The sequence below is a fragment of the Caretta caretta genome, chromosome 6, assembly GCF_965140235.1.
Source record: "Caretta caretta isolate rCarCar2 chromosome 6, rCarCar1.hap1, whole genome shotgun sequence".
In the NCBI taxonomy this organism is placed as follows: domain Eukaryota; kingdom Metazoa; phylum Chordata; order Testudines; family Cheloniidae; genus Caretta; species Caretta caretta.
In genome coordinates, this window is record NC_134211.1 from 28570165 (window position 1) to 28642098 (window position 71934).

Here is a 71934-nt window from a genome sequence, read left to right on the forward strand (position 1 = left end):
CCAGATCAGCCCAGAGCCAAGACTTTCTAGAGAGGAGCATGGGAATTGTAGGCTGCAGCAGGGCATTCTGGGAAGGAGTGCCAGGAAAGGAGCCTTCCCTCAGAGCAGTAAGAGACAGCAGGCTTGTCTCATGGGTTTCTCCAGGTTGAACTCTAAAAGCTTGGGCCGCGACTAAAGGTGCGTTAGAGCTAGTGTGTGCCAAAAGAGAGGAGAATAGGGCTGGTGGGTCTTATTTTTGTTTGTGGACTGGAGGGGCTTTGTTTGGCAAGTGCTTTTGAGATGAAGAAGGTGCCTTGTGGACTGAAGCAGGGCTTGTGGAAAGCCGAGGGTTAGCATCTGCTTCCTTTCAGGGTTTCCAGCACAGGGCGGTGGCTTGATTTGCTGGATTCTTGTGACCAGGCTGGCTGTTTGTTATTGGAACTTTGCTACCTCAGAAGGGTGAAGCTCAGTTTGATTTAAGGGCTAAACCACTGCTACAGAAAATGGAAACTGAGGCAGGAGCTGCATCACCAGAGGCGGAGGTAAGAGCTCTGTAACAATACTGTTACATATTTACATATTTTAGACATATAAAGACCCTCACTGTTACTATCCAGACTGCAATCTAAGTGAATGTCGAAGAGAATGTAAATGTATTTCCAAGTTTCCAAAGAATTATCACATTGACTTCAATATTTGTGCAGCACTAAATGTTTTACAGTGAGAAGACAAAGTCCTTGCTCGGAAACACTTTCAGTAAAAATAACAAATATGCACCCTGAGGAAAAAATTAACCTAGAAATATTATAGTGTGGTAACAAAAGAAAATGCTCCTTTTTAAAAAATACAAACTGCTTTAAAAATTGCTGATTAAATTCCTTTTGTGAAATTCAGCTTCTATTTAATGTTATTTTCCAACCCTCTGTTTTACTGCAGCTGGGCAGCTATCATAAATGTGCATGTTTCTTCTTGGTATAGGCAGAAACCATATATACCCTTGTAAACATTCACTCGCTACTACCTGTCATTGTTTTAGTTTATGTTTTACAGTAATTTAATACAGTCAAATTGCAAATGACCTGAAAAGTCACTGTCTTCCATTTGTTGGTGTATAAATTACATTTGTATATGTTTTTAGTGAGAATGTTGGATGATGTGTTGTATGGAGAAGAGAGAGGTGTTTTGGGCCCCGGAGAGACAGAGTTGTTTCAAAACCCTTCTTCACTTATGCAGCATTAAACAATTAATTGTGGTTCTGGGTTTGCATCTGTTACTGCAGACAAACTCCCATTGCAACATCCAGCTAATAAATACATTTTAATAGCTTATTAATTGCACATGTTAAAGCGCTTGAAACTTAAAAAGTAACACTTGAATTTTAACAACCTCCCTTATTTCTTTTATGTTTGCTGTACGGTGTCTTTTATATTATTATTTGTGTTGCTAGGACCCTCAGTCATGGACCAGGAGCCCATTGTGCTAAGCACTGTACAAACACAACAAAAAGAGAAATCTCTTGTTAGTCTATTGAGATCATACTAAATTTCTAAAAAAAAGGGGGAAGAATCCATTATAAATACCCCAGAACTGTTGAGGTCTGTTCCTTTTCAGACATAAACAAGAGACATTTAAGGAAAGCAAAAGACAGAAATTGCAGCTTTTGTTTGTGTTTTTCCCACTTGCAAATTAGCTGATAGGAAGTTACAGGCACAACACAATCTTATTGTGACCTGCAAACTCTTCTGTGTATGTTAAGGTGTTGATTTTACCTTGCCTTTTCTTATTGCAGCAGTGTTGCAAAATCAAATGCCTTGTATACTTAAGCCAAACTTTTAAGACAGAAAGCAAAAAAAGAGAAAGGAAAGAGATGAAATAAGGAAAAATGACACAACAGGGTGGCTGGGAAGGATAATAGTAACTCCAACCATCAATCTGGGTGCAGCTGAACCTAATGCAGATAGTGGTATTAGCTGGTGTGCTCTTCTTGTTCAGTCAGGACTCAGGCTAGTCAAAGAGTTTGTGTTTAAACTGTTTTTTAATGGAAAACTGGGTGTTTGACAAAACATTTTTCAGAGAAAGTCTTTGCTTTCTGTGGGAAAACTTAGGTTTTATTTATTTATAAATATATTGTCAAAAGAACATCTGAAAATCCAAATATTTTAGCAAAAAACCAAAATATTTAGATTCTGAAATGCCATCTTGTAGTTCAGGTGCTTTGTGTTCCCATTTTTCTCTCTGAGTCAAGTGCTCCAGCCATACTTAAATTTCCATTATACACTGCTGCCATGAGAGTACCATGGTGCACTGTTTCCCCTCACCAGTGTAGTCCAACCAGTGGGCCTTGCCTATAGAGCACCATGAGGCACCCGAACTGCAGCTCCCATAAAGCACTCTAGCAGCATTTCAGGATTGAAATATTTGGCCAAATCCCAAATATTTCAATTCTGGATTTTGGCCAAATATTTCATTTTTTTGACAAAAACAAGATAGGATTTTTTGGTCAACATTTTCCAGCAAAGGGCAGTGGGGAGGGAGGGAGAGGAATTCCAACCAGCTTTATTTGGGACCTCTGTCAGGATGAGGACCCTGGAGGTCCAACAAATGGTTGATTCCTGGATCCCAGCTGAGATATGAACCTGAGATTTCTGCTGCCACCCTTCACGGGTGTATCAAATTTCTTTCCCTACTTTATCTCTGTCTGGGTCTGGATTTTGGGCAGAGGTTCAGGTCATTTTTTACTATATCTGAACCAGTTTTCCCATCACTAATTGTCCAGCATGTGTATGCTGTCTCATAATAACTATCATTCTGGTTAGAAGTTTAAAAGGAACAGAATAACTGTTTGTTAAACCCTAGAAAGTCAGGGATAGAATTGCTGTTTGATGTCCACCTTCCTTGCTTTATGGATCATCCAAGCTTTAAAATGTATTTTTCTTCTAGTGGTCCATCTTCAGTATCAGCCTCACATTGGACCTTACACTCTTTATTCTGTTCTTTGGCTTTAAAAGTCACAGAGGAAATAAAACCACCCTCATACTCAGCATTTTCTATTCCTTCATCAATGGGATATTTTCCCTTAAACCAGGAAACGTAGGTGTCACATGTATTCCTTCCACATATAAAACAGTGAAGTGTCCCATCCTCACCAGCCTTTAAGTTGCTGCTGTCTTCAGGGTGTTAGCTGTCTCTTGACTAGAGGGGCTATGGCAGTGATTCTCAACCTATTTACCATTGTGGGCTGCATCCAATACTACCCATATGGCCCTGAGGATGTCACATGGGCTGCAGGTTGAGAACCACTGGGCTAGGGCCTAAAAAAAAGATACAGTTGTCATGAAACAGGATTATAAATAAACCTACACAATGATAAGGCCTCAGAAGCAGGGACCTTCATCTTTGCTGAATGTTAGGATATGTTTTGCTGCTCAAGTTGTAATTTTTACAGTCATATTTTTTTCTGTTCACATGTGACTGTTGCCTTTTAAGCTTACATAAATAAACAGGGGTTTAGGTCCCCAAAGCCCATATCTCATGGATGTGCTGGAGTCTGGGTCCATCCATGAGGAAGCCTTGTCCGGTCATGTTCCTTCTCTGGTCCCTGTGGGCCTCTCCAGCTGCCCTGCCTGCCATGGACCCCAAAACCCCCACTGCTACCTTCAAGGGGTTTCCAAAGCGTCAAGAGGCCTGATACAAAGTATTACTGATCAGTGTTAGTTTTTGTGTTAGTTCTCAATACATTGATTTGATAGTGTAACAAGGCACAGCCTCTCCAACCATGCCCCTTCCAAGCAAATGAATCCCTGATCCCACAGAGAGACCTTCAAGGGCATGGAAGAGGGAATGATTGCCTTCTCTCACTTCTCCGAGTAGGCTTTCCATCCCTGTGTCTGAAGAGGAAATGGGAGTGAGTAGGGCCATTGTTTTGAGATGGGGGCTCTGCAGATTATCTCAGTTTTAGGTATAATACTTGTTGATGGCTTTGTGTGGTTCTGATTTAAAGTCAGCAGGGCTGTCCTGACCCATATGCAAACTATGCAGGGTACCACGAAATTTGGGGCACCAAATTGCCCCAAATTTCCTGGTGCCCTATGCAGCGACATGCTGCTCCAGTGGCCAGCCCAATCCCAGCTAGCTGAGCCGTACAGAAAAGCTGCTCCTGCCCATGCTCCGCCCCTGCCCTGCCTCTTCCCCAAAGCCCCTGCCCCCACTCCACCCCTCCCCCTGAGCTATGTCCCGGGGGAATGCATTGGGGTCGGGCGTGCCCTGCAGTCACCAGGCAGCGGGAAATGGAGCAATCTGGCCCCAGCCCGCTCCACTCTGCCAGCTCCCAGCCGCACCCCCGGTGAGTGCTGGGGGGCTGTTCCCCCCAGCCCCTCCAAATCCCAAGGCTGGGAGCCAGGGGAGCAGAGCAGAGCGGGCTGGGGCCAGGTCACTCCACTTCCCGCCACCCTGTGAGTGCGGGGACGGGCCTGCCCTGCAATCACCAGGCAGCAGGAAGTGGAGCGACCCAGCCTCAACCCGTTCTGCTCCACCGGCTTCTGCTGGGGGGCGGTTCCCCTCTGCCCCCCAAGCCTGTTCCTGCCCCCTGCTGCAGAGGCCTGGGGCCAGCTCCCTCCCACCCACCAGCGGAGGCCTGGGGCTGCATAGGTCAACAAAAGGTCTAGGGACAGCCCTGACAGAGTAGGTATTTGTTCATAGCTAGTTGTGAAATCTTTAAATGGGAAAGTAAATACCATTTTACTTATAATATTAAGCATACATTTGTAATGGGGTAATTAACATATCAATGAGAAAGCACACAATGTAAAATTTGTACTACTCCATGGCATCCTTATCAGTATGTTCTCCTCCCCTGTTAGTCAATACAGCTCTGTGATTTCACTCTCAGAGCACATCTGACTGCAGCATACAAATAACTTGCTGTTTCATTTATCTTCTGAAACCTTTTAAACAACCCAGTTTTTAGCAGGAATATTTTGAGGTGTCACCTCTCAATTTTAGTGATTAACAATATAACCTGACAAGCCCTTGTCTCTGCAAAGCTTTGGGATCTGTACTATAAGAAAGTGAAGATAGCTAATTCAGGGCATAGCACTGAGAGCAGAAGGTGGACTAGGGTTTGTGTTGGATCATATTAAAGAAGTTTTGTATTAAAATCACAAATGAGTTTGATTCCCCAGAGTTTAAATTCCAGGTTATTACTAATTAAGAAGTCTCTTGGTTTTTGGTACTGTTTCTCTCCCTCTGTGTGAAACTTGCAAGCTGCTAATTGTGTTAGTACATTCTAAGACAGAGTCTGTTCTCAAAGCAATTCACACAGAGAGAGACTCAAAGCAATACTCTGTAACAACAGAAACAGCACCCAGAGACTCCCCGCCCTTTTGTTGTATTAACAATTGTGATTAAAACAGAGAGAGAGGATGTATGTGTGGATGGATGCTTGGTGTGGATAATAACTGAATGATCAGGGAGGTGCCAGCCTAAGACTCCAGTGTCCATTGGCTGAAGAAGGCATCATGTGGAAATAACCAGAGGACCCCCAGAGGGCAGACTGGAATCCACCCAACAGCCTCAAAAATGGGAGAACCAAAGAACAAGATAACATCTGGCAGCACGGAGCCATCAGGAATGTGCCATCTGCTGATTGATTCAGCAACAGCATGATGAAGCAATTCCCACAGACTGGCATAGGAAGAAATTCCTATAAAAATAGACTCTAGAAAGTGAGAACTTTGGGGTCTGATTCTGCAAACCAACTTCCAGGAGCATCAGATGAGCATCTGACAAGGCCCTGCTCCCTCCTCATGTCCAGGCCACCTAGCCAGTGGCTTGGCATGAGCAACTCTTAAGGCTGGTAACTATGATAACAACCTTGCAGAACCTGTGTGTGTGCGTGTGTTTGTATGAATGAATGTGTGAATAAATGTGAGATTGAATGGAATGTAAAAGCTATAACTAACTGCTTACTAGGATTCTTTCTGTATTCACAATAAACGTGGTATTTTGCCTTTTCCCCTTTAATAAGATCCTGCTGGTTTTTAATTTATTGGTCTAACATTTGGAATTGAACTTCCCAAGGTAGTAAAACCTACCTTCATACTTGTATATAGATTCAAATATATTTAGTGCCAGATTCTGAGACCTTCTCTCATGTTAAGTAGTGTCTTACTCCACAAGCAGCATTGTTGAAATAAATGGGAATATTCAGAGAGCAAGGTACTACTCAACACGAGAAAGGGAAGTAGAATCTGATTTTAGGAATTAGCCAGTTCAGCTCACCTCTGAGTTTCAGTTCAAAGGCTTTCTCTGTACAGGACTGACCTATCCCCAAAGGAAACATACATAGCACTTTCAAAAGACAACCCTGGAAGCTTACATTCATTACTCTGCTAGATACTAAAAACCATGGACTGAACAGAGACATTGGATTTATGGCTTACTACAACAATCTGTAACCCAGTAACCCCTTCTTTTTGTCCTATGACTGCAGAGTTGTGAAGGGGACACTCTACCTTGAATGTCCCTTATAATATGTGCTAACTACTTATGCTAAACAATCTGTTCCACCTTTCATCTTGGCTGGGGGCACCTTTCCCAGCCCTGAAGAAGAGCTCTGAGTGGCTGGAAAGCTTGTCTCTCTCACCAACAGAAGTTGAAGTTATTTTTTCACCCGCATTGTCTCTCAAATGTAATGCAAGCTGTCTTACCCAGCAGGACCTCTCCAACATGTGGCATTATTTCCTTAGGTTGCATCTCAATTTTCCCCCCATAATCTTGGCACTAAGTATAGTTTAGTTTCTGTCTTACTGTTTTAAGTGAAGACTGGATATACAGGGACTCTATGTGTAAGACTAATTTGACTAATAAATTACAAAACTGCGCCAAAGACATTGCTACTGCCAGGTTCAAAAGCCATCCTATATCCTTCCATGCCTGGTCACTCCAACTCCCAGTGGAAAGCCCAGACCAGGTGGCAATGGGGCCACATAAAGAACCTGCAGAAAGTTTTGCTCTTGGTAAAAGCTAAAACGTTTTCCCCAGCCTCTTACTATACTTGCAAATGTAATACCCAGAAAAAAACAGTTACCCAGTATCTCAGGCTCCTGCACACGGGGAAGAGACTAAGCTTTTAGGCCCCGCCTGGGGCCCTCTTGATTAGCCCACAAAGAAGACCCATGTGGGAGCATGACAGGTGACCCCAAAGCACCTAGCACTGCCAAAAAGTCACTGCTACAAGCCAGGAGGAGAGAGAGCCCCAGTGATCACCCCTTTGTCATCCACTCCAGTTTCATAGGCACAATTTGGTAAAAAGAAAACACCAGATGTCTTGCTTTGAGTTGTTTCAATTTAATCCAGTTAAAATCTAATCTATACAAAGGATGTGGGGGACATTTTTTTCTACAAATATTGCACCGGAGGATATGAATTTTTACAACATTGACCAACCTACCCCTTTCCCTGCCCCCCATGCCCAACAATAAAATAAAATAAATGTGAAATTCAATGTTTACATCTTTTAGAGCAGTGGTTCCCAGACTTGTTCCGCCCCTTGTGCGGGGAAAGCCCTTGGTGGGCCGTACTGGTTTGTTTACCTGCTGTGTCCACACGTTCGGCCGATCGCGGCTCCCAGTGGCCACGGTTCGCTTCTCCAGGCCAATGGGAGCCGCTGGAAGCAGCGGCCAGTACGTCCCTTGGCCCAAGAACCTGCAGACGTGGCAGGTAAACAATCCAGCGCAGCCCGCCCGGGGCTTTCCCTGCACAAGCGGCAGAACAAGTTTAGGAACCACTGTGATAAAGTAATGGAATGTGTGTCAAAACCAAGTTGCATTAAATTTTCTTTTAATGGCCTTTAAGACAAAATAAAACCAAGTAAGCCTGAAAGTAGTGGTATCCATGACACTTCAGTCCCTGGTACAGCTTTGAAAATCTAGTAAGATGCCCATTATCACTTTCTGTTCCTTCATTTAGCTATAAACATCATTTTTATTCATACTTATGACTTTGAGAGGCTTCTGAGAAATCAGTACCGTAGTAACGAAATCTTCAGCTGAGATGCATGCCTGAAGTGGGCAATACTGGTTAGTCTTTCCATGCATGAGAAAGGAAACAGCAGAAATGAAAGTAACATGCTATAAGTAATTAAAGCTACAAACGCTGCATTTATAAGCATTATTTCAAGCACCCTGCACGACATCATCTTAAGGCAGAGGGTTCCTAACAGAGAGAGAACCCATAGCGATGCATCATTTTTTTTAATCCTGCTTTTACAAAAAAGACTTCAGTGAATTTAGTACTGGAGAAAGGCGCCAGATTGAGAGCTCTGGTGACTCCTAGAACAGGTGCTACATGGGCAGCAGCAGGACAAGCTTTCCCACATGCCCTGCTAATATGTCAAACCCGGACCTGAAGACTAAACTTTTGAGAGTAAGTTCAGTCTCCATGTCCATTCACTCCTTGACCTCTTTGCAGACAGCAAAGAAGGGAACCATTTAAGGTGGGCTTTTGTGCAACGTAGACAATTGTCCACTAGCAAGTTGGTTAATGTCACGAACATTTTAGGCCAGACAGGTTTGAGAGTGGTGGTAGCCGTGTTAGTCTGTATCAGCAAAAACAACGAGGAGTCCTTATGGCACCTTAGAGACTAAAAAATTAGGCCAGACAGTTATCAGTAGGTGACCTTTGACTAGAGCTGGATTTGATCCAACAATCCAAAGTCTGCCCGTTCCTTGTAAAAACGTGCTATATCTCATTTTAAAAAAAAAAATCTATTTAAAGAGGTTAAATTGATAATATTGTATGAAAAGAAAACAGACAATGAGAGCAGACCCACAGAAGTTGATCTGACAGTGTGCACTTCTTTCCTGGGAGCTCACCCTACTGGCTGGCATAGAGTGATGCAGCTGCAGTATAAAACTGTTGAGAGATTTTTGCATACAGAAAAGTGGTGACCCACAATGAAGTGACAAAGGAAAACTTTGGCTTCCCCTGCATCAGGGCGGTCACAATAGCTGTGGCAGTCACAAAGGTAAGGAAGAGCCTATGTTCAGCACCTAGATACCACAATACTTTATTAATACCTCAGTGCTTGAGGGTTTGGAATAAATAATAAATGACTATAAACCTACATAATGCCCATCTTCCCATAAAGCACAAAAATAAGACAGATTATTATAATCAATCAGAACAAAACTAAATAGATGTTGTGCTTAGAATAAGCTGTGATCAGTGGTGTAGAGTTGGGCCATTCTACCCTTAAACGGGGTGGGGCGGGGGGGAGGAATCAAATGTTTGACTAAAGCAGTTACAAAGTTTGGAGCACGTGTGTCATGGGGTGCAGGTGTGATTTGTGGCAAATCCAGTTTTATTTTGCATTTAAAAGATCTGTACTGCATTATATATAATACTGAATTATTGGGGATTGAAAACAACTTTGATGGCAAAAAGAAAAGGAGGACTTGTGGCACCTTAGAGACTAACATTTATTTGAGCATAAGCTTTCGTGAGCTACAGCTCACTTCATCGGATACGGGTGGAAGGATAAATTACTGAGAAAACTTTGTCAGAGACTTAACACAGAGAGAAGCTATTATTTGTATTGCAGTAGTGCCTAGGGACCTCGGACAAGGATTACAATTCCTTCATTCTGGGTGCTATGCAAATGTATGGCTAGACCAGCCTTCTCGCAGTAAAACCCATGTGGAGGAGGGAGCAGATCTCCCCAAGTTTCTCCTCATGGACTCCTCTTGAGCAGTGTGGCTGAACTCCCATCTCCCAAGAATCAGCTTACAAACCTAACACCAGGGCCATTCATTGGAGAAGGCCCTGTGCTACATCTGGGGTCCCAGTACTGCCTCCTTGTGTCCTGCCATGCTAGTATGACTCTACTGGACCTGGCTACAACTGCCCAGAACCTCCTTTATGGGGGGATTCCTAGCAAGGGATTGGAACTGAAGAAAAGTAATTTGATCTGTGGACAAATAAATAAATCAAACTGATGTAAAAGTAACAAGGAAAGACCAAGGACCTGTTAATTTGAAGAAAGGTTTAAAATGTTACACATCTTGAGCAAACCATGAAAGAGGTTCGGGGGGGGAAGAAACCTACCACTGCTTGAACAGTGTCAATGCCAAGGAGGAAAGGAACTGTGGCCGACATACAATTAACAAGATAAAATGGAGTAAAAAATCAAAACTGATCATCAGGAAAATTATCCTGACAAGCAAGCTCTATTAGACCTTGTGGAATTGTTTCCCAAGGCAGAACACAAGTCCTTTAAAACTAGATTGGAGAAAGGGAATATGCTCCATCCTGCATGAAGAAGTCTGCATTAGCTATTCTCTAATGTCCAAGACATTTGTTTTGTAGCATCTTAAAGTTCTTCTGTGGAAAAAAATACTGCTTGAACTGCTTTGCAAATACCCATCTTTCTCTAGTTACCATGACACATGCTAGCATACATCTCTCCAGAACAGAGGCTTACTTTTATTTATTTAAAAGCTGACCCATTCCACATACTGACCTTGTTGGCAGGCAGCTATAGAATGGGAAGGGATCTGAATGATCCTGATTGGAGGAAGGAATATGTTTATATAAGAAGTCAGAACCAGTTTTCTGCAAAGGGAAAACATTAATGTTAAAGGAATTGGGTTTGGACTTCAAGATACTTCCTTTAGGTCTGAAATACAAAATGGATCTTTTTCTACATCTTGGCAACATTCACAGGTAAATCAAATAATTTCTTGTAAAAGCTTGGGTTAACTTGAAGAAACCAGCTTGGTACCAATACCAAAACTATACAGTCATGACATGTGCCTGTTTCAGGGAATTTCATAAAATTATATTGATTGTTGTAAAACGAATGAGCACTAACAATGGGAAACCAGAGAGACTCTAGCCAGTCAGAATGTCTTGTCTGAAAAAAGCTGTTTGAAACATACTGTGGATTTTGAGAGGATGGTTTTACCACAGGAGGTAGGATAATATGCACAGTAAAAGACAGTCCTTTTTCTATTTCTCACAATATTTTTTCATCAACCGAAGAAAACCCTCATTTTAATAGCATGCAAAATGTTGAGAGCAGCTAGAAGATAATGAAAGAAAGAGGGACAAGAATATAGTCTTAACAGCCACTCTGCAAGATCAGCACTCAGCTGCTACACTGGATTCATCTTAACAATGAGGATGGTTCAAATCAACACACCATAAGTACAGTATTCCATTTTGAAGGCTTACAGCGAAGGTCATAGCTATCTGTAAACTTGAAAAGTATTCACTGTTCTAAAATTCTTTCCTGCAGTTACATTTTTAAAAGTGCTGATTTCTTGAAATTAATCAGAGCAGGTTTGATTTTATTTGGTCTCAAAGGAGAAAAGCGTTGGCAGTACTGGAAACTGAAGACCTCCATTCCTGGGCCTAGTTTCCCCAAATTCTGCAGTTTAGTGCTTCTGGAAAGTGTTTCTATATGAAACAGGATTAGCTGGATCTCTAGTCCTGTTATCCGCTTCTCTAGAAAGTGAATTCCTGATTAATGACTGACTATTGGTCATAAGGACTTCTGTGCTCCAGGGACTAAGCTTTTGGAGATTTGTTTACAGAAAGTGGAGAGATGCTACTTTTTTGTTATTTCTTCCAACCTCCCGCTCCCTTTTAACCTGCAATCGATCTGCCTGTTATCTTTCTCACGGATGCATAGAAGATTAAATTAATCTAATTTAAACATCAGTTGGGTTTGAATTGTAAAGCCGTAACATTCCCAATGATTTCACTTTCTTCACTTGCTTGTGGGCAGTTCATATTTCACTCTGTTTCTGTTTAAGTCCCCAACCCCAACCCCAAAATAATAAAGATGGTATAAAGTTGAGGCACAAGTGGTTAAGGGTGAATTTGAACATGATCACTTCCAGCGGCTGTTTCTTGAACTGGTATGTGGCCTGGCGGTAAAGGCTGATCACCTGCAAGATGGTTTTGTGCATTTCCGATTTGGTGTTCCCCAGCTGTAAAACAAAATAAGAAACAGTGTCAATCTCTTAAGCAAACTGATCCCAAACTAGAGAAGTCCCTGAAAGAAAATGACAAGGTTCCAATGTAGGTGTAGCTACAATGTGCTTATTGTAAATAAAATGGTCCAGATTTTGCTAACGTGACCATCAGGTTCCATAACAGTATTAAGTGTTAGATTATAGGCCAGTTTAGCAGTTGCTTCATTCTCAGTAGTGGGGTGTTTTTTTTGGTCTTTCCACTTTTCCCCTGCTGGCCCAACAGTGGGATTGATGGGTTCAGGAATTGGGTATGTACACGTGTGCACGCACACATACACGCACGTACGTAAATTAGAAGCAGAAACTTTTAAAGAGTGAAGGGTAAGGGGAGCTCCTAGAGCAAACTCAGCCCAATAAAGAGAGAGGCTTTTTTTTATTTAAAACAATATAGAAGTTTACTATAGAGCGGAGGATTATATTCGGAAAATCTGAATTTACTAAACACAGGGTCCAGAATCTCCAAAATGGTGTTTTACCTTAATTTAATCTAGGTTAAATCTTCTGTACCAGCGCTTAGCAGCTCAAGGGAATGCCTAGTTCTAGTTACCAACAAAGGGCACCAATTCTGATCATAGCTACAAAGTGCATATTGTTAGGTATCTTGCAAAACCATGCATAGTGAATAACTGGACAAGGTGGAGGTCACAAATGCACCCAACTCCTTCACTTGATGGAAATCAGATTTTTGTTTAAAATGTCATTTCTGATGTAGGCATCCAACATTAAAATGTTAATGTCTCCATAGAAATGTTTTCTGTCACATGCCTTGACATTTCATAGCAGTTGCATGAAATAGAACACAATCCACAATAGGAAGAGAACAGGTTAAAGACTCTTTGTATAAGTATTTAAGTTAGCAGGACCTGATGAAGGACCTAGATGAAGCAACCTTAGAACGGATAGTGATTATCTTGGAGAACTCATGGAGGACTGATGAAATTCAGACTAATATCTATCTTTATGAAAGGGAACAAAAGAGGACCTAGGGAATTACAGACCAGGCAGCCTAACTTCAATTCATGGAATGATACTGGAACAAATTATTTAACAGTAAATTTGTAAGCACCCAGAGGATAACAGGGTTATACAGAATATCCAACATGGATTTGTCAAGAACAAATCATGCTGAACCAACCTAATTTTTTCCTTGACAGGGTGACTGGCCCAGTGGATGGTGGGGAAGCTGTCAATGTGATAGGTCTTGATTTTAGTAAGGCTTTTGGCACAGCCCCACATGCTGTTCTCATAAGCAAACTAGGAAAATGTGGTCTAGAAAAAAATAGGTGCAAAACTGATTGAAAGCCGATACTCAAAGAGTAGTTATCAATGGTTCACTGTCAAACTGGGAGGATGTATCTAGTGGGGTCCCACAGGGGTTTGTCCTGGGTCTGGTACGATTCAATATTTTTATTTAATGATTTGGATAATGGAGTGGGGAGTTTGCTTATAAAACATGCAGATGACACCAAGCTGGGAGCTGCAAGTACTTTAGAGGAAAGGATTAGACTTCAAAAGGACCTTGACGAATTGGAGGACTGTCTGACAACAAGATGAAATTCAATAAAGGCAAGTGTAAAATACTTCACTTAGTAAGGCAAAATCAAATGCACCCCTCCAAAATGGGGAATAACTGGCTATGTGGTACTACTGCTGAAAAGGATCTGGGGGTTGTAGTGGATCATAAATTACATATCAGCCAACAATGTGATGTAGTTGTGGAAAAAAAGGGATATAATTCTGAGATGTATTAACAGGAGTGTCATATCAACATGGGAGGTAATCGTCTCGTTCTACTCAGCACTCATAAGGCTCTGCTAGAGTACTGTGTCTAGTTCTGGGTGCCACACTTTAAGAAAGGTGTGGGCAACTGGGAGTCCAGAGAAGAGCAAAACAATAAAATGATAAAAGATTTAGAAAACCTGACATGTGAGGAAAGATTTTAAAAAAAGTTGGGCATGTTTAGTCTGGAGAATACAAGACTGAGAGGGCAACACTCTTGAAATATGCTAGGACTGTTATCAAGAGGATGATGATCAATTGTTCTCCATGTCCACTGAAGGTAGGACAAGAAGTAGTCGGCTTAATCTGTAGCAAGGGATATTTAGGTTCCACATTCGAAATATATTCTTAACTATAAGGATTGTTAAGCACTGGAATAGGTTTCCAAGGGAGGTTGTGGAATCCCTGTCTTTGGAGGTTAAGAACAGGTTAGACAAACACCTCTGACCGATGGTTTAGGTATACATGGTCCTGCATCCATGCAGGGGGATGGACTAGATGGTCCCTTCTGAGGTCCCTTCTAGCCTTACATTTTTATGGTTTTTAAATTAAAACAGTAAACATCTGTTACATCTTTATTTCCAATTCAATACATTCTTGTATTTATAATATCATCTGAGATACTTGTATGAAAGTCTTTATAGGCAGAGATGAGAAAAAGGCCATGCAAAACTGGGTAGAGCAATGCTTACATGTCATGACAATGGAGTGTAACAGGGATGGACTATATTAAAAGAAAGAGGCTGTAATTAAAAGCAATGACAATCTAAATAAATGTTCCTTCAGACTATTAACTGTGAGGAGAGAAAGCAAGCATGCAAGATTGCAGAAAGGGAAAGAATCATAATCTGCAGTTACAGATGAAAAAAAGATTTGTTAGGTCATTCAGTTCATCTCCCTACCAATGCAGGATTAAAGGGACCACATTTCAGTTTCTGTCTCAGAGTAGGGCAAAAACGAGGGTTTTAAACAGAGATATGAAGATGGGGTATAGTCAGTGATTTTAGCAGTATCAGAATTCCCCTACAAGACATGTTTTTCCTTTGTGGCCATAAAGCTGACTATTCCCCTAAGATTTTTTTTTTTTAAATTAAACAAATTGCTACAGAGTGTGAGTTTAAAAGACAAATAATAGCCAAAATGTCATGTTCATTCGGCTTGTAAACAAATCTGTGCATTTGCATAGAGAGAGACAAAATACACCAACAATAGGGACTTGTGTGTGTGTTGAAAGTGACTCCCTGCTGTAGTACTCCATTTTCACAAGGAAGAATACTAAGGGTGCGTCTACACAGGGATAAAAGACCTGCAGCGCTGGCATGGCTGCAGCTATTGCGGGTCAACTGACTGGGGCTTACAGGGCTCGTGCTGTGCAGCTAAAAATTGCTGTGTAGATGTTCAGGCTTGGGCTTGCAGGGTCCCAGCGCTTGGGCCCCAGCCCAAGTCCGAACATCTACACCAGGGGTCGGCAACCTTTCGGAAGTGGTGTGCCAAGTCTTCATTTATTCACTTTAATTTAAGGTTTCGCGTGCCAGTAATACATTTTAACGTTTTTTAGAAGGTCTCTCTCTGTAAGTCTACATATTATATAACTAAACTATTGTCGTATGTAAACAAGGTTTTCAAAATGTTTAAGAAGCTTCATTTAAAATTAAATTAAAATGCTGATCTTACACCGCCAGCCCGCTCAGCCCACTGCTGACCTTGGGTTCTGTTCACCTAGGCTGGCAGCAGGCTGAGCGGGGCCTGCGGCTGGGACCATGGCTGGCAAGGGGCCGACAACCAGAACCCCAGATTGGCAGCGGGCTGAGCGGGGCCGGTGGCCAGGACCCCAGACCAGCAGTGGCCTGAGCGGCTCGGCCTAAGAGAATGATTCCTTATCCTCACACCAAAAAAGGAAAACTGTGTCCAAGGTGATTTTTTGGCCTCTTTGTAAAGGTCTAATGGGTCTTAAACCAAGGCCTAGCAAGCTGCCAGGCAGCAGATGGCGCTATGCTGCCACCCAGCGGCAGATATAATCAGCTTGTGCTCCACTACCCATGACCTATTGTGGACACAGACCATGGGAAGTGCTATCTTATGGCTCCCAACCCTATATAAACAAGGGGCATTCCAAGAAGTATCCAGGCAACAGTGTGGATCTCCTATAGTTGCCACAACCATTCCTGCACCCTGTTCTGTGACCTTGGCTTGATTTAGACTTCGCCTCCTAACCCAGACCCTGAAACCTGATTCTGACTCTGATCCTTGGTATCGACCATGGCCTGGAACTTGACTGTGAACTCTTCTGCAACTCTGACTCTTGACTGACCACCATTGTCAGGATCCTGACACCCTTACTATCTCTTTCAAATGTCTGATTTGACAGCAAAAGTCTCCATGGCCTAGTTTATACAAATTGAATCAATTATTCATGTGTCGGAGCAACAGCATACACACAATCGCAAGGATGAGAGTATCCAAATTACATTATAAACACATTATGACATGTAGAATTTCCTCTTGGATTACTAGCTATTTCCACACACATTTGTTTCCCTCTGAAACATTCTATTATGATGTTTGTTATCTTGATTTTTTGGAGATTACATTATTTGCCCTTTCTGAAATGTGTCACATTAACAAGGGTAAAGTGAACCTTCGATTCATAAACAGACATGTGTAGTCATTTTTTTTTTGAAAATGTAAACTTCTGATTGAACTTTACTCCCTAGCGTGTTCACAATCTGAACTCATTATCTCCTCACCTTCCCTTGAATAATGGTCACTTATCATAGTTGGTTGGAAACTTTAGGGCTGTAATCAGTTCTTCTCTTTTCTCTCTCGTTTCCTCTTGTTGGGAGCCAAGGATATGGCAGATAAAATGCACTGGCTACTTTGGTTTTCACCACATTAACTTGATGAACAAACTCTGGGGACACACACACTCCAGGAAGCATTTAAAATAATTGTAATTGATTTTTGAAGGAAATCTGTTATGCCAAAAATGTGAGAAACTTGGTATAAACAGTTTGTACTTATCCTAGTAATGGTGACAGCATCAGTAAGACCTAGGGGTATCACTTGTCTAATTGCCAGAGGCATCTTTAACTGGACCCTTCACTTTCACAAAAGTGCGGAGGTGGGGTTATACACTTTCTACAAGTTTGTGAGATTATGTAACCTGTTTAGCCCATATTTTGATCAGTTAAATTAACTCCAATTAAGTCAGTGGAGTTATTCTGGATTTTCCCAGATGTTCAGAAACACCACCTTTTCTCTACCTCAACGATACTTTTCATTTTTGTCCCTGCTCTTCTAGCTCCTCTCCTACTACGTACAGAGTTTCACAAGGGTGAATGAGAATTCCCTGTTTATGGAGCAAATGTTCCTAACTGTATGGATAATCGGGATAAGTGACTGAACAGAACTATACAGAGAATATTGTGTGTGGAAACACAGTGATTGAAGACAAGAGGTCACCTATGTCAGTTTAACTTCTGTAGCCGGAAAAACAATGGAGCAAATAATTAAGCAAACAATTTACAAACATCTAGTAGATAATAAGCTGATAAGTAACAGTCAGCATGGATTTGTCAAGAACAAATTGTGTCAAACCAACCTGACAGCCTCTTGGATGGGGTAATAAGCCTTGTGGATAGGGGGGAAGTGGTAGACATGGTATATCTTGACTTTAGTAAAGTTTTTGATACTATCTTGCAGGACCTTCTCATACACAAACTAGGGAAATGCAACCTAGATGGAGCTACTATAAGGTAGGTACAAAACTGGTCAGAAAACCATTCCCAGAGAATAGTGGGAATATCAGTGGTTAACAGTCATGCTGGAAGGACATAACAAGTGGGGTTCCGCAGGGATCAGTTCTGGGTTGGGTTCTGTTTGATATCTTCATCGATAATTTAGATAATGGCATAGAGAGTACACTTATAAAGTTTGCAAACGATACCAAGCTGGGAGGGCTTGCAAGTGCTTTGAAGAATCAGATGAAAATTCGAAATGGTCTGCAGTAAATAGGATGAAATTCAATAAGGACAAATGCAAAGTACTCCATTTAGGAAGGAACAATCAGTTGCACACATAGAAAATGGGAAATGACTGCCTAGGAAGGAGTACTGTGGAAAGGGATCTGGGGATCATAAGCTAAATATAAATTAACAGTGTAACCCTGTTGCAAAAAAAGTGATGATCATCTTGGATGTATTAGCAGGGGTGTTGTAAGCAAAATACGAGATGTAATACTTCCGCTCTACTCCGCGCTGATTAGGCCTCAATTGGAGTATTGTGTCCAGTTCTGGGTGCCACATTTCAGGAAATATGTGGACAAACTGGAGAAAGTCCAGAGAAGAACAACAAAAATGCTTTAAAGGTCTAGAAAACATGACCTATGAGGAAAGATTGAAGAAAAAAAAATGGGTTCTTTTGTCTGGAAAAGAAGAGTGAGAGGGGACAGTTTTCAAGTACATAAAAGGTTGTTAGAAGGAGGAGGGGGGAAAATTGTTCTTCTTAACGTCTTATCCTCAGAGAAGAAACAATGGGCTTAAATTGCAGCAAGGGAGGTTTAGGTTGGACATTAGGAAAATATTCCTAACTGTCAGAGTGGTTAAGCACTAGAATAAATTGTCTAGGAAGATTGTGGAATCTCCATCATTGTCTAACCTGCTCTTAAAAAACCTCCAAACACCTGTCAGGAATGGTCTAGATGATACTTAGTCCTGCCATGAGTGCAGGGGACTGGACTAGATGACCTCTCAAGGTCCCTTCTAGTTCTCACTCTGAATGTTTTCACTCTGAAATGAGGAAAATCCTGTCTCTGACTATGTCATGCCTCAGAAACTCTGCAAAAGTGAACTCTGGCTTTTCCAGGGAGGCTATTAATAAGGAATGATAAGGATGAGGAAAAATGAAAATCTCATATTTATTGGGTTTAGTGATATTTTAATGATGTACTTCGACCTCAAGATTACTTTAGAAAACTTCAATACTTTCCTCTTGGGGTAAAGAAAGCTCAGCAATTTTCCCTAAAATGAATCACTGCAGACAAGTTATACTTTACAATTTCACCAGAGAGAAAGGAGCTTTTAAACCACTTCTGAAATGGGATCTTAGATTTAAAAGTTTATGTCCATAATGTAATGTAATATAATTTACATACGTGGCTGGAATTTCAGTTCCCCAGCTGGTCCTGATAGAGAACTTCCTTGCTGTAGCTTCCTCTGTTCCATAACCTGAGGGGTAGGATGGGGAAAATAAAACAAGAGGGGTCTGAGAACTTAGCAGCGTCAGCTTCCTTTCACCTTGCATAATTCAATACTCTTGACAGTGTGTGCACTCATTACATATGATCTTCACCAGTGGAAACATACAGAGTTCAGCTTCACTGTTTGGTGTAATCTGGAGTTATAGGTTGTATCCTGCTGCAGGAAAAATGAGTTTAACATTCACCTACACCCCTCATGGCTCATACACTACCTAAAGGGACAATGACTCCAGAAGTAGCACCACTTTGCCTTTCTAAAATTCAGCGAAAGGCTCAGCAAACGGGAGGAATCCTCCTATTACAATGACAGCACCTGCTGAAGTTCCTGTTTCTGAGCCTGAAGCTGGTCATGCTGTCTCTGTAGCTCTTCCTTCTGTCGTTGAAGATTTTCTGCCTTCTTCTGGAGTTCATCTTCCTGCTGCAAAATATGCGTTTCAAATTCCTTCAGCTCCTCTTCGGTGAAGACCTGCTGTTGATCCAATGTCTGCAAGAAAATGTAGAGAACTAAGAACCTTCCCACAGGAATAATAAAAATACAACTTGCAAAAGGAAATTAGTAATCTTCACAATGCTATGGCTACGAGCTGGATTCTAAAATTCACCAATACAGAAAATTTTGGTTTGATACTTCCAAAAATATATGGTACTGTGAAGGAATTCATCACTATTACTTATGAGGAGATGGTTTGAATCCTGCTCAAAATTTGGGATGAGGTGGAAAAAATTACTTCTCCTGCTTTTAATTGAACTCTGCACTCCATCCAATAAAATCCATAGACAAAATGTTTTTTCTGTTTCAAAGGCCTGCGCAAGCAACAGGCTTTCAGATAATCCATATGATGCCACAAGATGTATTCAATTTATGTTCTTAAACACCTAGATTACATTTTATTTAGCCAACGCCTCTAACCATGGTACGTAGGCACATACCAAGGATGAGGAAAAATGAAAAGTCAGAGACAAACATGCCACTTAGTTTCCTGATTAGACTGATGGTAACAGTACAATCTGTTCCTCCTGGAACATGCTATTATTACCTCCCAACTATCTGGCTCCAAAAATTCTTTTTTCTCTGTAGATTTCAGGAATTCGTGTAAAGTTACTAACCGGTCCTTGTTGATGTCAATCTAGTTAAAGCAAAAACAAAATGTAACACATCTTTTACCAATACAAGAGACTTTGAGGGGGTTGTACCTACATTTATAAAGCAACTTAATCATGTGATTGTTTTTTCATGTTAAACCAGATGTACTTTCATTTTCAAGTGCAAAACAAACTTTTTTCATGGATTCTTCTGGGGGTGGGCGGGAAAAGATCTTACACTTCAAGATTTCTAAACTTCCTTGGGAATATTCTCCACAATCCTAGTACTGAATTATAAATTAATTACCAAGAGAACTGACACAAGCATGTACAATTTTCCTGAGAAAAGATTTCACAATTTATTTTAGTGGTGCTAATTTAGCAGGAACAAGTAGTGTCTACCAGGGAGGCCAATCCTCAGGCTGGCTAAAAACATGCCAACTGTCAATTGGTTTTGATTCTGCTTTCCTTTCCAAATGCTTGCTTTACTACGGTCTCTCTCACTGGAATGTCTCACTAAGACATTAATGCAGGATTCTATTGAACACAGTCTTATGTTTCTGAGCTGTCCCAACTGCAAGCCAGGATTTCTAATACATCTATAACTTCAATATCCAGGATTTAGTTCTCTTGGCCTTTCAACTCCAAAAGACGCTCACACTAAAAGCTGACTGAAAACTTGCTGCCAATAATTGTGATCCATCCTAACCTTCCATTTTAGAAGGAGGGAATTAAAGTAGCAGGAAACCAGCTAAACTGTCCCAGAATCCCTCCTTCAGGGCCTCCCTCTGACTAATAGAAGCACAACCTCAATGCACTCCTCAAGCTTTAGGGCGTATAGTTGGGTGTAGAAGTGCTGTTGCTGGAGGACACCAGCTCTATAGAATATCATTCCTTCCCAACACCCCTGGGAAATATCTGCAAGGCACTGACAAAATTGCTCAACTTGGAGCTGTTCTGACAGATGTACAAGGCAGGCTAAGGGAACAACACAGAGGCCAGCCCTGGGCTACTCTATGCCCCAGGATTCACAGGTAATATCTGTGGATCCTGGGACATCTGTAGAGATCTCCATGCCTACTCCACAGCATGATTATTCAGGAACTCAGTAAGTGGGAACATAGACTTTACCAAGCAATTTTATCCAGCCAGCATCTTTTCTGAATGAGGACAAGATATTGCAGCATTGTATGCTTTGAATTAACTGTATATAGTAAAAGGGGTAAAATTTCCCTCTGCTGTACCTGGGCAACCTCGCTGACTTCAGTAGGATTGCACAGGTACAACAGAGCAGGATTTAGCCAACTCTGTTAACCTTCAGACCACACCTCATTCATAACATGCTCTCTCATTCTTAGCCTTTCTTCTTCCATTTCCACCATATCATCCTCTTCATTTTTGGGGTCATATACTTTCTCCAGCTGAAAATAAATGTAGTAAACGTTAGCTGGAAGAAAGGACTGCTTATTCAGAATAGAGCACATTTGAGACAATGATGTAAAATGTTGCTTAAAAACAAAACTTCACCAATTTGAACCAGCCCTGATACTGATATGCTTTTGCATTACATTTAGCTGAGGCACTTCTGACTGAACAGTAAATCTGAAGGGAAATGATTGTTCTAGGTAAAGAAATAATTTATTTTAGCATAATTTTAAGCAGAAAGTGAGCTTTTCAATGGTATGAAGCCTGTTTGTTAATTCAAGTGGACTACCGTAATGTCCTCCACACAGGATTATATTTTAAATTCACATGGAAATCTGATTTCATGAAATGATCCTGTGATTGCCTTAGTGCAGGCGAGGAGCCCAACTGACTTCGATGGAATCCCGTGTGGGCACAGAGGTGTGACCATATGAGGTCAATTGCAGGACCTGGGTGTAAATCTGGTGCTGAACCAGTGTCCATTTGTTAAGTGGTGTCTCTTTTTGTAAATATTGTTCTGTACTCCTTGATCTGCACTGGCTACCTATAGTTTCGGAGTCGATTTTTCAGGTTTTGGTTTTAACTTACAAAACCATAAGTATTTGGCAAACACCCATCTAAAAGACTGCCTCTTGCCCCACTGGTATAGAAGAGGTGGCTACTGGCAAGGTGTTCTCTGTAAGGGCTGTGCACTTTACGATTCACTCTCTGCTTTGGTCCATAATAGCCTGCATTTGTTCACCCCGAGGGTATGTTGTCAGGTCCATCTCTTCTCACTGGCTCATGAGGAGTGGGAAGATTTGTGAGACTGGGTAGTAGCAGGGACGTGTGTGTGTGAGTGTGTGTGTGTGAGAAAGATGTGAGACAAAACATGCTGGAAAACCAAGAGTATATTTATTCTACCTGTGCTCAGCAAGATGGCTCTCATCACAGTCGTGTCTATCACCAATTTATGTATCCTCACAACACCCTGTGAGGTAGACAAATACCAATACCCCCATTTTCATAGACGAGGGACTAACTGATTTCAATGGACATTTGGTACCTAAATACCTTTGAGGACCTGGGCCTAAGTGACTTTATCCCAGGTCACACAAGTGAGTCCGTGGCAGACCAAGACATTGAACCCATGATGCCTGAATCCCAGCTCTCTGCCTTAATCACTAAACTACTGTTTCTCTCCCTCACTGGTGTGTTGAATAATTTTAGAGTGTCAAGGTCACTCAGACCTGGGGATGAATGTTCTTGTTCATAGTCTAAATCAAAATAAAATAAGTAACTGTCCCTTTAGAAAGAGAGGGGAAGCAGCAACATATTGAATGCTCTGAAATGGTTGGGGTTTTTTTTACCTCTTTAGTAAACAGGGCCTCTAATTCTTGCTCATCCAAGAAGCCATCATTATTGACATCTAGAAAAGTATAAGTTGAAAATATAAATTCAGTAAATACAGAAAATAATGAATACAGTACTTCACAATGGGTCAGATAAGCAGATGTCAGCGGAGAGTCTAGAGTGGATTAACCTCTGTACCTAATAAGATGCTGAGTACAGAGTATGACATGAAGATTACTCCACTTAACAGTAAACCAGGCTGTGGTTGGTCTGCACTGGATTTCTGGCGACTTGGATATTTACTTATAATTAGATAAGGCTGCAAGGATTCCTCTAACTCTCAAATAAGAAAAGCTAAAAAGACATCTAAAGCTAAAAGAAACTGCTAACCAAACAGGTCATAATGGGGCTACCTTAGGCCCTCTGTCTTTTGGGGGGGATTTATTATTTTCATTTTGGGGGGCTTATTTTTAGCAATTTTTGAGTTTTATGTAGAAGTCCAAAAATGGGTTTTTTTCCCCAGGGCTTTCTTCTATATACTGTAATCTCTTTGTAATGTTCCCTAGTGTGCTTTAATGTAGTACTGTTTCAAACAGCACTATGCTAAAGTGCACTCGGGAACCTTTGGTGTGCACTGTCGGGATCTATACAGATTCCTATAGTCTGCATTACTGCTCTATGTAGACAAACCCTTAGCTACAAGTAACCATTTCTGGTGTTTTTCCCGTGTCTATTGAATAAACACTAATTTCATTTTTGGGGCAGGAGGTGTGTGTGTTTTTTACTGGTTAAAACCTAAAATAAGAATACCCAGGCCACTCACACAGTAAGATATTGCTCAACATGAGAAAAGGTAACTATATTTGGCCAAGATTTGTAAATATATCCCGGACCAACAGGAACCTGTGGAAGAGTTTGGCTAAACGTATGGAAGTTTCTCCAAGCAAATTTCAGAATTGTGCTGACTGCTATATAAATACTCCACTTGTACTCCAGTTTAGCATGAGTTTGGCAAGACATGCTGGTAACTGTGGATCAGTAACTCATGCTACGTGACCATCCATTCTTAATCTGAATATTATGTGATACTTTAATGGTTGAGAGACTGTCCCGTCTAATTCAAATAAGTGTTTATATACTATTATAAGTTAGCTGCATCAGAGAAGTTATATGTTAATTTTCAATGGCAAGAGCTGGCTATTTCTGTTCTGGTGAAACAGACACAAAAGAAGAAGCTATACGGCTCTACTTAGATTCCTAGGAGAAAAGTAATAAAATCTAATATTTTTTTGAATGTGAAGTAGAGTGGCTAAATTGCATAGGACTTTAATATACTCATAAACCAAGATTAAACAAGGTCAAATAGACAGTTCAAAAATTATTTGCTTCAGTTGGAGCTGGCATTCGTTTCAGCTTATGCATTTTTTCCCTTTGGGTGAGTCAAAACCAAAACCATACCTAGTTTCCTCCACTTGTTGTTCAGCCCTTCATCAAACCACCAGCACAATACCAGGCACATCCAGCTGCACCAAGTAAGGGCCTGCCTACACAGTGGGGTAACGTGCTTTACAAAAAAGTGTTATTTCCAAAGCACACTAAAATGTTGTACACTCATTGAAAGATTTGAAACACTACAACATTAAAGCATAACAGAGAACCTTTAGCATACACCAGCAGGGTCTACACAGACCAATTAATGCGCTTTAGAAATCACCCGTCATAGAGCACATTATCCCACTGTGCAGATGAGGCCTAAGTGCCTTTGCATACAGCTCAGCAGTGAAATTGTTAAGTAATGAGATTTAAGGACGTGAACATGCTATTAAGATAAATGGGCAAAGTTTACACCTCTCTGCTATTGTTTCAAGTTCTGGCTGCAGAAATAGTAAAGGCAGCTTTATTTATTTTTTAGAGGTCTCTGAAGGAGCCCAATTCTTTCCGTTTTTCCAGATGCAGTAGAACAGGGGTGGGCAAACTATGGCCTGGGGGCTGCATCCAGCCCTTCAGATGTTTTAATCCAACTCTCAAGCTCCTGCTGGGGCGTGGGGTCTGGGGCTTGCGCCGCTCTGGTGCTCCAGCCAGGGAGTGGGGTTGGGGGCTTGCCCCGCTCCACACATGCCATGGCTCTGCATGGCTCCCAGAAACAGCCGCATGTCCCCCCTCTGGCTCCTACACGCAGAGGCAGCCAAGGGACTCCACACACTGCCCCTGCCACAAACGCCACCCTCACAGCTCCTATTGGCTGGGAACCAGGGTCAATGGGAGCTGCAGGGGCAGCGCCTGCAGATGGGGCAGGGAGCAGAGCCACCTGGCTGCGTCTCCCCCTAGGAGCCAGAGGCAGGACATGCCTCTGCTTCCGGGAGCTCCTTGAGGTAAGAGCCACCCGGAGCCTGCACCCCTGACCCCTTTCTGCACCCCAACCCCAGCCCTGATCCCCCTCCCACCCTCCGAACCCCTCGGTCCCAGCCGGGAGCACCCTCCTGCACCTCCAACCCCTCATCCCCAGGCCCACCCCAGAGCCCGCACCCCCAGCCAGAGTCTTTACCCCCCGCACCCCAATTTCATGAGCATTCATGGCCCGCAATACAATATCCGTACCCAGATGTGGCCCTCGTGCCAAAAAGTTTGCCCACCCCTGCAGTAGAATGGCTGACACTCCATTTACTGAGCTACAGTGAGATGGTGAAACTGCAAGTTCATTCATACAGTCCTTCTGTGGCTCATCCTGATGGCATAGTTTGTGAGCAAAATGACAACTAAGGACATTCCCCCTAAAAAAATTACCTGGCAACTAAAGAACCAGCTATGTCTTTTAAACCTACTGCCACATACAATTATTGCACTCCTCTTGGAGATACATGAGCTCTTTCTGAAAATATAACTTTCAGTTTTTACATTGCTCCACTTGAGTGTAGCAATACAATAATGCATATACCCAATGTGGTGTTAAGTGCTCTTGCATGAACAGTTTGAACCTGACAAAACTGCTGATTTACTCCTTTCTGTCCTCATCCAAATAGCTTCTGTTGGTCACACAAGATAACACCTTCCAAAACAAATAGATAATGCAAGAGTAATTTGACTTGTACCTTTTAAACTAAATCTAATCTCTTACCATGTAACTTGAAAAATGTTTTAGGATTGAAGTCATTAGGATCCAGCCCATCCGACTCCTCCCACACCTCTTTCAGTTGGTCTTTGCTTCCCTGTAGATTAGTTACAAATAGAAATCACTCAAAGTAATGACATGTAATTTTATTGCACTAAACTGGAGTTAAAGTTTCTCAAAAAGGCTTTTCAAAGACCTTTATAATGGCCCTGTTTTACAGGCCTGATCCAAAGCCCACAGAAATCAATGGCAGTCTTCTTCCATTGACCTCAATGGGTTCTGAGTCAGGCTCTACGTTGTCACAAGGCAGAGGGGTTGAGGGTGCCATGAAGCAGCATACTCAGACTCTGGGGAAACAGAACCTCTGGAATCGCTTTGCACAGCTCCTCATTTAGGAACTGTGTCTAAAGTGAATTTGTCTACTCTTCCTGCCCAGAGGGAAGGTAGCTGTAATGTTGGATTTGCAGTGTAAGCATGGGTGGGGCAGAATAATCCTGAATAATCTCTGGCATCTTTATAAGCAAGCATTTTGCCAGTATATCACATAACTGTATACCAAACACAGCAAAGATAACAGGCATCTAGGGTAGGGTTTTCTAAAGCGCTCAGCACGGGTTTCTCTTTCTTTCCATTGAACTCAGTGGTAAGACTCTCACTGATTTCAATGAGAGCAGAGTTTGAGACTTTTGAAAATCCCATCCACAGAGTATTAGTCTTTTATTCCCCATTTAAATGCTGATCATATGTGAATGAACAAGGTGTTATCTGGGCCTGTTTTGTTATAAGCCATTGCTCTTCGGTATGCAAAGCTTTCTCTAGCAGGATAAGAAATGTGTAAACACCGTATCCTTACAGGATGATTCACTTTGGGGTGATCTCCATGCTTTTTCTTCATCTCCTCATATTTGGATTCCTCTTCCCGTCTCTTCTCTTCATTCAGTGTTTTTAAATATTCTCTCCTTTCATGTTCCTTCAACATCTCGTATTTCTTAAATTCATCGTGGCGTGTCTTGTCATAGTTTTCCAGGTCACTTGTAGCCTACAAGTAAGAAATGTTTATGCTGAAAAGACTGTATTGCTTCAAAGTGTGAATGACGAGCCATATTGCCACTGATTTGCCAAACACAAGGTAAACTAATTGGGAATCATCTTTCAACAGAGTGTAGTGTAATATCCGTCTCTTCCCCACTCTACCTGTTCAGCAAAACCAATCAGTTTCACAGGATTTAATGTTCTTGGAATCAACTGATTTGCATTCCTTGCCCATACACTGGTCTAAGAGGAGGCAATAAGGCACCCTTTTCTCCTGTGTAGGCTACCCACATTGTACAAAGGGCCATTACTCTCCATCCTACACAGATGGGCAGGGACTGTAGAATGGACACAGTTTTGACTCCATTCTCCCCACACATGTTCCAGCCAGTGCAGCTGAACTGGGACAATGAGGGAAATAAGAGGCACCAGGTACAAGGGTAGCATAGTGCACCTCCTCCCAGGACCTAAGAGGTAGCAGGTACCAAACATCAGAGGATTTAACACCTGGGAGGGAGAGAAGTTATTTTAAGCTAAAGGCTAATGTTGGCACAAGAACAAATCGATATAAACTGGCCCTCAGCAAGTATAGGCTTGAAATTAGCCAAAAGTCTCTAACATCAGAGGATTGTAGTGCTGGAACAGCCTTCCAAGAGGAGTAGAGAGGGGCCAAAAATCTACCGTATACACTCGATCATAAATCAGTTTGTTTATAAGCCGACCCCCCAAGATGGATAAGTAAAAATGGAAAATTTTTATGACCCATTCATAAGCCAACCTTATAATTCAGGGGTTGGCAAACTTTGGCTCCTGGGCCATTAGGATAAGCCGCTGGCAGGCCGAGATGGTTTGTTTACCTCGAGCGTCCGCAGGCACGGAGGTAAACCTAAGTAAACAAAGTGTCCCGGTAAGCCAGCTGCTTACCCTGATGGGCAGGGACAGCAACTGGTGGGGAAATTTTTTGGAGGGGGGAGAAGCTGGGGGCCAGGGAGTAACCTCTGTGACCACCCCCCCTAGCGCAGGACCCCCACACCCTCCCCATCCCATCCCTTCCCACCTTACGTGGGGAGGATTTCTCTGGCCTGGCCTGCTCCAGCAGACTGGGCAGCGTGGTCGCAGCCTGCTCCAGCAGGCTAGACCGGGCGGCACGGCCGCAGCATGTTCCAGCGAGCTGGGCCAGGTGGCATGGGCGCAGCGTGCTCCGGCAGGCTGGGCGGCGCGGCCACAATCTGCTCTGGTGGGCAGGGCGGAGCAGCGCAGCTGCAGCCTGCCAGCCCCGGAACTGCAGCTGCTTCGGAGGGTGGGAGGGAGAGCAGCATAGCTAGAAGCGGATAGACTCTGGCCCCGCCTCTTCCCATCTGGCTCTGCTGCCTCTCCTTGCTCCCTCTGTTGGGGGGAGGGGCTGTGTCCCACCTCTCCCCTTCTCCATACCTGTTCATAAGCCAACCCCCTCCTCTGATGCTTCCCTTTACTAAAAAAATTCAGCTTATGAATGAGTATATACGGTAACTTGTTTCTAGACTGAGCTTGATACATTTATGGAGATGATATGGTGAGACTACCTACAATGGCATATGGCCTATCCACAACTGCCATTAGCAAATAACTCCAATGGCCAGAGATGGGGCACTAGATGGGGAGGGCTCTGAGCTACTACAGAGAATTCTTTCCAGGTGTCTAGCTGGTGGGTCTTGCCCACGTGCTCAGGGTCTAACTGACTGCTGTATTTGGGGTTGGGAAAGAATCTCCCCACCGGTCAGACTGGCAGAGACATTGGAGGCCTTGGACCCTCTTCTATAGCATGGGGGACAGTTCACTTGCTGGTATGAATTATAGTAAATGGTGGATTCTCTGTAGCCTGAAGTCTTTAAGTCAAGATTTTAGGATTTCAGTAACTCAGCCAGAGGTTATGGGCCTATTGCAGGAGTGGGTGGGTTGGGTTCTATGGCATGTGATGTGCAGGAAGTGAGATGAGATGATGATGGTCCCTTCTGGCCTTAAAGTCTATAAGACACTCCGGTGTCCCTTACTCAAGGTTCATGGCAACTCTACAAATCAAGCCCTTAATCTGTAATGACAGATTACTTTAAATACTGTGAGTGAAAATGGATAATATTGGAAGGTCTGTGTTAAGGCTCATCTATATGGAGAATTATTCCCAAACAGCTATTTCCTGATTAACTTCATGTGTGGACATTTATTCTGGAATAAGATTGCTTTATTATGAATCAGCTTAATCCATTTAAAATAGTAAATGCTAGTGTTATCTCTCCCGGTGTTTGTTCCAGGATACAAATGTCTATGGTTTACTAGAGAGTTTAGTGAACAAACATGGAGTCACATGTCGGGGATGGTCTAGGTAATGCTTAGTCCTACCATGAGTGCAGGGAACTGCACTAGATGACCTCAAGGTCCCTTCCAGTCCTAAAATTCTATGTTTGTGGACTGTCCAGATTAGCATTTACAATCATGTTAATTAATCTGAATTAACTGATTGTCAATTAACTTGAGTTGAAACAGGACCACATGCTAGTCCTTATGGGGGTTAGTTAATGCAGACTTGCTTAAGCTTGGAAGCAGTTTGCAGCTGGTTAGTTTTCAGTTTTTAATGTTAATGTATTTAATAGTATTAAAGGAAGTTCAGCAGTCTCATGTTGTCCCCTAACGGACGTTCAGATTCACCTGATACTGCCTTTCCAATTATTTAGAATTCATCTCCAAAATGCCACACATTTTAAAAAACAAATTATAGAGGAGATGGCCCCTAAGGTATCCCTTAAATTGTGTCATTCCAGCTGGTAAATGAAAGCAGACAAAGGTGGAATGGCTTAAGAACAGAAAGAACTGCTAGTTAAGGACTTCCCTCTCCCTACCAGTCAGAATTTTTCTGAAATGATGCTCCTAACTGGTAAGATTTTTGGAAAGTTTCTTAAGAGTAAATTAGGAGGGAGCATTTTAACTCACCAAATTCTCTGTGCAAGAAACACTCAACCAGCTTCTAATGTCAGATGTACAGTGCTACGTGCTGCATACCTGAGGTTAAAATCTTTCTTTCCATGAGAGGCATAATTTTCCCACTATTGAAAAAAGCCATGCTGCACTCTCAGCCAAACTGCATCTCACTGATATGTCAGCTGAGTGAGAACCATGCCTGTGACTGATATTCACTTACATTGGGCCTGGTAGAGATTAAGTGCCCATAAGCAACGTTTAGTATGGATATCTGAAGTTCAGTTGTGTTGTGGTATTGCAGCTTGCCATACACCAGAAATGTACGGTCCAGAAATCTATATGGCCATTTTGAGAGGGGCAATTGTTACCTTATATTACAGTCATTATGTGACAAGCTTAAAGTAATTTAGGTATAAAAATATACTTTAAAAATATTCTACGGCATAATACACATCTATCAAAACTGAACTGAATTTACATGCCCTTGACAAGTCATGTTTTGTTCCCAAAGCTCCTCACGCTGGCACAAGAATGAGAATGCTGTAAGGTGCTACCTGAAAAATTAACAGGTTCTGTGGCAAACACATATCAATTGCATAGAAGCTTTCCAATACACAATGGAGCCAACTGAGTTCCTCTAAGATTAAGATCTATGTGGTATTTACAGAAGATTGGTATAGATAAAGTAAAAGGATTTGCTTTCACTGCAGAGAAATAAATAATCATAGCAAGTGAACATCTACAATATTTTATATCTAAAACTCACTGCTTTGATCAACATATCTAAATCTTTAGATTCAAATGTCTCAGGATTCTGGTGGTTGAGGTGTTCAAACTGTTTAAGGAGAGCTTGATGGTCTACGCCAGTGTCTGAAAGAACAAGGTAAAAATGTTTTTAAAACAAACATAAAACATATCAAATAAGTTTGAAGGAGAGAGTTCTGGAAGCTAAAAGCTTTCAAACACAAGCCTGTGATATACAAATATTTGAGGCTCCTTAGGGACTGGATAGATATTTGCAATTTGATGAAAGAATAGCAACATTTCTAGACTAGTATTGCTTAAGGAAGACTGGTGAGCTTCACTGAGCTTCTAGCAATTTGAATAGGCACCCCTCCTACCAAGGTGGAATATTACATTTTTACACTTTCAGAGGAACAGCCGTGTTAGTCTGTATTCGCAAAAAGAAAAGGAGTACTTGTGGCACCTTAGAGACTAACCAATTTAATTGGTTAGTCTCTAAGGTGCCACAAGTACTCCTTTTCATTTTTACACTGTAATTTTAACATGCAGAAATGAAAGCAGATCTCACAAGTATTTCAAGCTTCACAATCCAGAATAAACACTGCACTACTTTTCATTCATGCAAATGACCATATAAATAAAGCAGCTGCTTCTGTAGCTGTGATGGGGTCAACTGAAGTGCCAAATTGCTGACCAGCATCATCCAGCTGAACTAGGTTCTTAGGGCTGACTCCTTGCCTTACACCTTGCAAAATCACCTTTATCTGGCCAAAGCGGATGTGAAACAATTCCAAATCAGAATGGCAGCAGTTTAGATTCCTTTTGTACTGACTACAAGGTGCAAGGCAGTCAGAAGTCAGGCCCTGTATCCAAATGAGGCGCTGCAAACATTTCCCCCTCCCTTCTGTAGGGGCTGCTTCCAACAATATAAAACATGCAAGTATAGTAACAGCATCAAACACTTCTAAGCTACCAGAGTTTTCCATATGCTACAGTGACTTTGGTCGATACAGTCATATAACACTCTAGACCAATATTACACTGAACAGCATCTATTCTATTAAGTTAGGCATGACAGTAATATCCAGTGATTCTTGAAGTCTATCAATTTTTTATTGGGCAGCTTGTCAAGATGGCTGAACAAAAAAAACAAAAAAAAAAAAAGGAAATGTTTGATCTGTATAGGAGACTGTAGGACAGTCTCCTTCAACTTGTTACCCTTTAGTAAGCTAAAGATATTCTTGTCACATCTGTGCTCTATTTTTATCATCACATACCAGCAAACAGTGGCCAGTGCATATTTCAACCACCATTCCTCCACTGTGAGATCACTTGTGCCTAAATACTTTCTCTGATGAATCACTGTTTTATAAAGCATTTTTTTAAAAGTGCAGTATTAGATTTTAACTTGCCACATTACTGCTAAACAAGACAAAAGGTTCTTATTTGATTGTTTGAAAATGGAACACTGTAAAATACATCCAGCGGGGTACATGCAGGGGTGAAAGTAAGTCGAGCGACTTACTGGTATGCTGGGGCCAGCTCTGGCCCCCCAGAAGGGGCGGGGCTGAGGGGGTCAGAGCCAGAGCCAGCCCCAGCCCACCCTGTAAGTGCCCCCCCTCCTCCTGCCCCGCCCCACCGGGGTAGCAGCAGCAGCAGCCCAGGGCTCTGGGGAGCCCTGGACCCTTTAAATAGCCCCCTGCTTCTACTGCCCCGGTCCTTTAATTAGCTGTCGGAGCCCAGCAGCCGCTACCCCAGGGCTCCAGCAGCAGGGCTCTGGAGGCAATTTAAAGGGCCTGGGGCTCCAGCCACTGCTGGGAGCCCCAGGCCCTTTAAGCTGCCCCCTGGGGAAGCCAGGCTGCCCCAGTACAGTGTACCAGCTCTTGCCAGTACGCCATACCAGGGCGTACTGGCTTACTTTCACCTCTGGGGACATGTAAATACCTTATTACTGTAGTATAAGCACCTCAAAATCTTTATTGTATTTATCCTGTGAGGTAGAGAAGTACTATCATTCACATTTTACGGATGGGCAACTGAGGTATACAGGATACTTGCTCGAGGTATACAGATACCATATATGTAATGGTGATAGCATTGTGATAAACTGCAGGCCATATGATACATAAAGTTTAGCACATGGATTCTGTAGGGTATAGGAATTTAAATAGTGTGAGTCTTTAAGAGGCCCGGACTTTCTTTCACGTTACAGAAACCACTAGAACTTTGCCAAAGATGTATATATGTAATTAGGTCTTGCATTTTGTATGTAATAAGTAAACATGATTATGTGGACTCCAGTGTGCCTGTGTGGCACATATTCATATTACATATGTAATGTATATAGCAAAAAAGCCATAATGGCCTTTGACTGCTTCAGCTGCTTGCTAATTCATCTCTTCCAGGACCACTGCTAACAATCAAATGTCCGAGCAGTTTCAAACAAACACTTTCTTTTTCAGGCATGCAGTTAGAGAAATATGCCCTAATTTACACACACACACCTGTTGAACTCTCCCCATGCTAATCTGAAAATATTCTATCCTGCATGAGTGTTTTAAGGTTCAATATTTCAAGACCTTGTAGGGCTACGCATGGGAGTAACATGCCCATCCCAAACTCATGCTGATAAGACTTATTAATCATGGATTTTCTTTGACTTTCTCTCTGACAGTGCAAAGCAGCCAGAAAGCTGCCCTGATAGGACATCTCAGGGAATCACCAGGTGGCGTAAAGTCAGCATAATCAATAGCAGAGGAGGAGTAGGGAATAGCTAAAGGGCAATATGCTCTACCACTCCCTAGCAGGCACAAAGGCCCAGATCCACAAAGGGATTTTGACATTGTGAGGCTCAGCGTTGCCATGCTTAACTTTTAGGTGCTCATAAAGTCACAGACAATACTGTAATCCAGAAAGCCTGAGTCAAGCACGTAGGCTCCCTATACGGTGAATGGTGAGAGATAGGCATCTAAGAATATGATCTAAAAAAAGCCAGCAAACTAGGAAGCTCCCCACCTAAACAAGCCAGTTGGAAATACCTTAGAGAAGGGGGGTGTACTAAGCCACTCCACCCTTGAAGAGAGGCACCTAAGTCGAGGCTACAGGGAGAAACCTAGTTCTCCCTGCAATCCACAGCTGCAACCCCCTCTTCTGGAGTCAGGCAGCTGAAGCACCTGCCCCACTCCACATAAAACTGACAGAAGAGGAGGAAGAGGTAATGACAGTATAACTTTTAGCCCAGTGGTTAGAGCCCTCACCTTGGATGTGAGAGACCCAGCTTCAATTTCCCCCTTCAAGGAGCAGTGAACCGAGGATTTGAAAAGGGGTCTTCCACACCTCTGAGGGCTCTAACCACTGAGCTTTAGGATATTCTGATGTGGGCTTATTCAGTCTCCTGTTGAAGCTGTTCCACTGTGCATAAATACTTAGTTGCTGGGCTAGAGAGAGAGAAAATGACTTTATAGCTTGGTGATTAGGATGCCCATTTGGAAGGTGGGAGATCCAGAGTGCAGTACCCCTGCTCCAATCACTATGCCTGAGGTGGGAACCAAACCTGTCTCCCACATGAGACACTGGGCTAGAAGTTTTAACCTGGACAGTGTTAGCACCATCACAACTACAACTGCAACCCAATCTGGCAGGTGACCTCTGGGCACACCTTCCCAATCTAGCCCTGCAGAAAGATAAGTGGATGAATGCTTATCTTCCCCTAGTTCATGTATTGCAATGAGGCTTGGGTGGGAGATAGGTACCTGGGTGCCTTGAGTGAGGCAGCAGTGTGCATGTCCGGAGGCAGAAATTAGGTGCCTCAGAAAACTTAAGCGTTGAGTGAGTTTAGGCACCTACAGCGTTTGGTGGCAGCTAACGGGGAGTTTTGTGGATCGTAATGGTGCCTAAAACTGGGATTTACGCACTTAAGTCTGGGGGTTAAGGACTAGATTCACAAAGGAATTTATGCTCCTAGAAAAATCACTGGGATTCATAAAGCCTGAGTTCAAGAACTAGGCTCCCTATACAATGAACAAAGAGAGAGAAGCTCCCCAGAATAGAATTCACAAAAGCCAGTCACGAGGTGGCACCTCACCTAAACTAGCCCATGGGAGATGCCAAGCCAAAGGATGTTTGCTAAGCCCCACCCCTCGCTTGGAGACAGGCATCTCAGCCTGGGCTCCAGGGCAGTGCCTCCTTTTGCTCGAGATTCTCTGCTGCAACTCCTCTCGTAGAGCTAGTCTCCATTCCCACTTACATTACTCTAACTTGCGTTGCTCAGGGTTGTGAAAGACACCTGCCTGAGTGACATCAGTTACATCGACTTAAGAGCTGTCCACACCGGTGCTGTGTTGGCAGGAGACGCTCTCCCACCAACATAGCTTCTGACTCTCATGGAGGTGGACTAATCATGCCGACAGGAAGAGCGCTATCCTGTCAGCATAGCGCATCTTCACCAGACATGCTACAGCAGTGCAGCTGCACCAATGGAGCGCGGTAGTATAAACTTGCCCTCAGTGTTAGGTGCCTATGATGATTTGTGCAGGAGGCTGTGGGAGGAGGGACCTTAGGTATCTGGATGCTTGGTATGGTGCTGCCTGGCTGAACACTTGCAGCTCTTATTGACTTTAGTGGAATTTGTGCGTGTTCAGCACTTCTAAAAATCAGGTCGTTAAAGTTAGGCACACTGGTCAAATTTTTCAAACCTGGATACCTAAAGTTAGAGATCTAAATAAAAGAAATGCTGCATGCCTGTAGCTCCCACTGAAGTCAGTAGCATCCAAATTTGAAAAATCTGACCACTGTGCATATAACATTTTTACATCCATATAATGAGGCTTTAGTTTGAGTGAGTACAAGCTACTAAATACAATAATACTGAGGCAGCGAGGGTTCATGGGGCATTGCAAAGAAATTTTCAGCTACATAAAGTTACCATCCACTGTACCATCCGCATTAGTTGTCCTGAATTAGATCATTGTGAGCTTCATCACAACTTCAGTGGAAAATCTGCCTGCATTAGAGTTCAAGATGAACTGTGGGTCTTGTGTACATATATGAAGCAACCCATTTATTCCTCTGGAGAGGCTATGTGGTGGGTTCTGCTCTCTGGACTATAAATTTTATTTAAAAAGAAAAGCACAAAAGACAGAAAAATGATCTAAAGTCCTAGGCAAATTTTATTATTATTTACTAATTGTAGGACATAGCACCCAGAGGTCCCAATCAGGGATCAAGGCCTCACTGGAATAGCTGGGGCGGATTAGGGTTTTGTAGGTCCCCTAGGCTGGAGCAAGTGGGGGCCCCTCCCCACCCTTTCTGCCCGCAGTCTCCCTAGCAGGAGCGCTTGGGGGAATGAGGGGAGTGGGGTTGGGGCACGGCGGGTACCCTGCTCCGCCCAGCTGGTGCTGCAGTGGGGATTGGAGTCTGGGCACAGGGGCTCCCCACGCATTTTCCTGGGGCCCCCCCACATTGGCCATGGCCTCTGGCCATGGGCCCTGTTGGCTAATCCACCACTGGGAATAAGCACTACACTAAAAAGCAGTAAAAATACAGTCCTTCCCTAAAGATCTTGTTTTTTCTCCTGGCATTACCAAGCCCTGACTCCCTCAATCCACCCTCTATCCCCACACTAAGCTCATTGGCAGTGTTTCAGTGCTACAGTGGGGTGGCAGAATGGCAAGAATACAAGTTTAGGTTATGATTCTTTGCCCACTGAAGTCAATGGGAGTCTTTCCATTGACTTGATAAGGAATTGGATCAGGCCGCTACTACACTGATAAATCTGAACAGAAAATTACACATCCACTTTTTACAAAAAACTAAGTGGAACATTTTGGAAGATATTCCTAGCATCACCATCAGAAACTCCATGCTTGTGAATACAATTATTTTCAGAAAGAAACCTCCAGTAAAAGGTTTGCATCAAGTCTCCCTGGTAATTTCTTTTAAAATGTATATTTTGCATGTTAGAATTAAATCGTGCATGGTTGGGCAAGGAGAGGAGGTAGTATCCCCTGCCAAGCAAACTAACAGTAACTGTAGGCTGGCAACTTGTATACTTGGTTTCTAAATATAAAGGCCTACTAAGTAGATTGCAGTGTAGCATTAGCAATGCTATTATTATGGATGCGAAGACACTTTCATTCCAAGTCTCTGTTTCTGATGCTTAGAACTGCAACAAAGAAAAAATTATCCTTTAAGCTGAGTTTCTCATGTTTGTTATAAGCCTAAAATTAATTTCTGGTGAGGAGAAGGTTGAAAGAAAGACAGCCACTTTTGAGCTATTCGACCAGTTAAAAAAAAACCGGTTCTAAAACCTGAAAAAAAATTTAGGTTGCGCTAAATCCACAAAGACATAGGAGTCCAATGCCTAATTTTTAGGCACCCTGGCACCCAATGGAATTCTCACCCCCAAGTCAGACACCCAGGCTTCCTGGACAATGCATGGGGAGAGTTAGTTTCCTAAAGATGTGATTCATATAAGCCAGCATGCTGAGCAGGGAGCTGCCTAAACTAGCTAGCAGGAAATGCCAAGGAGAAGGATAAGACATCAGCTCCACCTCTCAAAGGTAGAGCTGGCACCTAATTCTGGACAGGAGAGAGGCGCCTATCTGTGTTTGGGATTCACAGCCACACACCTGCTCCCAGAGTTAAGCCCCTAAACCAGGTCAGGTCAGTACTTTGTCTCTCTCGAGGGCAGGTGGCTGTTATAAGCAACAGCCAAATGATTAACTGGAGTAGGGAGTGCAACATGGGTTTCCTGCATCCCAGGAAATGTTTAAGCCACCAGGCTACAAAGTCTATATCTTTCTCTTTTCCTCTCTGTCCCAGTGAATATTTAATTGTTCATACAGAGTGGAAGAGCTCCAATGGGAAAGACAGAGAGCCCTAATCCAGAATACCAAATAGCCTTGCAGGAGGAGGGAAGACCCAAATTCAAGTCCCTACTCCAAATTAGGCATAGTCGGGAGTTGAAAACAGGTCTCCCACAGCGCCTGTGAGTGCCCTAATTCCACACACAAATTCCTGATCTGGTCACCCACGTTGTCTTTTGTGCAGGTTAGGCATACTCTGAGCCTGCCTTATTGGATCAGGCCCAGGAGGAGAGAGAAGCAGTGGAACACCCGAGTTTGAGAATCCTAGCAGGTCTTAGGCATGCGATAGGGAGCCAAGCAGCAGCAGCAGCAGTTTAGTTCATGCCCACCGGTGGAAACATTGGCCCCATGGGAATTTAGGTGCCTACAGGGTGAGTTGGAAGCTGAGCAGCTTTCGAAGGATCTCAGTGGTGCTTAAAATGTTGAGCTTAGGCACCTAAGTGACTAGCCCATGTTCTTTTGTGCTTTGGGAAAATCTCTAAACAGTTTAATTGGTTAAATTCAACACAGCTGTATTGCTAGAACACAGTGAGGGATGTGGAAAGTGACACATTGTGGGGAAACCGTTGTCTGAGAAATAGTTATATAAGCATCTAAAAGTCCCATTGTCAGCATCAGTTTTTCTTACTTGTAAGACACAGATTGCTCCCCTTCTTCTCCCTGATTTCCTATAAGGACACGGTCTTCTCATATTTTCCATTTCAGGAGTATGAAATGGGGACCCTTTTACCATTCCAACTTAGTTTAATCATTATTGCTGATAGGAGCCAGTGAGGAGAACAAAATTGGTGGATTCCAGGCTCCTATCTGATAAAGGCCAATCTGTTAATTCTGTCTGAATTCTGCTTCATATTCTTACCTTGAAAGGAATCCATTTTAGCTTTAATTAGCATCCTTAACCTTGCCACTTCTTGTCTTTTCAGTTCATCCAGCCTTGTTCTCACATGATGGCTTACTAAGTCTAGCTCTTTGCTTAGCTTTCCACTCTGTTAAAATAAATAAGTGATCTATAAAGACAATCGTGTTGTAGTTTTCAGATGCCCACCACACGTGGGCTGTAAGACTCTCTACTCATGGTAGTCATTGCCAATTCTGAAGACCTTATAAACATCATAAGTATCTCAAACATTGTTTGAGGAGAATATTAACTTTGTAAATTTATGAAAATAGAAATCGGGTTAGGACACTCACTGAGACTTTTCTAAGCTGCCTTTTTATTTAAAAAAAAAAAAAAAAAAAGGTGATGCGCCAAATACCATAATTAAACCAGGACCCTGGAGCACAGCTGCGTATCTGTATTTAAAGATCTCTTCAGAAGTGACCTTTCTGTAAATCAGAGAACTACAGACCAGCATGGTCATGTGGGTGCCACCCTCTTGCTGAAGGAGGAATCGGCACAGTAGCAGCCACCTGAGGGTGCTGTAAGAATCACCCTCAGCAGCACCAGAAGACTGTTGCCAGCCTCCGGGGACTGTGCCAGGAATGGAGTGGAGCCAAGAGCTGTCAGACTCTAGCACAGCGGTGGGCAAACTTTTTGGCCTGAGGGCCACATCGAGGAATAGAAATTATATGGTGAGCCATGAATGCTCACAAAATTGGGGTCGGAGTGTGGGAGGAGGTGAGGGCTCTGGTTGCGGGTGCAGGCTCTGGGGTGGGGCTGGGGATGAGGAGTTTGGAATTCAGGAGGGTGCTCTGGGCTGTGACTGAGGGGTTCGGAGGGGGATCAGGGGTGCGGGAAGGGGTGCAGGTTCTGGCTGGGGATGTGGGTTCTGGAGTGGGGCTGGGGATGAGAGGTTTGGGGTGCAGGAGAGTGCTCCGGGGTGGGATTGAGGGGTTTGGAGAGCAGGAGGGGGATCAGGGCTGGGGGTTGGGGAGAAGCTCAGGGGTTCAGGTTCTGAGCAGCGCTTACCTCAAGCGGCTCCTGGAAGCAGTGGCATGTCCCTTCTCCCGCACCTACGCGTGGAGCGGCCCCTGACCCTCAGAGCGGGGGCCATGCCATGGCTTCCGGGAGCTGCGTGGTGCGGCCCCCAACCCGGTGCCCCAGCTGGAGTTCACGGGCCTTTTGCCTACCTCTGCTCTAGCTGCAGCAGAGTTTTACACCAAAGGTAATGCAAAGCTTAGTGCTCTCTTCTCACCATAAGAGAATGTGGAGCAGCCAGCTGGACCTGGGGACTGGAGAAGGGCAGAGAAGGAATGCACATAACCTAGGGTAGCAACAGCGGGAGAGAAGAGAACACCATGACGGTGCTTGGAGTGGTACGTGAAGTACGGGTACTGGGAAGAGAAGAAAACCACAGCTCAGTCTTTATTCTTTCCAAACTCTACCACCTTAAGCTCAAAACTTAAAGACAGTGTGTTGTCCTCCACTCTCAGTGGCTTCAGGATCAGGCTTTTGTGTTTGTCTACTTCCCCCACCCTTTTCCATGTCATTAAATTCACATGTGGCACATTGCTTCCATCTGGGAGGGCAGAGAAGCCTCTCTGCCGTTGGCTCAGCAGTGCTCTGAATCACTTGGCAGGCAATAAAGTGAGAGCTGTGCTAAGAGCCATTTTGACGTTAATGAACGATATGCTGTTCGTTCTGAATTTCAAAGAGGCCTTGCTTTCCATTTTGCAGGAGAATGCTAATAAATGTTTCCCAAAAGCAAGATATCTGCATCTAGTTGTTTTATTAGTAGTTAGGTAACAAATTAAAACCTCTTGGGAGACTGATCTGGTACAGTTTCTTTAAAAAACAGTATCTGTCCCGTAGCTGCAGAGATAAAGATCCCTTTAAAGAGTCTAATTTAAATTGTGTAAAGTAATGTGAAAGCAATACTAAATAAAAAGTAAGAGGAATGGAAAAATATGAATATGCTAACACCTCAAATTATCATTTATTTGTAGCTGTCTAAACTCGTCTTGATTAAATTCTATTGATCTTTGCACATACCTTTATTTCCTCTATATCAGCAGTCTGAAGTTTCTCTCTGAAATGTTTATCTGTTTCTAGGACATCTATCACTTGCTTGAGATATTCATCATAATAAAGCCCAGTATCCTTTAGGAAAAGAAGTTTGAGATTAGAAAAAAAAATGTCCCCAAATGTTTCATTTTCATATAAATGCAAAGATTTCATCTAAATCACTCACAAATATCCCAAATATCAGTAGTATTGAGCATAATGCACTGACTCAGTATATCAGCAATAAGATATGAACTTCTTTGCTTTGGTTGGTTTGCACAATTATCACACACAAGCTAGTTTTCTCTGTTTCCTTTTTGTTCTAGAAGTTGACAAAGGAGTAAAGGCAGAGAGATATTTAAGAACGTACATCACATGCACATTTGGGGCCTATCATGTAGATACAGTTTAAAATACAAAACAAAAAAAACCTTTAATTTACTTGGTAGACCAATAGACCACAACAATTCAGAATGGCATAAACCCACCATTTTCCCCTACAGAAGATTATCTCCTTGAGTTTCCACTTGCTGAGTTTACTAGGAATTCTTTTTTTAGGGAGCATAATGTGCCACTTCAATCCCATCCTGATAGAAGCAGCAGCCACAAGTTTGGCCCCCATAACCCGATATACACCTCCAAGAATTATGCAAATCTTGGGGGAATTTACAGGAAGTACAGGACCATAGTGAAGCTTCACATCAAACCAGCAAAAGTCCGTATGGCATCAGGCTATATTAATGTCCATTGTGTTTTCCCCTGTGAGTTTGGGGCAAAGGGAACAATCCAGAGGAGCCTAGCCAGCTAGAATTGAACTGTGGGGGTACAGAACTACCCCTCTCCAAGATTTCATGTTTAGTAGCAGGACTTCACTTGCAAAACAGCAATATTATTGTTTAATAACTAAAAGCTTTTACATGCACTTTGTTTCATGGCAACTCCATTTTCCACTTTGGCAAACACATTATCTCAGCTGTCATTATTTGACATGGTTACCCACTGCATTCACAAACTCACTGCATTTTGTTACTAGGAAAATTGTTTGCAAAAATCCTTCTGTATTTCCCCAATTTAACCCTTTTCCATTCTCGGTCGAGGCCCAAGTTGGGACCAGCATTCTTCCTGCCAACGATGACTGGATGAACCTTCCTTTTAACCTATTAACGCCACTCAATCAGTTGAGAGGAGGTATACAATAGGCATTTTCTCCCATCAGGAGCTTTGTGTATTGCCTCTGTTACCTCCCCAGTCCTACCACATCAGGGAGCAAGAGACAAGGAGCAGGTATTGAACACTGAATATGACCACCCCACCTAGAAAGGTACTACTAGTTTCCCCTTGGAGTACAGCACCAACAAAGTTAATTATTTATTACAGCACCTAGGAGGACTTGTCATAGACAAATCTCAAGATGAAAAAAAATCAATGAGCTTGTTATTGATCGAAAAAATACTGCCTTCTAGTATAAACTATTTAATAAAATACCTTTCATTTACTTACTGGGGTTTCTATTTTTGCTCCTTCTACATGGGGTTCTCCTTGAACTTTTGTCTTGTCTATGTCTATAGGCACTGCTTCCAAATTGATTAGGAGACATGTCACCAGCAGAACACACTGTTGTGGTAGGATGGTTCTCCACCTCATCTGAAACATCATCACTCACTAGAGCTGTGTTTTAACAGAAATAAACTAGGTTATTAGACAGTATAAACACATTCATATTAGCACCAGCAATAATCCTACTGATTATACGTTATAAAGCCATCAAGGGACATTAGAGCCAAACAGGGTTAAACAGAAATACTACTCAAGGATTATTTTAAAATCTTAACAGATTCATAATTAGACCATCATTAGGCTGTCAAAGTGACAGTGATATTACACTGCTAGCATATGCAATGTAGCAAGTACCCTACCCACAGACAGGTAAAAGATGAGGCATTACAAGGATTATTATATTGGCTCTGTATGTTTATATGAAGACTCTTAAATCTGCTGTGGTATTTTCAGTAATTCTGTAGAATGGTTTGAGTGGCAATAAAGTTTAGGATTTATACACTAATTTAGATGTTCGAAGTCCTGGACAATTGTCAGTTAGTTAGTGTGAAGGATACTATACAAAATAAGGTCCAGATACTACTTTCGCTGAAATCAATGGCAAGATTCCCAATGATTATAATGGGAACAGGATCAGGCCTCAGGAATTGTATAGGACTTGCCTATTTTGGAACCAAGATTCTCCCCTGAACCCCATATCTTTAGGAGAAGATGAAAAGAAGTCATCAAATTGTTTCAGCATCTGGTGATAGAGAAGCCTTTAAACATTTGGGCTGTTATATTGTTAATGTCCACAATAGCTTTACCGTCTACAGAAGTAGTTTTAGCACTTCTACTCATTTCAGGGGATGGATCAGGAACATATGATGTAATATTTGCACGTTCCTTTGCTAGGTCAGTGATGTAGATAATTTTCAGAAAACAGCTAAAAGTTTTCAATAGGGTACCGTCCATGTGTAGATATGTCAAAGAAAGAGATGTAATAACAAATGTACCATGAACCAACCAAAAGAAGTGTGCTCACTACAAGGGCAATTTTTGTACAAGTTCTTAAACTAGCCATGCAGATAATTCTATCACAAAGTATTTAGATTCAACGACAGCAAATCTTTGAGATGAATAGAGCATGCAGTGCCAGTTTTCTTGGATGTATAATGAAGTCCCCAGTAGGGAAGTACGGCACCTTTTTTGTCTGATCTTAGCCGGTCCTTTGCTGAGAAGCTAAATGGAGATAAAATTGCTACTGTTTATTTTCCCCCTGCCCCAGCTTAATACACTTTTCCTGTTTTATCTGTGATAACAGAAACAAAGAATAGCATTCTAACATATGCAGAACAATAGATATAGACAGATGTTAATACAGACAATCATAAGTCTTTTGTTAAGGAGGAAATAAAGCGAGAAAGCTAATATTGTATGTTGTATACACCTTTTGTTGAGCATGTCACAGACTAAAAGGATCCCAAGGATTCACTGAGATTATTTTTTTCTTATTTAAAGCAATCAAAAAAATGCCTGGTTGGAGTAGAGTACATTAGTCCTTGGTATCTGGCAAGTAGGGTGACCAGACAGCAAATGTGAAAAATCGGGCCGGGGGTAGGGGGTAATAGGAGCCAATATAAGAAAAAGACCCAAAAATCAGGACTGTCCCTATAAAATTGGGACATCTGGTCACCCTATTGGCAAGAGCTGCTGTTGCTGCCACCAATCATGCACTGAATGTGTTCTTTTCAGTGTCAGCAGCTGTGGACAAAGTAGATCAGATTAACTTTCGCTGGATCATTCCTATTAAAAAAAAAAATCTGAACTGATTTGCTGGAATCAGTAAATTAATTTCTAGCCTCAGCATAGCGTTGGTGACTTCTCTGTGGCCTGCAATGGCTCTATACAGTTGATGTGTGAGGCTGTTCACTGTTCTAAGTATTTTTAGAAGTCTGAAGTGTCTTGATTGTACAAAAATGTGCAGTAATTAAGATTATCGGATTTTTTTTTTAAAAACACTTTGTTGAGCTTTACAATTTCAATACAATACAGATTCATTTTGAGGATCTTATTAACAACTAATCAAGACAGATAATGGTTTGCACCCTCTTAAATTTGATGGTAGAGTAGGCAAGGATGAGTATTTGTCCATACTTCTGAGTCACGACTTTTCAAAAAAACAAACAAAAAAAAAAAAAACAAAAAAAACCCCACACATCCTTGGCTTTTGACATTGGGGGATTTTTGTGAGTGACGTGCGAATAAGTAGTACACAGCTGCACAAAGTCCATTAACAGTTTTAAGGGAAAAATTAATGAGGAGGCAGTTAGCAAGCAGGATATCAGAAACACAAACAACCAAGACTGATACACTTGCAGTCAGCTCCTCTCCCAATACTCATGTGCACTAGACCACCAGGGCAGAATAGGCCAACTGGGTAAAGGAAAAGAAGTAGCAGGAAAGCAACCCTATGTCCCTAGCTACAGTACAGCTTTTAACTGTAGTTGTAACTTGTTAGTGGCAGTCCTTGTGTTTACATACAACGTGACTAATATTTGATTAGTAACAGTGACAGCTAATCATGTGTCACTTGTGCCAGCAACCCCCTAAGCTGGCCAGTGGCAGTCTCCCTGTAACCACTGTGTAATACTGTTGTCCTATGTGAGCAAGACTCCGTTATTGTGCCTCATTATCTGATACTACTTCCTCCCAGAGTTCATTGCCCTATGTGCTGCTAATGCTACTCTTTTTGCATGTTCTCCAGGTCTATCCCTAGTCCCTGCTGAGGCGCTATAGGATACGTACCCCCAGATACAAACATGGTTAGGCAGCATAGTAGTTGAATGCACAAGCTCAGTTAACAAATTATTGCGTTGTAAACAAAAGCTATTGTCAGTGGAAATAGCTCAACCATATTTGTGGCAACCAGTTCAGAGAGTCACAAACTGGTTACAGAAACACTATTTTACTCATAATGTGGGCAGGCCCCTAAATGTTTCATTATAAACACAACCTCAGGGAACCTAATTACAAACCTGCTTCCAATGACCATATAATCTAACTGCTGCAACCTTAGATGGCCCAGTCTATGCTACAAATTGTTCACCAGGCTTATTTTAGGTGAGAGGAGAATTGTGTTGTAATAAGTTTGCTATAGGAGGTGTATTAACAGTGTAGATGTGGAGGTTTGGAGGGTGGTGAGAAAAAGGGTTAATTCTAAAGTTGGTTGATGCACAGCCATCAGAAAGCTTTCCTCCCTCCACCCTCACGCCTAGAGGAAAAAGGCAACTAAACTTAAGTTAGGACAGACACTTATTAAACTGAGTTGTCACCTCAGTATTTTTAAAGACAATCCTGGAGAAGAGCAGAATCTCAGGAATTGACTCTGAAAATCAGAGAAGCAGGGTCACAGTGCTAGCCCACCACCTCTACTAACTGAGAGATCCACAGTCAAATTGTAGAAACCACGTCCCTGAAAATTTTCCCCAAATGTGCTGCTTTGAGGGCAGCCTGGTGAACTGGACAAATGAAAGGGAAAAAGGAAGCAGGAAATCCTAGGAATAGACATGAACATAAGATAATGACCAGAGCCTGAGGACATAGTAAGCAAACTCTAATGTATCTTTTCAAAAGTGTTTCTTAAGGAGATTAAAAGAGCAAATATTTTAATTGTTCATTTAAAGAAACTGCACTCTTGTTTTCTATGATAAAGCTTACAATAATTTGAGCCTTTAAAGATACAGGTAATTGTTTTGTTTGGTCTGAGATGTTTTCATAAATGCATACGTTTTCATAAATGTTAACAATACTAACTTAATATTGCCGTAAATCGCTCTCTATAAGTGTGTAGTTATTTTTTTTTAAAAGTTGCTCTGCCACTGACTCAATTTAGCCTTGGGCATGTCACTAAGGCCAGCACTTTCAACAGTGGTCTCTGATTGTATGTATGCGTGCGTGAGAGTTTTGGCCTAATTTTCATAGCTGCTAAGCTTCAACTTGAAATTAACAGGAGATGTAGATGCTTGACAGCTTTGAAAATTAAGCCCTGAGTGTCCCAAATTGGGCAATGAAAAATCAAAAGACAATTGTAAATTTTAGTCTTAACTTTTCAGGGCCACATTCTACTCTCAGCTACACTGAATTTACACTGCTGTAACTAGTGGAATTACTCTACCTTTCCACGGTTGTACCTGAGATCAGAACCTGGCCCATAGTTTGTGGAATGGGAATATTTTAATATCTATCCCACAGGGCCAGATTAACTCTCCTGTGGGCCTGGGCCAATTAGATTTTGTGGGGCCCAAGTCTTTTTCCCAATTTAAAGCAAACTGATCACAATAATGGCATCGAGGTTATTAACGCTATACTAAACTTGTCTTTAAATTAACATAAAGCTGTTCTGTGGTTACATTTCAGTTTTAACACATGTAGAATATGATTAAGTTAATTCAAAATAACCTACTTCTTACCTTAGAACAGCTGTTATATTAGTTTTTCTGAGAGGGAGTTTGGGTGCAGGAGGGGGCTTGAGTCTGGGGCAAGGGGTTGAGGTGCAGGAAGGGGTACAAGGTGCAGGCTCAGGCCGGGAGGCGCTTACCACAGGTGGCTCCTGGCCAGCAGTGTGGCAGGGCTCAGGCAAGCTGCCTGCCTGCATGCCATGGCCCCACGCCACTCCCAGAAGCAGCCGGCTGCTGGCACATCTCTGCATGCCCCTGGGGTGAGGGGGACAGTGTGTCTCTGTGCACTGCTCGCCCCCGCAAGTGCTGCCCCTGCAGCTCCCATTGGCCAGTTGCTGGCCAATGGTAGCTCCGGGGACGGTGCTGGGAATGGGGGCAGTGCACAGAGCCGCCTCCCGCCGCCCCCTGCCAGGGGACGCAGAGACGTGCCAGCAGCCGGCCGCTTCCGGGAACTGTGTGGGGCCACGGCATGCAGGCAGTCTGCCTGAGCCCTGCTGTGCCGGGGCCCCTCTTAGCCCAGGGCCCTGGGCTGCAGCCCCTAAAGCCCCTGTGTTCATCTGGCCCTGCTATCCCAAAGGTGTGTACAGTGCTTTGAAGATGTAAAATGATAGATAAATATACACATGAAGCTTATTACATGTATTTTATGGATGAGTTTGGTACTATTACTATCCCGATTTGCATTGCACTCAAACTAAAACAAATAAATGAGGTTTCAAAGAACTGTTCCAACTTATAGTGACATCTGGGAATAGGAGTCCTATTTGCTTGTTCTACTGGCAATATTTGCTAATACTTTGGAGAGCAATAATGTTGGCTATTGGTGTATCTTAGAATTGCTTGCTGTTAAGATATCATGGTGTAGGAGAGAGGATGTAAGAGTAAACATTTGGGTTCATATTTTCAAAAGCGCAGCCTCTTTTGCAGGTGCAAATTCTGCCCACAAGATTTGCACATGAAGTTTTCAACCTACAACTGAATTTTAGTTGCAGTTCTGAGTATTTGCACCTGACTGTGAGTGCAAATCAGGTAGTTAGTCACATCAATAATTAAATTTATATCTGCAGTTCATTTTGTGGATGCAGATATTGTTGGTACAAGTTGTGCATGTAAAAAGCATTCATAAAAATATATTCCCCCAAATTAAGGAGTATTTTCAGCTTCTAAGAACCTTAAATATTTCATAGTTCTTTTTAGACTATGATATTTAGTCTCAGTGGGATGTTCAAAAGAAACTAAATAACTCAGGAGCACAAGTCCCATTAACTTTCAATGGGACTTGATTTCTTAAGCAAATTAGATGCTCTTGAAAATTCAACCCTCTGATTAAGTATTAAGATATTGGAACGTGACCTGATCCACCCTTTATCTGTCCCATCTACCTGACATGATGCAGTGCTTTGAAAACCAGGCTATCAAAAGAAGGTGCAGATTACTGGATCAGATCTTTTTGCTTTTTAGAGAGATATGCTGCACTGCAGCATTCCAACGATAGTATGATATTAGAGAGACAAGGTGGGCGAGATAATATCTTTTATTGGACCAACTTCTGTTGGTGAGAGAGAAGTTGGTCCAATAAAAGATATTACCTCATCCACCTTGTCTCTAATATATCCTGGGACCAACACGGCTACAGCTACACTGCATACAACAATGGATAGTATGTAGGATAGTTTAGCCAAAGCAGAAAAACCTGCAGGTATGGGGAAGAGTTAAAATTATGGAGAAGCTGAAATGGATGGACAAGAAATTTTACATATCTCTTGCCACTGACTTTGCAGAACTTGAGTTTTAACAGTTTTGTAATGCTTCCTGCGGGCACCCAGGTGCTGAGTCACCTCGCTACCACCTGAACTTAGCAATAGTAAGCCTTCTTTGTGCCTGCCAGGGGTCAGTGCCTTGACTCCACCAACCAAAGACAACACGAGCACTCGCCTCTAGGCCTGTAAAGGCCCTGCTCACTCTCTTCTACAGGTTAGCGATAGGCACACTCCAACTTTAAGCCCTCCAAGCATCTCTCTGTGAGGGTCTTGTCCCCGCTCCACTGGACTCTCACAGTATTCACAGATTCACTGCTTCCAAAGAGCAGTGCTCCCAGGTTACAGTTACACCTAAGATAACTTCTTTGCTTAACACAGAACACACGGACTGTTACAGTGAAAATGAGTGAAAGTTTTGTTTAGCAAGGTATAGAGATGCAAAAGATAGCAAATATTGGAAACATGCTCACACAGAAAATAAAAATCATAACAAGCATTCTAGAACCCAGATTCCCGTAACTAGATACTTTCCTGTCTTATAGAGCAATATTCACCCGAAGTCCTTCCAGCATTTTACAACCAGGCTTGGCTGTGACCCTCCTTTCACAAGACAAACACACTGTTAGCTTGCCTTCTCAGTGAAGGATCCAGGATGTACCTCTGTACTCCCAGATATTCCTCAGCAATCTACTGTCTTTACTCATAAACAGGATCTCCCTCCTTCTGTTTATTTCTCCTGTAAATTTTCTCTCTCGATAGTTTCACAGTCTCTTGATTAGCATTTGGCTCAGTAGGCAAACAGGCATTCAGTGTGACATACAATGCCCAATACATACATGACCAGATAGAGAGAAGTTACCTGTTACCTCATGCTTGAAAGGAACCTGAGACATGTCATCTCCAGGTTACCTCCCTTAAGAACATAATTTTCAGTACAGACACAAACTCCTAAAATATTCGCAAAAAGAAAAGGAGTACTTGTAGCACCTTAGAGACTAACCAATTTATTTGAGCACGAGCTTTCGTGAGCTACAGCTCACTTCATCAGATGTATACCGTGGAAACTGCAGCAGACTTTATATACACACAGAGATCATGAAACAATACCTCCTCCCACCCCACTGTCCTGCTGGTAATAGCTTATCTAAAGTGATCATCAGGTGGGCCATTTCCAGCACAAATCCAGGTTCTCTCACCCTCCACCCCCCCACACAAATTCACTCTCCTGCTGGTGATAGCCCATCCAAAGTGACAACTCTTTACATAATCAAGTCGGGCTATTTCCTGCATAAATCCAGGTTTTCTCACATCCCCCCCCACCCCCATACACACACAAACTCACTCTCCTGCTGGTAATAGCTCATCTAAACTGACCACTCTCCAAGTTTAAATCCAAGTTAAACCAGCTATTACCAGCAGGAGAGTGAGTTTGTGTGTGTATGGGGGTGGGGGGGATGTGAGAAAACCTGGATTTATGCAGGAAATAGCCCGACTTGATTATGTAAAGAGTTGTCACTTTGGATGGGCTATCACCAGCAGGAGAGTGAATTTGTGTGGGGGGGTGGAGGGTGAGAGAACCTGGATTTGTGCTGGAAATGGCCCACCTGATGATCACTTTAGATAAGCTATTACCAGCAGGACAGTGGGGTGGGAGGAGGTATTGTTTCATGATCTCTGTGTGTATATAAAGTCTGCTGCAGTTTCCACGGTATACATCTGATGAAGTGAGCTGTAGCTCACGAAAGCTCATGCTCAAATAAATTGGTTAGTCTCTAAGGTGCCACAAGTACTCCTTTTCTTTTTGCGAATACAGACTAACACGGCTGTTACTCTGAATCCTAAAATATTATCCATTCATTCATTTTACAATGATTATGATGACCAGTGGGCTACTGATTCTCAGACGAGACCTCAAATGCCACCCTTACTCATATATCCGACACAGGGGATCCCTGTAAAACTCTATGCAAACCTGGGACCCTCTGCTATTGGCAGCAAGCGGTTTCTGGGTCACAGGTTTCCAGTAGTTTGAAGGAATCCAACTGCTTACACCAACTGTTGAACATTTAAAATATTAGTCAAATGTAATTACTAAAATAGCAAATATTCTTAACTTGATCAAAACAGTCACTAGATTCAGATGCATCTTGGCATGAGATTACATTTATCAAATTGTGCATGCAACAATAGGTGACTAAATTATGAGTCAGTCTTTAGAGTTGGACAGTCTCTACTGTGAGTCACTGAAACAACTCTACTGTGCCACACTTAACAAAAGAGGTAAAACAGGCTGATGGAAACCTTTGACACTGAGTAAAGGTATTAGGCAAAAGGAGAGAGCTACACTTCATAGAATCATAGGACTAGAAAGGACCTCGAGAAAATGTTAATGTCTTGAGAAAATGTCATGGTGTAGATAGTATACAGTGCATCTTTTAAAAAAAAAAAGTTAAATATGTAGGCAATAAAATGAACAAAATGGATATAATTACACTAACATAACCTAGATGTTGTGGACCTTTTGTCCCAAATATACAGATCTCCATCAGCTGAGAGAGATCAATGGAAAAAGAAAATTGTGTGACAATCAGAAATGAGTTTGAAATCCTCCACTCACCAAGTTGTAGGGGACAAGCTTAGAAATAAATTTTTAATTACCTTTAAGGAATTATACCTCTATTACACTCAGTGATATCCTACAGCACATTCTTGTTTAGTACACAAATCTGAGCTTGTCTATTTTCATTTTTTTCCAGCCTATTTTCATTTTTGCTGTTCACTGTTCAGACTTATATCATCTTTGTTTCTAGACCTGTTACCAGAAGGGGACATAAGACATAATCACCAACTTTTGGTCAAGTCTCATTTCATCCAGCGGATTTGCATATACCTGTTGGAAGCTAAGGCCTTGTCTACACTGCCACTTTACAGTGCTGCAATTTTCTTTCTCGGGGGTGTGAAAAGACACCCCCCCGAGTTCTGCAAGTTTCAGCGCTGTAAAGCGGCAGTGCACCAGCACTGTGGGGGGGCCTTACAGCGCTCTCTCTCAGCGCTGGTGCCGTGACAACACAGCCACATTAACGCGCTACAGCGTTTTCACGTTGCTTATGAAAACGTGCCCCAAGTATGTTACACAGAGTAAAAAGCGGTTAGTTTTGATCCTCATTCTTCACTTAAGCAGAAATCATATAATTGTCTGTGGTTTAAAAGGAACATGTACAAGCCTGTCAACTTCATGAACAGTGTGGACAGAAAATCAATTACATTCCAGTCTTTAGTCACTGATTGTTAAGGAAATATATAAATACTTCTCCAAGGAGATTGACAGTATTAATGCTCAAAGCCAATTTTTCAAAAACTGAGGCTCACTAATATTTGTATAACAATATCTGTGTACACAATGATGGCAACATGTGTAAACTTGACAGCTGAATAGCCAGGCATGCAACGGAATAGCAAAGCATCCTAACCGGCAGTTTGTATGGGCACATTTGCCAAATTGTCTTTGCAATCCTAGTAAATGTGCACATAGATGCAGGCTTAATATGGGACACAAAGTGGTTTCTACACTAGAAAAATCTGACCCTTAACTGCTTCATCTGATGTGGAAGTAATAAAGCACACGATTAGTGATGCCAGCCATCTTGGTTATATCCAGAATCATGCTATGATTTCCTACTTTATTACTGTACTTTGGAGATGAGCATTATCTGATGAAATAATGCATATAAAAACCAAGAGAGAGATTTGACAGATAGGCAGTAGATCTACCTAAAGGTCTTTTAAATTCAGGACCGGTAAGCTAAGAACTCCTAAGTATTAATCTCAGTTATTAAAAAGACCCCTTCTGTAGCCTTGGGCAAGTCACTTTGGCACCCAACTCCTCACTTAAGGTACTTCAACCCACATTTAAGAACTTCTGAGATTCTCAAAACCCCTGCTCAGCTGCTCACTAGACCTGTAGCTGCCTAAAATCCCGTGGCACCTATGTTTTCACCATAAAAGTCCCCTAAGCATATTAATTTCTGCCATTGGGCATAGGGGCAACATATCTCACAACTAAGCCCCAGTGAGATCCTCAAATTAGGTGAAGATAGGCATTCTCCCCACCTGTCTTGCCTCTGGGGCCCAAACTGGTAGGTGTGCTCTGAGCATGCCTACTAAATCAGGGCCCAAACAAACTGGTCAGAAGAGGAGACGACGGCACCAGTGATTCCTCCTTTTTAACTTTTAGCCCAGGGGTTAGCACACGCATCTGGGACATGAGAGACCAAGGTTCAATTCCTCCTTCTACCTGGTGGGAAGAAAGCATTTGAACATGGGTCTTCCAGCTCTCAGGAGAGTGCCCTAACCTCTAGGATATTCTGATGCAAGTTTAGCTTTAATCTTTCCTGTTGAAGCCGATTCATTTTGGATAAATGCTTACATGCTCATTGGGCTGGAGAAAGTGAGACTGACCATAGCCTGAGGACTAGGGACACTTATTGGGAGAGACCCAGGATCCATTCCCCCTGCTCCAGTGACTATTTACTTACCCAAAGTGCAACAGCATCAAAGGGACCCAAAATATCCCAGAGCCCAGTGGTTAGGGCACTGTCCTGAGAGGTAGGAGACCTACGTTCAACTCTTTATTCCCATCAGGCAGATGGGGGAATTGAAGCCAGTGTCTCCCACATCCCAAGGGAGCGCTCTAACCACTGGTCTAAAAGTTACAAGTGACGTGGCAACACCACGGTGTGCTCATGTTCCATTTAAATTATAAGTTCTCTGGAGCAGCAACCCTCTATTATCTACCTTCATGGAGCACTTTGTAAAGTAATTTTTAATATTAAAACTATTCTTAATAAATAATAAGTACAAAGGTAGCACTATAATTTTCCCCCATATGTTTCCTTTTTCTCGCTTTTTATGTTTTTTGCTTTGCCATCTCCCACAGTTTTTCACTGCATCTTCTTATTCGTCCTTCCTTCCCCTCGCCATGGCTGCTGTCCAAAGCTGATTCATCCTTTCAACTGGTTCTCCAGGGTGGCTAACTCTTCTCAGATAATCAGCAGAAAGAACATGCCTTGTTCTGTTTGTAAAGCACAACATACGTTGACAGCACTATACATATAGTCATAAAATACATACGCCTGTTTACTAAACTGCTATTTATTATGCAGAAAAACATCTGGACTTGATTACAGTTGACACTGTTCTAATGTGATAAAAATTGTTTAATTCTTCAAGTCACCTTTAAATCATACATTGTAAGAGCCAAATTCAGGTCCCTCTCAAGTTAATGTGAGTTTTGTCATCAACTTCAATAGCAGCAGGATATGGCACTAAATGCTCTACAGTGACTTTAGCTATACGCAAGCCGTTCCAGAGCCAGAATGTTCCCCAATAGTACATATAGAGATGCAGATTGTGTAGTATGTATATTATATAAGTATGTATATTACAAGAGCTTCTGTGATATTTATTTTGGCTACTGAGCCAATAAATAAAAAGATAGAAGTACAAGACATCACTAGGCAAACACCTTTGATGTACATAAGTTCAATTTATGGCAACCCTGATAGAAGGGCTTTTAAGTTAGCAATGAACTACATTATCTTTCTTTCTTAAAGCATTTGTTTAGTCAGCATATCGCTAGAAATAAGGGTCAATATTTTCACATCTGCGATATGTAAAATAAGTTTGTGATAGTGAGCCAAATGTTTCCCTTTTACCTGTACAACTACAATGATTGCACTGGCATTGTATAGATGTATCTGAGGTTTAGAATGTCTAAAAAACCTAAATGGTTTATTATAAACTCTTCTTATTTTATATTAGTCATTTTAAATAAGATTTCTTTAAGGGGAGACTTCAACAAAGTTGATTGTAGTGTTTCTGAATGTAAAAATGAGCTAAGAGCCCAGATTTTGTTTTTGTACATAATTTTGTGTGCCAAGGTAAAGATTACTTAACAATCCACATAACAACATCAAGCCACAACTAACAAATTTATACTGATTGCTTTTGCACTGGATGTTAAAACTGCTTTTTAATCAAATCCTCCATTAAGCAAATAAATTAGACACAAATTGCATGCATAATGCTCAATGTTAGTGAAAGTTATGTACAGACCAAAGGGGGAGAATGCAATCCTTAATTTTGTGTTTCCTTGCTTTTGTTGGTTTCTGTGATTATTATATGGTTTAAACATAGGTTTAGGTGTTTATATCCTGTATTTTCATAATAATCAATTCTGAATTACTTTTGATTCCAAAGACATTTCACATACAAATGAGAAAATATAGCCCTTACTGTAAATGCAGAGATTCTGTCCTGTAGAACTAGGGCAGTTCTGTTGCGTAATAAGTGCACTGCATGCGTGGTACCTTGCTCTGTACAAGTTCCCTGTGTGGTAACCTACCGGATGGGGTTGAGTGGAACATGTAGATTTTCTCCTCACCCTTTGTAGGGTATTGTGTAATGGACATAAGAACTGTTCCAGAAATTGGGCCTGAGTAAGCCTTAAGGAATGGTTCGTCCACTGCTATATAACCTTGGGAGTAAGAGTCTTCCCCCTGCTTGTCTGGGCCGGGGATCTGGGCCAGAATGGCTGCAGCATCAAGGCCACTGTAGGACCATTTTGATTATTAATTTATTTTTTTTTAAGTAAATCACCTTCATGTCATCTCATTCAGTGGTAAACTGGAACAATTTCTTAGCTACTATGATGTTTTGAGCTTGAAAATACTGGATGCTATCTTTCCCACAAATAATATTTAAATCACAGGTAGTGCCAGTGTGAACCCCAATCTACCCACACTGAAATGTGTCACAAACCCAAACTGTTCTGAAAGCCATAGAGTTGTGTTCTTGTGAAAGTTTGGAAAGAAACTGACATTTTCACAGACACTATTAAACTTTTTCTTCTGTAATATTTCCTTTGCATACTTGGTTAGACTTACACTACAGCATTCTACCTTATCTGCCCACAACACCAGTAGCACTATTGTAAGCTGCAGTGGTTTGGACCATTACACTATAAAATCGTAGTATTTTTAAGAGCAGCAGCTTTGGGGATTTTTGGTTTACTGGAAGAACTGGAAAACCACAGCCCACACTGTGATTGCACAATAAACCCTCAATCAACAGTCATCTGCTGCAGGGTAAGCAACCATCCTGCCACTATGTTAAAACTAGCTCTGCTTACACACACAACCAGGGGTTGCTCAAGTGTCATTTCTTCAGACCCACTTCTTCTTCAGTAGGGATTGCATAGATGAGTAACGACTATTTATTTTGCATAAGAACTTAAGGGATTGGTCCCTAAGAATATCTGCTAGTTATCTAAAATTTCCCTGTTACCCAGAAAAGTCACATTCTCTGACATGTACTAAAAATTCTCTCATCTCTCCAGCCTATTTTGGAGAAGTGAGTTTGTTACATACTTACCATTATAACATATGTAACCATTTTCAATACAAACATTTTCTGCTCACAGGGTAAAGTCAACTGTGCTTATCTATCTAAAGCAGGAGTTTGACCATGCAAGGTAGTTAGCGCGTATTGTTGAGACAGGTAACAAGATAAGCATCTATATTTTATTTCAGATATCTGGTAGCACATCAGGCCTACAGGAGTTTTTTGTTGTTGTTGGTGTTGTTGTTTTTTAAAAAGCACTATTAGCCCTTATCCTCAACTTGTAGGAGGAGCAGAAAAGGAGTTTTTCAGAGAATCCCATAAATGAAATCAACCCGAGACCCATTAGTCCGCTGCACCTGCCAAAGCAGGATTGCTCCGTCCCAGCTCTGTAGCACTTTCCCCCAGGGCTGGGGCTGGCACTGCCTTCCTAGGGAAGCCTGCGCCCCAAAGGGGCAGACCTCGGTAAGTTTAGCTGAGCTTCAACCTAAATTTTCTTTTGCCCCAGCCAGCCCCTATTCCCCCCCGAGCCTGTCCTCTCCTGCCCTGGCATTCAGGTCCCCCAAGTCCCCATGGAGCGTCTCGCGGTCCCATCCTGAGACATCATTTGGACACACCCCATCTCGGGGCTCTTCTGGTAAGCCCGACGGCTCCCCCAGCAATCGCGCTGGGCAGGAGACGCTGCGAGCCCGAGGGTGGGGAAACCCCGCGCGGGGGCCGGTCACCCGGGACCCGGGCGCCGAGAGGCAGGAGGACCGCGCGGAGAGCCCCGTCGCCACCCGCTCCCTTCCCGCGCCCAGGCTCGGGGCTCTCACCTTCCTCTCGCTCTGGGCGCCAGGGGCAGGACCCAGCGCAGAGACCTCTCGGGCAGGGGCCGTGCCGCGCAGGGCTCCGCAGCCGCTCCTGACAGCGCGACCAGAATCCGCCGCCGCTTCGCCGGCACCCCCCGCAGCAGCAGCTCTCCGCCAGACCCCGCTCCGGTTCCTATAGCAATAGGACCCGCCTGCGGGGCAGCGCCGATTGGCGGGGCCTGACCCGCGTCTGGTCATCGCGTAGGGTTCTGATTGGGCGGCCGCGGGGCCGCGGGTTAGGCTGCGCGGCAGGGAAAGCAGGTTTCAAGCAGGGTTGAGGCGAGAAGGTACGTGGCGGCGCCGGCAGAGGGGGCGGGGCTGGTTCACCTCTCGGCTGGGCCGGGGCCGGTCTCCCCGCACGGGCTGAGCCGCGCCCCGCCCCGCGGCCGAGCGCCCCGCCCCGCGCCCGTGGGCGGAGCCTGGCCCCGGCGTGCACGTGCTTCCCCCTGTCCTGGGACCCGGGGGTTGCTGGTCCTAGCGGCTGGGAGCCGGCGGGGAGTGAGGTGGTGGCTGCTGGGCCGTGGACTGGGAGCCCGGGGGCGGGGCTGGCTGGCTGCAGAGGCTGGGAGCCGCGGGTAGGGTTGAGGGGGTTGCAACTTGCGGCTGGTCCCAGCGGCTCATCCAGCGTGAGAACCTCTTGCCTGAACTGACCCAGCAAAGGCATCCCTGAAACAGCTGCCGCCTCAGACATGGTTTATTTGTGGTGGGGGAGAGGAGGGTGATCCCAGCAACAGGGATAATGATTTCTAATGATAATAACAACTTGGTGTTTATGTCGCGCTTTCTGTCCTGTGTGATCCCTGGCTTATTCACAAAGCATGGACCCCCTTCTACAGAGACACGGGCCAGGTCTACACTGCAAACTTACCTCGGTGTAACTGCGTCGCTCAGGGGTGTGGAAAAGGCCACAGCCCTGAGCGATGCAGTTAGGCCAACCTAACTCCTGGTGTAGACAGCGCTATGTTGACCGGAGGGCTTCTTCTGTTGATGTAGCTATTGCCTCTAGTGGAGGGCTTCTCCTGTCCCGTAGTAGAGTCTTCATTGAAGCACTGCAGCTGCCTCTGCCATGGTTTGAGGGTAGACCTGCCCTGACTCTTTAGAGCAATCATTATTCACAGGGATGGTCTCAAGGAAGCTGAGCATGCTCACTCAGCACCTTGTAAGAGCAGGTTCCAAATGTGCAGTTTTGTTAATTCCAATGTAAAATGAAGACCTTGTCCATGAGGACCCCCAAAAGTGACTCATCTACCTTATATAGAAGGCTAGCTGTGGAAAAACATATCTTTCTTCTAAAGTGTTTTGTACTTGGCTGTAAATGTTTAATGACTCCCAATGTAGAGATTGTATTTTTCTCTGGTTTATTGCATTATTTGCTTTACTTTGATCCATGGGTAGGAGACCCTTAGAGACAAGCTTCCGAAGTCAAGAAGAGCTCTGTGTAAGGTTGAAATCTTGTCTTTCACCAACAGAAGTTTGTCCAATAAAAGATATTATCTCATCTACCTTCTCTCTCTAATATCCTGGGACAGACGGCTACACCAACACTGCATACATAAATAAAGCTAGGTATGTATTAATTAATAAAGACATCTGAGACAGAATAAGTTTATAGTAGGATGCATACAATCCAGGTGAGAGATTCAAAGCTGGCTAGAGGATTTCCACACCCAATTACCATTCATTTTAATATGAATTGAGTGTTCAAATCTCCTAGGTGGTTTTGGAAATCTCAGGCTCCATGTTTATCTATGTGAAAGAGAACTAGAAGTATATATTTTGTATAATGAAGTTGACCAATAAATATAAGGCTATTTTTAAAAAAGTTGTCTAACACAACTCTGAACTGTTGTCAAAGAAAATATTGGTTATCACTGGACTATGACATTTTGTTCACAGTGTTTTTCAATTTTTAAAAATGGTCCTGCCTTCTTTTATTATCAAATTTGAGAAAACATTTTCAATGTAACTTAGAATTTATTTGTCCAGTAACTTTAACTGAGATGGGAAGATGAATAAAAAAGAAACAGCTCTTATTGAAGGTTGAGACAAACATACTTAACAAATTTTAAAAAAAAACTGAAGTGATCACATTCTTAAAAACATCCATGTTTTCATTTGAAATATTCCCCTGCGTATAATTTTAGTCCCAAAAGAGGATTTATACCTTAAAACTATCGTTTACACAAGTAAGAACTTTCAGTTGGAAGACTGTGATATGCCAGTTATGGGAAAATCACTAATGTATTTTATTAACGGTACACTATGATAGAAAATTATCTCAAGTTTACAAAGTGTTCAGAGGGAAACAAAACTAGATCAAGTATTTCATTCACCCTAAGAATTAAAGTTCATTAAACTTCTATTGTGTGTGCTACAATGACTGTGAACCATCTGTAATTCTAAAATCTAAACAGCAAGTCCACAATGACTAGTTTACAAGGAAAGGAGTACTTGTGGCACCTTAGAGACTAACCAATTTATTTGAGCATGAGCTTTCGTGAGCTACAGCTCACTGATGAAGTGAGCTGTAGCTCACGAAAGCTCATGCTCAAATAAATTGGTTAGTCTCTAAGGTGCCACAAGTACTCCTTTTCTTTTTGCGAATACAGACTAACACGGCTGTTCCTCTGAAACCTGTCATTAGTTTACAAGGCTCAGTGAAGATGCGGAGGGCTCTGGGTTACTACAGAACATTCTTTCCCAGGTATTCTGGTCTAACTGATTGCATAGCTGGGGGTCAGAAAAGATTTTTTCACCAGGTTAGATTTTCAGAGATCTGAGGAGGTGGGGTGGTTTACCTTCCTGTGCACTATGGGGGCACAGGCCAGTGACTGGTTTAAATTAGAGTAAATGGTGGATTTTCTGAACTTGAAATCAAGATTTGAGGACTTGGCAACTCAACCAAGTTATGGTCCTACTACAGGAGTATGCACCGTACGTCTCCTGGGTGCTGGCACACGTGGGACTGCATTGCTACACAGCAGCAGCTCATTGCCTTGTGGCAGCAGAAAGTGCAGTATGACTGGCAGCCGTCCTCATCATCTGCTTAAGGTGAGCTATTACCAGCGGCCCACCTTGATTATCACTACAAAAAGTCCCCCCCTCCCCCCTGCTCTCCTGCTGGTAATAGCTCACCTTAAGTGATCACTCTTGTTACAGTGTGTATGGTAACACCCATTGTTTCATATTCTCTGTGTATATAAGTCTCCCCACTGTATTTTCCACTGAATGCATCCGATGAAGTGAGTTGTAGCTCACGAAAGCTTATGCTCAAATAAATTTGTTAGTCTCTAAGGTGCCACAAGTACTCCTTTTCTTTTTGCGAATACAGACTAACACGGCTGCTACTCTGAAACTAATTAAGAGGTCTCTTGGTTTTTGGTACTGTTTCTCTCCCTCTCTGTGTGAAACTTGCAAGCTGCTAATTGTGTTAGTACATCCTAAGACAGAGTCTGTTCTGAAAGCAATACTTTGTAACAATAGAAACAGCACAGAGAGACCCCCCCGCCCGTTTGTTGTATTTATCTCGCTTTGTTAACAATTATAATTAAAATAGAGATAGAGGATGTATGCGGGTGGATGCTTGGTGTGGATCTGAATGATCAGGGAGGTGCCAGCCTAAGAATCCAGTGCCCATCGGCCAAAGAAGGCATCAAGTGGAAACAACCAGAGGACCCCCCGGAGGGCAGACTGGAATCCACCCAACAGCCTCAAGGATGGGAGAACCGAAGAACAACACGGAGCCGTCAGGAATGTGCCATCTGCTGATTGATTCAGCAACAGCATGATGAAGCAATTCCCATAGACTGGCACAGGAATAAATTCCTATAAAAATGGACTCTAGAAACTGAGAACTTTGGGGTCTGATTCTGCAAACCACCTTCCAGGAGTGTCAGATGTGCATCTGACAAGGCTCTGCTCCCTCCTCGCATCCAGGCCACCTGGCCAGGGGCTTGGCATGAGCAACTCTAAGGCTGGTAACTATGATAACAGCCTTGCAGAACCTGTGTGTGTGTATGAATGAATGTGTGAATAAATATGAAGTTGAATGGAATGTTATAGCTATAACTAACTGCTTACTATGATTCTTTTTGTATTCACAATAAATGTGGCATTTTGCCTTTTCCCCTTTAATAAGATCCTGCTGGTTTTTATTTTATTGGTATAACATTTTGGTGGAGAATTGCGAAAGGGGGAATATTGGTAAAAATCCTCAGTTATTGTAAATATTGGTGTGCACACCGCCAGCTCTATTGAGTTCAGCATTTCCATTTGGTTAACCAGCCTTCTGGCCTCCAGGAGGCAGAGGTAAAATATACGGAGCTGATATTACTAAGCTACGATTACAGAATCCAAGTTCTATTATTCACTGAAGTATCAGGGGCAACAAGAAGCCCAAAGGGCCAGGCAGCGCTGCTTGCTGGAACAAGGAGTAGCAGGATCAGAGAATCTAGGCTGTGTCACTCGGTGACCTATGCCAGATGTGATGAGGAAATCTGATAAGCTACGATTTCAGAATCTAAGCTGTGTCACTCGCTGAATAATACCAGGAGTGACAAAGAGATTGAAATACCTGTGTTAAGATGTTTAAAAGAAAACAGGGCAAGCCAGTACCAGAGGGAGGAATGGAATCAGAAGGACAACCTCACCTTTTGTTAAAGAAAGTACACTTTTTAAACAAATCCGTCAAAAATTTGGGCACAGTCCTTGGACTAAACAAGCCCTAGCTGATGTCTGCACTATTTCGGACCTCGAGGATTGATTTGCTCAGTATATCCTCATATACAAACCTTCCAGTGCTGCCAAAAGAGATGCAGCAGCAATTTGGTTGTTGTGGGAGGCATGTAAGGATTCTTACCTCCGCTTGTCTTCATGTAAAGAGGAAAAGGCATCTTTACAGGAAAAGCTAAACCAAACAGAAAAGGGAGCAGACAATTGGAAGGTGCTGGCTACAAATACCCAGAGTCAGCTGGAAATAGTGAAAGAAGCACTCCAGGAATGCAGAGAGAGAGAAAGATTCCTGGCAGACCAAGCTAAAGCCTCTGAGAAAATTGAAAGAGAGAATCATGTGCTCGAAGGTACGGTAAAGAAATTAACCTTGAAGCAGGGCAGAGCACCTGCAAATCATAGTTGTTGTGCATCACTAATTAAGAGTCTGAGACAAAAATTGGGCTTTGCCACTGTCATAAATATAAAGGGAAGGGTAAACCCCTTTGAAATCCCTCCTGGCCAGGGGAAAGCTCCTCTCACCTGTAAAGGGTTAAGAAGCTAAAGGTAACCTCGCTGGCACCTGACCAAAATGACCAATGAGGAGACAAGATACTTTCAAAAGCTGGGAGGAGGGAGAGAAACAAAGGGTCTGTGTCTGTCTGTATGCTGCTCTTGCCAGGGACAGAACAGGAATGGAGTCTTAGAACTTTTAGTAAGTAATCTAGATAGGTATGTGTTAGATTATGATTTCTTTAAATGGCTGAGAAAAGAATTGTGCTGAATAGAATAACTATTTCTGTCTGTATCTTTTTTGTAACTTAAGGTTTTGCCTAGAGGGGTTCTCTATGTTTTTTAATCTAATTACCCTGTAAGATATCTACCATCCTGATTTTACAGGGGGGATTTCTTTATTTCTATTTACTTCTATTTTTTATTAAAAGTCTTCTTGTAAAAAACTGAATGCTTTTTCATTGTTCTCAGATCCAAGGGTTTGGGTCTGTGGTCACCTATGCAAATTGGTGAGGCTTTTTATCCAACATTTCCCAGGAAAGGGGGGGTGCAAGTGTTGGGAGGATTGTTCATTGTTCTTAAGATCCAAGGGTCTGGGTCTGTAGTCACCTAGGCAAATTGGTGAGGCTTTTTACCAAACCTTGTCCAGGAAGTGGGGTGCAGGGTTTTGGGAAGTATTTTGGGGGGAAAGACGCGTCCAAACAGCTCTTCCCCAGTAACCAGTATTAGTTTGGTGGTGGTAGCGGCCAGTCCAAGGACAACGGGGGGAATATTTTGTACCTTGGGGAAGTTTTGACCTAAGCTGGTAAAGATAAGCTTAGGAGGTTTTTTCATGCAGGTCCCCACATCTGTACCCTAGAGTTCAGAGTGGGGGAGGAACCTTGACAGCCACTAAACAGGTAGCAGCCATTACAGCTGGTGAAGGGGGAGAAGGTCCTATGTACAGCACCCCCAGGCATAAATACGAAGAGAAAAGAGAGTGAAAAGTTAACTCTGCAGAGGCTGGAGAGAATTAAGCAGTTAAACTTTGTGAAAATGTTAAAAAGGAAAAGTGTTAGAGAAAGAGCATTCTTGGTTTCTTTGCAGCCATTCTGAAGTAAAAATGGGCCCTTTTCCAAAGGAATGTGTGTAAATAAGCCAGACAAAAATAAACTATCTGATTAAAATCATTTGACTGGACAATTTAGTCAAAATTGCGAAAAGAACATAAGGGGGTTCTATTGGAGCTTAACTGCCTCAAATGTATAAAGGGAATGTAAGATGTAAAAACAGAGCAGTGTGGAAGGGATGTTAAGGGAAAGAAAATGTGTATGTATCTATCTGTGTGTGTGTAAATATGTAAAGTTCTAAGGACCAATTGGTTTTGGTTTTGTTTTAAATAATGCCACTAAAAATCCATTTGACTCTTTAATTCAAAGTTGCAAAACTGACAGACCTTTTTGCTAAACAAAGGTGATTAGTGTTGTTTGGCTTTGGGATTTGGCATTTAATCCTTAAGAGGTAACTCAATGCTTTACAAAATTTAAAATGTTTTTAAGTAGTGGCTGCAGCAGGGCAGTCAAAATCAGGAGAATAGGAAAAAATTCTAGATTCTTTTTGTTTGGTTTGTTTGTTTTTGTAACAAAATAGCAGATGAGAGCTGTAGTTAAAAAACCATAAGAAATGAAAAAAGACAGTGCCCCTCTGAAGCAACATCAGGGGTCAGGTGCACAAAACAAAAAGAAACAATGTTAGAAACACTGAGTCTTAAAATGGCTCTGATGAATCAGACTGTCACTTTGATAAAGGTACATGAAAATTCTGTAAGCACAAAAGAAATAGTTGCACCTTATGTAAAAATTGATATGGACAATGTTACAGAAGTTAAACTATGGAAGGAATGTGCATTTGCCCCAGAACATGTGCAGGGTATATTGTAGAAGGGGCAAAAGAAATGCAAACATACCATGCTACCTAATTAAAATGGGGACTCCAAAGGGAGCCACAATAGGTTGGGTTTTCTTTTTCAGATTGCTGTGTGTTTTGGAAGCAGAAGTTAAAAGTTGAAAGTAATCAAAACTCTGGTGAAAGTTGATTGTGTCCCTTTTAAGATAGGTTTCAGAGTAGTAGCCATGTTAGTCTGTATTCGCAAAAAGGAAAGGAGTACTTGTGGCACCTTAGAGACTAACCAATTTATTTGAGCATCAGCTTTCGTGAGTTTACAGCTCACTTCATCGCAACAGCTTATGCGCAAATAAATTGGTTAGTCTCTAAGGGTATGTCTACACTACGGAATAAGGTCGAATTTATAGAAGTCGGTTTTTTAGAAATCGGTTTTATAAATTCGAGTGTGTGTGTCCCCACAGTAAATGCTCTAAGTGCATTAAGTGCATTAACTCGGCGGAGCGCTTCCACAGTACCGAGGCAAGCGTCGACTTCCGGAGCGTTGCACTGTGGGTAGCTATCCCACAGTTCCCGCAGTCTCCGCTGCCCATTGGAATTCTGGGTTGAGATCCCAATGCCTGATGGGGCTAAAACATTGTCGCGGGTGGTTCTGGGTACATATCGTCAGCCTCCCGTTCCCTCCCTCCCCCCGTGAAAGCAAGGGCAGACAATCATTTCGCGCCTTTTTTCCTGAGTTACCTGTGCAGACGCCATACCATGGCAAGCATGGAGCCCGCTCAGGTAACCGTCACCCTATGTCTCCTGGGTGCTGGCAGACGCGGTACGGCATTGCTACACAGTAGCAGCAACCCCTTGCCTTGTGGCAGCAGACGGTACAGTACGACTGGTAGCCGTCATCGTCATGTCTGAGGTGCTCCTGGTCGCCTCTGTGAGGTCGATCAGGAGCGCCTGGGCAGACATGGGCACAGGGACTAAATTTGGAGTGACTTGACCAGGTCATTCTCTTTAGTCCTGCAGTCAGTCCTATTGAACCGTCTTATGGTGAGCAGGCAGGCGATACGGACTGCTAGCAGTCGTACTGTACCATCTTCTGCCAGGCAGGCAAGAGATGAGGATTGCTAGCAGTCGTATTGCACCATCTTCTGCCAGGCAGGCAAGAGATGGGGATGGCTAGCAGGCGTACTGTACCATCTTCTGCCAAGCAGCCATGAGATGTGGATGGCATGCAGTCCTTCTGCACCGTCTGCTGCCAGCCAAAGATGTAAAAGATAGATGGAGTGGGTCAAAACAAGAAATAGACCAGATTTGTTTTGTACTCATTTGCCTCCTCCCCTGTCTAGGGGACTCATTCCTCTAGGTCACACTGCAGTCACTCACAGAGAAGGTGCAGCGAGGTAAATCTAGCCATGTATCAATCAGAGGCCAGGCTAACCTCCTTGTTCCAATAACAACGATAACTTAGGTGCACCATTTCTTATTGGAACCCTCCGTGCAGTCCTGCCTGAAATACTCCTTGATGTACAGGCACCCCCTTTGTTGATTTTAGCTCCCTGAAGCCAACCCTGTAAGCCGTGTCGTCAGTCGCCCCTCCCTCCGTCAGAGCAACGGCAGACAATCGTTCCGCGCCTTTTTTCTGTGCGGACGCCATACCACGGCAAGCATGGAGCCCGCTCAGCTCACTTTGGCAATTAGGAGCACATTAACCACCACACGCATTATTCAGCAGTATATGCAGCACCAGAACATGGCAACGCGATACCGGGCGAGGAGGCGACGTCAGCGCGGTCCCGTGAGTGATCAGGACATGGACACAGATTTCTCTGAAAGCATGGGCCCTGACAATGCATGCATCATGGTGCTAATGGGGCAGGTTCATGCTGTGGAACGCCGATTCTGGGCTCGGGAAACAAGCACAGACTGGTGGGACCGCATAGTGTTGCAGGTCTGGGACGATTCCCAGTGGCTACGAAACTTTCGCATGCGTAAGGGCACTTTCATGGAACTTTGTGACTTGCTTTCCCCTGTCCTGAAGCGCATGAATACCAAGATGAGAGCAGCCCTCACAGTTGAGAAGCGAGTGGCGATAGCCCTGTGGAAGCTTGCAACGCCAGACAGCTACCGGTCAGTTGGGAATCAATTTGGAGTGGGCAAATCTACTGTGGGGGCTGCTGTGATGCAAGTAGCCCACGCAATCAAAGATCTGCTGATATCAAGGGTAGTGACCCTGGGAAATGTGCAGGTCATAGTGGATGGCTTTGCTGCAATGGGATTCCCTAACTGTGGTGGGGCTATAGACGGAACCCATATCCCTATCTTGGCACCGGAGCACCAAGCCGCCGAGTACATAAACCGCAAGGGGTACTTTTCGATAGTGCTGCAAGCTCTGGTGGATCACAAGGGACGTTTCACCAACATCAACGTGGGATGGCCGGGAAAGGTGCATGATGCTCGCATCTTCAGGAACTCTGGTCTGTTTCAAAAGCTGCAGGAAGGGACTTTATTCCCAGACCAGAAAATAACTGTTGGGGATGTTGAAATGCCTATATGTATCCTTGGGGACCCAGCCTACCCCTTAATGCCATGGCTCATGAAGCCGTACACAGGCAGCCTGGACAGTGGTCAGGAGCTGTTCAACTACAGGCTGAGCAAGTGCAGAATGGTGGTAGAATGTGCATTTGGACGTTTAAAGGCGCGCTGGCGCAGTTTATTGACTCGCTTAGACCTCAGCGAAACCAATATTCCCACTGTTATTACTGCTTGCTGTGTGCTCCACAATATCTGTGAGAGTAAGGGGGAGACGTTTATGGCGGGGTGGGAGGTTGAGGCAAATCGCCTGGCTGCTGGTTACGCGCAGCCAGACACCAGGGCGGTTAGAAGAGCACAGGAGGGCGCGGTACGCATCAGAGAAGCTTTGAAAAACAGTTTCATGACTGGCCAGGCTACGGTGTAAAAGTTCTGTTTGTTTCTCCTTGATGAACCCCCCCGCCCCTTGGTTCACTCTACTTCCCTGTAAGCTAACCACCCTCCCCTCCTCCCTTTAATCATTGCTTGCAGAGCCAATAAAGTCATTGCTGCTTCACAGTCATGCATTCGTTATTCATTCATCACACAAATAGGGGGATGACTACCAAGGTATCCCAGGAGGGGTGGTGGAGGAGGGAAGGAAAATGCCACACAGCACTTTAAGCACAGCACTTTAAAAGTTTACAACTTTAAAATTTATTGAATGACAGCCTTCTTTTTTTTGGGCAATCCTCTGTGGGGGAGTGGCTGGTTGGCCGGAGGCCTCCCCACCGTGTTCTTGGGCGTCTGGGTGTGGAGGCTATGGAACTTGGGGAGGAGGGCGGTTGGTTACAGAGGGGCTGCAGTGGCAGTCTGTGCTCCAGCTGCCTTTGCTGCAGCTCAACCATACACTGGAGCATACTGGTTTGGTCCTGCAGCAGCCTCAGCATTGAATCCTGCCTCCTCTCATCACGCTGCCGCCACCTTTGAGCTTCAGCCCTGTCTTCAGCCCGCCACTTACTCTCTTCAGCCCGCCACTTACTCTCTTCAGCCCTCCACCTCTCCTCCCGGTCATTTTGTGCTTTCCTGCACTCTGACATTATTTGCCTCCACGCATTCGTCTGTGCTCTGTCAGTGTGGGAGGACAGCATGAGCTCGGAGAACATTTCATCGCGAGTGCGTTTTTTTTTCTTTCTAAGCTTCACTAGCCTCTGGGAAGGAGAAGATCCTGTGATCATTGAAACACATGCAGCTGGTGGAGAAAAAAAAAGGGACAGCGGTATTTAAAAAGACACATTTTATAAAACAGTGGCTACACTCTTTCAGGGTAAACCTTGAAAGTTAACATTACATACATAGCACATGTGCTTTCGTTACAAGGTCGCATTTTGCCTCCTCCCACCGCGTGAACGGATTTTGGTTGAATGCCAGCAAACATACACTGCAATGCTTTGTTCTACAGTGATTCCCCAGTACGTGTTGCTGGCCTGGAGTGGTAAAGTGTCCTACCATGAAGGACGAAATAAGGCTGCCCTCCCCAGAAACCTTTTGCAAAGGCAGAACCGCAAATGCCAGGGCAAAGTAATCCTTTCACATGCTTGCTTTTAAACCATGTATAGCATTTTAAAAGGTACACTCACCAGAGGTCCCTTCTCCGCCTGCTGAGTCCAGGAGGCAGCCTTGGGTGGGTTCGGGGGGTACTGGCTCCAGGTCTAGGGTGAGAAACAGTTCCTGGCTGTCGGGAAAACCGGTTTCTCCGCTTGCTTGCTGTGAGCTATCTACAACCTCCTCCTCATCATCTTCTTCGTCCCCAAAACCTACTTCTGTATTGCCTCCATCTCCATTGAAGGAGTCAAACAACACGGCTGGGGTAGTGGTGGCTGAACCCCCTAAAATGGCATGCAGCTCATCATAGAAGCGGCATGTTTGGGGCTCTGACCCAGAGCGGCCGTTCGCCTCTCTGGTTTTCTGGTAGGCTTGCCTCAGCTCCTTCAGTTTCACGCGGCACTGCTTCGGGTCCCTGTTATGGCCTCTGTCCTTCATGCCCTGGGAGATTTTCAGAAAGGTTTTGGCATTTCGAAAACTGGAACGGAGTTCTGATAGCACGGATTCCTCTCCCCAAACAGCGATCAGATCCCGTACCTCCCGTTCAGTCCATGCTGGAGCTCTTTTGCGATTCTGGGACTCCATCATGGTCACCTCTGCTGATGAGCTCTGCATGGTCACCTGCAGCTTGCCACGCTGGCCAAACAGGAAATGAGATTCAAAAGTTCGCGGTTCTTTTCCTGTCTACCTGGCCAGTGCATCTGAGTTGAGAGCGCTGTCCAGAGCGGTCAGAATGGAGCACTCTGGGATAGCTCCCGGAGGCCAATACCATCGAATTGTGTCCACAGTACCCCAAATTCGAGCCGGCAACGTCGATTTAAGCGCTAATCCACTTGTCAGGGGTGGAGTAAGGAAATCGATTTTAAGAGCCCTTTAAGTCGAAATAAAGGGCTTCATTGTGTGGACGGGTGCAGGTTTAAATCGATTTAACGCTGCTAAATTCGATCTAAAGTCCTAGTGTAGACCAGGGCTAAGGTGCCACAAGTACTCCTTTTCCTTTTAAGATAAAATCTCTGAGCTGCTGATGGCTTTAAATCCAAAAGCAAGCAGGAAGCGGCTGTGAATATGCAAATTACCTAACTGCTAAAGGAAGGAAAGAACTTTCCACAGTATGCATCCGATGAAGTGAGCTGTAGCTCACGAAAGCTTATGCTCAAATAAATTGGTTAGTCTCTAAGGTGCCACAAGTACTCCTTTTCTTTTAGCAGCACAAAGGAGCTGCAGATAAAGGACATACCTGGTCAGCAAACAAATTGTCTAAATAAAAAGCATGGGCTAACAAGATAACTTTAATAACTCTAACGATAATACGTACCCATGTAACAATCATAGTGTGTATGATTTTTGGAAAAATCCTTTTAGGTCATATGGTAATGATGCTTCTCAGCTATTACCTGTAAATAAACTTAAAGCTTAACAGAGCAGGAAAAACATTATAAACTTGGTCTGCTGTATAAGACGGGGAACTGAGGTACCCCAACTCATGGATTTAATGACTAAACAGTGGGATAATTTCCCCATAACCCTTAAAAGATAGAAGCCATTGAAACCTGGCCTGCCTATAGAACAAACACAGGAAAATATGGGGGTAATTCCTCTGTTTTGCCTGCAATCAGCAAGGCTATTTGTAAAAGAAATATTTTAAGCAATAATCTGCCACCCCAAAAGGGGTAGAAACATGTTTTTTTTGCCTTTCAGAAAATCAGGAAAAGCTGATGCGAGCTGAAGAGCAACCCAATACTATGAATCTACTGTCACAATAGAAATTGTGTTTTGTGTTCTGTGTTTTGTCTTGTTGCTAGCACTGTTGTGTGTTCAAAAAAAAAAAAATACTGCAGACCTGCAGGTAATTAAGAATAAATTAAGCTCTCTGTCCCAGCTACAGGACAGCCTAATACAAAAACAAAGAAAGAGATCATTGTTTGACACTTATCAATATGAATGGATGCAATACGTTTCCAGTATTGTAAAACCAGACTTGTTAAGGGGAGAAATTGTTGTCAAAATTGCACACCAACAGTCCCTGGAGGCAAAGGTATGAAAGGTTAAACACCCTGAACTGGGCTACAACTTGCAGGAGTCTTCATGGCTTGAAAACTGACAAATGCTGCAGTGTTGCTATTGAAGCAGTTACCTCATCCAACATTTGAGAAGCACTTTTCTGAATGGTAGATGTATCAAGACACAGCAGGGGGAAGGGACTTTCCTTGACGAAGTGGTGTTTTGTGTTCCAGGGTTTTAGAGTAGCTGGGGAGAATTTTTACAGGGTTTACATATATCAATGTGCTCTTTATATTCATCAGAGTGCTGTTACATCTATTATAAAGTTCCCCACAGGTGTAAACAGTGAGTTCCTGCCACTGCATCTTCTCTCCCAACCCAATAATTGACTCCATGATAAATGCAGTGGCAAATACAGTATTTTCCGCACTGATTACAGTTAGCATCATTTACTCAGGGTAAGAGTGGGGAGAAAAATCTGCATGTGGGAGCAGTCCTCTGTTTAGCCATAGAATAGTCATATGCCCTCCAGAATGTTCAAACTGCTGCTAAAATAATTTGCCTCTCCCACATCCCTGCCTATGGCAGAGAGCAGCAGCAGTGAAATTCATGTTACCCTGACAGTATGCTTCAGTCCTGAGATAGAGAAACCACCTCTTGAAGAGAGTAGAGTTCATTCTCCATACTTGTATAATTCTGGGTTCTCTGCTATAATGGACAGCACAAGGACCCATTGGTGTCCTTGGGATGCTGGTTTTGTGTGGTGTGCACAATAGTTTGCTAGGAACTGAACTGAGACTGACAAACTGGTGGCCTATGGAAAATAAAACAGCCACCCGGTAACAGACTCATCACTACAAACATGGATTGGAAATGACATACTGAATGTAAAAGTGAAAAGCCCCTCTGTAATTCCTTGATCAGTCCAGTCCTGCAGAGAGAGAGTGTTGACAGTTTGTGATGGTGTTGATTGTTGAACTAGTGCAAACATGATTAATTATTGGGAGGGAGACAGTAAAATATGTTTCTTCACAGGTTCACATCTCATTGTGTAGGAGGTGACTTCAGTGGAGTTACGCCAATTTACTCCATCTGAGGATGTGTCCTATTTATTCTCTCTCTCTCTGTTTCTCTTCACTATAAAACTTCTGCCTCGTATCTTCCCCGGTCCTTTCATGTTACACTTTTGAATACACAATGCACATAGCCTCACATGTTCAACACCAGCAACCTTTTTACATATATGAGCAGTCTTAAATTATATATCCAAATGAGTCAATAGCATCACCACTTGACCAGATGTGATAATCTTCTGGCCTTTAGGAGAGTTTTGTCCAGTTGATTCACTTCTTGGATTATCAAATCCCATAGGGGATATAGTCTCCTGTTGCACAGGTGTAGCGCTGTTCTCAGCAAGATTGTCCCTTTTCACTGAAACTCTGGCATGAGTACCATTGCTACAAAGGTCATACACAACAATTTAACTGTGTTTTAACAGGACTGGATCTCCTGGTTTAAACATGGCAAAGCTGCATTCTAATAGTTACAGAAAACTTGAGGCATCTTAGATTTGACGCGTCTCAACTGCATTTTTTTTAAGCAGGACTGGTTTGGAGGAAGATTTACCTCTAAGATCACTATCAGTAGCATTGTTCTTAGCTTGTTGACACACAAGCACCTGAGCTGCTGTTACTCTGGTAAATGAGATGGGGGTCTGATCTGTTAATCCCTAAGCAGCTGATGAGCTCCTGATGGGTGGTTGCCCTCTCTTAGTTGTAGAACTCTTGTAACAATCTATACTGCTCTTTGCCAATGCATACATTTGTGAACAATTGGGTTTGGAAGTAAAACACTTCAAATCAGACTGTATCCTAAAAGCTTGAAATTCAGAGTTGGCACACTGGCCCATTTTCAGTGACTACTTCTTCCAAAACAAGCAAAAATGCCTTCTAACTTTACTATTACCTGTTGACTTGTGAATGTAGTAAGAAATAGAATTTCTACAAATCTAGAAAAATAATTAATGGCTACCGGCAAGGTACGTCCCTTTTCTTCCCACAGCTCCAATGATGTCTGTTTTTTTTAAGGCCTGGTGGATAATGCTGAGAGACTATTCACATTTTGTCACTCTGGTCCTTCTGCAGGACTTGCAGGACTCCACCCTACATTTTCAGGCC

General features: G+C 43.0%; 2 protein-coding genes across 3 annotated transcripts; both read right to left on the reverse strand.

Annotated features, from left to right (window-relative positions):
• Window positions 1-7310: 7310 nt before the first annotated feature.
• Window positions 7311-56680, reverse strand: NUCB2 (nucleobindin 2). 2 transcript variants are annotated; one of them, XM_075129366.1, is made up of 13 exons: window positions 56510-56679; window positions 42041-42208; window positions 40529-40636; window positions 38456-38582; window positions 30753-30856; window positions 26856-27041; window positions 26009-26099; window positions 22911-22969; window positions 21465-21557; window positions 20091-20180; window positions 19367-19537; window positions 18949-19021; window positions 7311-11972 (listed from the first exon to the last, which is right to left on the reverse strand). In XM_075129366.1, exons 2-13 carry the CDS (start codon window positions 42194-42196, stop codon window positions 11851-11853), a joined length of 1380 nt encoding a protein of 459 aa, XP_074985467.1. In that variant the 5' UTR covers window positions 42197-42208; window positions 56510-56679; the 3' UTR covers window positions 7311-11850. The 2 variants fall into 2 exon arrangements, with proteins under 2 accessions (XP_074985467.1, XP_074985468.1); XM_075129367.1 differs by lacking the exon at window positions 7311-11972 and having other exon boundaries at window positions 18941-19021; window positions 56510-56680.
• A 10172-nt stretch (window positions 56681-66852) lies between these two features.
• LOC142072331 (uncharacterized) lies at window positions 66853-68708 on the reverse strand. The gene is made up of 2 exons (XM_075129018.1): window positions 67792-68708; window positions 66853-67403 (listed from the first exon to the last, which is right to left on the reverse strand). Exons 1-2 carry the CDS (start codon window positions 68369-68371, stop codon window positions 66862-66864), a joined length of 1122 nt encoding a protein of 373 aa, XP_074985119.1. The 5' UTR covers window positions 68372-68708; the 3' UTR covers window positions 66853-66861.
• Window positions 68709-71934: the final 3226 nt, after the last annotated feature.

Excerpts from the sequence above, each read along its gene's own strand:
- NUCB2 (XM_075129366.1), bottom strand. The coding sequence starts at position 42,196 with ATGATGTTTCAGATGAGGTGGAGAACCATCCTACCACAACAGTGTGTT. Across the intron at positions 26,100-26,855 it reads ACCCCAAAGTGAATCATCCT|GGAAGCAAAGACCAACTGAA; the intron begins GTAAGGATACGG and ends ACTAATCTACAG. Across the intron at positions 11,973-18,948 it reads GGAACTGAAATTCCAGCCAC|CTGGGGAACACCAAATCGGA; the intron begins GTATGTAAATTA and ends TTTGTTTTACAG.
- LOC142072331 (XM_075129018.1), bottom strand. The coding sequence starts at position 68,371 with ATGCAGAGCTCATCAGCAGAGGTGACCATGATGGAGTCCCAGAATCGC. Across the intron at positions 67,404-67,791 it reads AGGCGGAGAAGGGACCTCTG|CTGCATGTGTTTCAATGATC; the intron begins GTGAGTGTACCT and ends TTTCTCCACCAG.